General features: G+C 31.9%; 5 protein-coding genes across 7 annotated transcripts; 4 read left to right on the top strand and 1 right to left on the bottom strand.

Moving 5' to 3' along the window:
• The first annotated feature begins 528 nt into the window (after positions 1 to 528).
• Positions 529 to 5,151, top strand: LOC129286661 (probable inositol transporter 2). The gene is made up of 6 exons (XM_054922637.1): positions 529 to 789; positions 1,173 to 1,243; positions 3,045 to 3,380; positions 3,470 to 3,577; positions 3,696 to 4,295; positions 4,426 to 5,151. The coding sequence occupies exons 1-6, from the start codon at positions 657 to 659 to the stop codon at positions 4,903 to 4,905; spliced, it is 1,728 nt and encodes a 575-aa protein (XP_054778612.1). The 5' UTR covers positions 529 to 656; the 3' UTR covers positions 4,906 to 5,151.
• A 3,989-nt stretch (positions 5,152 to 9,140) lies between these two features.
• On the top strand, positions 9,141 to 14,946 carry LOC129287000 (probable inositol transporter 2). Its single transcript, XM_054923121.1, has 6 exons — positions 9,141 to 9,467; positions 9,995 to 10,065; positions 11,484 to 11,819; positions 12,931 to 13,038; positions 13,114 to 13,707; positions 14,156 to 14,946. The coding sequence occupies exons 1-6, from the start codon at positions 9,335 to 9,337 to the stop codon at positions 14,645 to 14,647; spliced, it is 1,734 nt and encodes a 577-aa protein (XP_054779096.1). The 5' UTR covers positions 9,141 to 9,334; the 3' UTR covers positions 14,648 to 14,946.
• A 2,251-nt stretch (positions 14,947 to 17,197) lies between these two features.
• Positions 17,198 to 19,988, top strand: LOC129284872 (probable inositol transporter 2). The gene is made up of 6 exons (XM_054920366.1): positions 17,198 to 17,351; positions 17,518 to 17,588; positions 18,039 to 18,374; positions 18,462 to 18,569; positions 18,675 to 19,274; positions 19,437 to 19,988. The coding sequence occupies exons 1-6, from the start codon at positions 17,216 to 17,218 to the stop codon at positions 19,881 to 19,883; spliced, it is 1,698 nt and encodes a 565-aa protein (XP_054776341.1). The 5' UTR covers positions 17,198 to 17,215; the 3' UTR covers positions 19,884 to 19,988.
• A 10,939-nt stretch (positions 19,989 to 30,927) lies between these two features.
• LOC129285799 (transcription factor TCP2-like) lies at positions 30,928 to 39,045 on the top strand. 3 transcript variants are annotated; one of them, XR_008587304.1, is made up of 6 exons: positions 30,928 to 31,247; positions 31,814 to 31,938; positions 32,237 to 34,089; positions 34,245 to 38,495; positions 38,644 to 38,691; positions 38,802 to 39,045. XR_008587304.1 is itself a non-coding variant. In XM_054921693.1 (4 exons), exon 3 carries the CDS (start codon positions 32,583 to 32,585, stop codon positions 34,041 to 34,043), a length of 1,461 nt encoding a protein of 486 aa, XP_054777668.1. In that variant the 5' UTR covers positions 30,930 to 31,247; positions 31,814 to 31,938; positions 32,237 to 32,582; the 3' UTR covers positions 34,044 to 34,089; positions 38,802 to 39,045. The 3 variants fall into 3 exon arrangements, 1 of the variants encoding a protein (XP_054777668.1); XR_008587303.1 differs by lacking the exon at positions 34,245 to 38,495; XM_054921693.1 differs by lacking the exons at positions 34,245 to 38,495; positions 38,644 to 38,691 and having other exon boundaries at positions 30,930 to 31,247.
• A 3,218-nt stretch (positions 39,046 to 42,263) lies between these two features.
• LOC129284960 (F-box protein At5g46170-like) lies at positions 42,264 to 44,794 on the bottom strand. The gene is made up of 2 exons (XM_054920484.1): positions 43,252 to 44,794; positions 42,264 to 42,741 (listed from the first exon to the last, which is right to left on the bottom strand). Exon 1 carries the CDS (start codon positions 44,436 to 44,438, stop codon positions 43,272 to 43,274), a length of 1,167 nt encoding a protein of 388 aa, XP_054776459.1. The 5' UTR covers positions 44,439 to 44,794; the 3' UTR covers positions 42,264 to 42,741; positions 43,252 to 43,271.
• Positions 44,795 to 57,035: the final 12,241 nt, after the last annotated feature.

Here is a 57,035-nt window from a genome sequence, read left to right as displayed (position 1 = left end):
ATTTCAATACTCCTTCTATTATGTTTCAATAGTAAAGCTCTTAAATCCTAAAACACCCTATTAAAAAAACACATTTAAGTCCTAAAACATAATTTTATTTAAAAAATTATTCAAACATCTTCATTTATTAAAAAAAAATCATATTTGACACCATGCTATACTCAATCCAATCTTATTTATTAATCATTTTTAATATGTTTTAAAAAAACATTAAAAATCATTAAGTTTATATAAAAATTTAACACATTTTCAATTTTGCTTCTACTAAATATATATACTTTAATAATTTTTTAATATTTAATTAGAATAAAAACTTGCAATAAAATAATAGTATGACTTATAATTAATTGAAAAATTATCCTCTACCTGCCAAATAAATAATTAATAAGAAAACAGGCAACACTAACTTGCTTGTAAGTTTAATTAGATGAATATAAAAATTATAATTTGTTTTATTCGAATTTGTTTTTACCCAGGCGGGCGTTTCTGGGGCCTATAAATAAATCACCTATCAGAGCCTTCTTATCTCACCCCCCTTCAGTCTCTCTCTCTCTCTCTCTCTCGCTGTGGTCTCTTCTGCTTGTTCTGTGCTCTTATCTGTTTGGATAGCTAGAAGAAACAAGAACCTACCGCCGACCGCTCAGCTTTGGTTCAACATGGAAGGCGGAGTCCCAGAAGCCGATGTATCTGCCTTCAGAGAATGTCTGTCTCTCTCATGGAAGAACCCTTATGTTCTTCAACTCGCGTTCTCTGCTGGAATCGGCGGCCTCCTCTTTGGCTATGACACTGGTCTGATATTCCTTCACCTTCCTCTGTTTTTCTTTCTTCTTTCAAACCCATTCACTGAAACAATCAAGTCTGGTTTCATGTATACATATTAAGTAAATATTTTTTTTAAGATTTCATACGAACACTTCGTATTTCATGGCATATAGGCTGGTGTTCTTTCTAGCTGTCTTGTACTCTGTTTTTCATGTTCATCCAGCCTCTCATTTTCTCTGTTTCTACAGTCTACACTTCAGAAAAAAGAAAAAAAAAAGAAAAAAACGGACAATATTTGTGTCTCACGCATGTCGATCACACGGAATATATAATTTTTTCCACGATTTTTTCTTTTTTAGTTAACTATGATTTTGGATTAAAATTGCTGTTTTGGTGTTGGGTGAGTGCAGGAGTGATATCAGGGGCTCTTCTGTATATAAGAGATGATTTCAAAGCTGTGGATAGAGAGACATGGCTACAGGTAATTAATGCTTATCTCCATTTTCAATAATAAATTGTAAATCACACAGGCAAAGTATAAGACAACACTCTCAAAATATATACTTTGAAAAAAAATAATATTTTATTAATTATATTTATTTTAACATTACCCTTTCTTTCATGTTATATTCTCTCTATTTAATATGAGATTATATTAAATAAAAATATTTTTAAAAATTTATATTTATGTTTTAAAAAAATAATACTATAAAATGTACTTAATAAATTGTATTAGTATATTTAGCTTTATTAAAAAGTATCTTATAACTTATCAACGAACGTTTAGGTTAAATGGTACTGGGGTTGTTTTAGTTTAACTTAGTCTCGAGTTTGAGTATGGGAATGCAGTAGTGTGATAAATTTCTCTAAGAGGGTGTGGTAGAGCCTACTTTTAAAAATGAGCCTTCTCAGCTTAATTCTAATTAGTTTGGTCTCATGAGTTACCGAGCTGGGATATCGAATTCTATACAAAAAAAAAAGTATCTTATAATTTTTAAGTACGGATTTTGCCATTGTGAATTTCACCTATTTTTAATGGACAATAATGTCTCATGCTATGCCCTGCGCCAGCAATTCCCACCCACCGGCCTGAACGCTGAGCATAAAAACAAGACCATGTGATGGTTTGTTCACAAGTTCAAATTGGACACAAACAAAATAACACCTGGATTGATAAATTAATTAAGTTCAATTTCAATGTTAAAACTTAATTTATCTGCATGTTAACTTCTGACCAACTCATATGCAGTCAATTAATTAGACAAGCATTCAGTGTATCACCGTTTCATATCTCATTAAAACATTGACTTAGTTACTTACTATACAAATAATTCCAAATTGGCGTTCTCTCATCCTTTGGATACTGAAGATTAGACTAATCTTATCATTATTAATATGAACAGTAGAATAAATAAATAAAATTTATTTGTTTCATATTTTATTCAGAGTTTTGGTTTGAGTGTGAGGAATATCGGCTAACTTTGTCCGCGGCCTGCTTGGGAAGAAGATAATGCTTGCAAATCATTGTTATATTGTTATATTTTCAATTATCGTTGCAGGTTGCATAAATTTTAATATATAAGTCGCGCCATACTTTATTAGGCTTTTTGTACGATATTAAGAATATCTGCTAACTTGAGTTTTTCGTGATTTTGTATTATCTGTAAATAAATCGATGTTAAGATACTAGTAATAGAAGTTAGTAACAAATAGCTCATGAGTGAAAAATATATATTTTGTCTTGATTTAAAAAAGGCACATTTTTAGATTTGTATCCGAAAGAGAAAAACAGATCAACATGAAGCGTCCAATCCAATAACTACAACAAAAAGGGCGTGAAATATAGAATCTAATTCCATTATTTAATAATATAAAAAATTATTCTTCCCCCCGTTGATGTTTCAGTATCGTTGCCATGCAAATAATTTATAAAATCATTTTCCCTGACATTCATTCTTCCATTCATGGATACATATCTTACCTGGTCCTGAAATTCCCCAATAAAAACAATACCGCAAGAAGAAATTGTGAGTAGCATATAAAATGGATATAATGATTTTCCCAGAGATTCGTTATGGTTTATTCATTACTTTTATGCCATGTTTGGCAGATAGAAAAATGTTTTTGAAAGAGGAAATGAAAAATGCACATATTTTATTTTCTTTCTAAATACAAATACTTTTTTTTTAATTACGTTTTAGAAAATAATTTTCTGTTTACCAAAAATTGCTTGACAAAATCATTGAAATGGGAGCCAAGGTTGTGATGTGATGATGAAACAGGAAGCCATAGTGAGTATGGCACTTGCAGGAGCGATAGTGGGAGCAGCAGTGGGAGGATGGATCAATGACAGATTTGGAAGGAGGAAGGCCATCCTACTTGCAGATCTCCTCTTCTTTGCTGGCTCTGTCATCATGGCTGCCGCTACCGGCCCTGCCATTCTTCTCGTCGGCCGAGTTTTCGTCGGCCTCGGCGTCGGCATGGCCTCCATGGCTGCACCTCTCTACATCTCCGAAGCTTCTCCTACCAGAGTTCGAGGTGCTCTTGTTAGTCTCAATGGCTTCCTCATCACCGGTGGCCAGTTCCTCTCCTATCTCATCAACTTGGCCTTCACCAAGGTACCCGACTCAACTTAAAGACTCATAAACTCAATCTCTTAAAAGATTCGAGATAAGAATGATACAATAATAGAAATAATTTGTTGTAGGCTCCAGGAACGTGGAGATGGATGTTAGGAGTAGCAGCAGCACCTGCTCTGATACAGATTGTACTCATGCTCATGCTCCCTGAATCACCTCGTTGGCTGTTTCGAAAGGTGGTGCCTTGACCATCTTCATCACATTCTGAAAACACTTCAGTTCACTGTTTGAGGCAACCCCATTGGGGAAAAAAAAAAAACTAATATTTGCTTGGCTTTCATGAAATAACAACAGGGGAGGGAAGAAGAAGGAAAAGCGATTTTGAGGAAGATATACTCGCCCAGCGAAGTTGAATACGAGATCAATGCCTTGAAGGAATCAGTTGAGCTAGAAGTTAAAGAAGCTGCATCATCAGAAAAAATAAGCATATTGAAACTGGTGAAGACCAAGACTGTGAGAAGAGGGTTATATGCAGGAATGGGGCTTCAAATTTTCCAGCAATTTGTGGGTATCAACACAGTGATGTACTACAGCCCCACTATAGTTCAACTTGCTGGTTATGCTTCGAACCAAACAGCACTTCTTTTATCACTGGTCACGGCTGGATTGAATGCATTTGGGTCTATTCTGAGCATATACTTCATTGATAAGACTGGGAGGAAGAAACTTCTGTTGGCGAGCTTGTCCGGGGTTGTGTTATCTCTAGTGGTTCTAACTGTTGCGTTTCATGAGACCACCACCCACTCACCAATGGTTAGTTCCATTGAGACCTCTCACTTCAACAACTATACATGCCCTGATTATTCCTCTGCTTTCAACCCTTCCTCTTGGGATTGCATGACGTGCCTCAAGTCTTCTCCTGAGTGTGGCTTCTGTGCTTCACCAACTAACAAGGTACATTCTTCTCTTTTCAACCGTTAATTGCTGTTAAAATATTTAAGCGTAAATGGACTTTGAGTTGATGTGAGAAGCCTCACGTTAAGTGTTGTATCAAATATCCTACATGAGATGATTTATTGTGCAGCTATTGCCTGGGGCATGTTTGATCTCCAATGACGCCACAAAGGACTTGTGTGGAAAAGAAGCCAGGTCATGGTACACAAGGGGGTGTCCTAGCAAATATGGGTGGCTTGCCCTGGTTGGGCTTGCCCTTTACATCATCTTCTTCTCCCCTGGGATGGGCACTGTCCCTTGGGTGGTCAACTCTGAGATATATCCTCTTAGGTACAGAGGGATCTGTGGAGGGATGGCTTCCACTTCCAACTGGGTCTCTAACCTCATTGTTGCTCAGTCCTTCTTGTCTCTGACAGACGCCATTGGCACCTCTTGGACCTTCATGATCTTCATTTTCATCACCATTGCTGCCATCATCTTCGTCATCATTTTTGTCCCGGAAACCAAAGGGCTTCCAATGGAGGAGGTGGAGGCTATGCTTGAGAGAAGATCTCTTAATTTCAAGTTTTGGCAGAGAAGAAGTTCTCAGCCTGAAATTGTAAAACAGTGAAGCCCCAATCATATATGGCCATGTTGACTTTACGTGTGTCCCCCTTGATTTGTGTCTCAGTATTGAAATATATATAATATATGAAACCATGTGTACTGGATAATGGTTTCAATGGGGAAGAATTATTAATGTAGAAAATGGATTAGGCATTGTAGTTCAAGCTAGTGCATTGATTTTCTCTTGAAACTGCAATCATTTGTAACTTGAGGAATAAGATTGTGTTACCCGGTTGATCGGCCGGCTGGATATTGTTGAACATCTTACGGGAAAAAAAAAAAAACAAAGAAAGAAAAGAAGGGCATAGAAGGAAATGGCAAGCAAATTATTCAACAATATGCTAATACTATGTGTATCAAATTTTTATCAATAATTAATTATCCTAATAACAACGTCACTTTTCTCTCTTAAAAAAGGTCTTGAATTTAAATTTAATGTTGACATATTTGTGTGCATGTGTGGGTCGTGTGTCTCCCTTTTATATGGGAAAGGGATGGGTTAGGGGTAAAGTTTTATAAATTTAAAAAAATGTATACCAAATTTCTATCAATTGCCAAATAAGCTGAACAGAATTTATTTCCCTTTTATTTAATTCCATTAAAAGGTTTCTCACATTTTATTTCACAATATGAGTAAGAAGCACTCAAGCCCAAAAAGACATCACACAAAGCTATGATATTTAATAGGGATAATATAACTTTAAGTCATTATGTTTTTAATTATTGATATAGTTTTTAAATTTTCACTCAATATAATTCAATCTTAATAATTTATTGAATTAAAAAATTATAGAAAGTGAGTCAAAAACTATAAAAATTATATTGTTTGAGTTAAGAAAGAAAAGTATTTGGATTTAGTTGTTTCTAGTAAAAATTCAAAAAAAGAATCGATGATTGAAAATAAGTGGAAATTCAAAATGGTCAAATATAAAGTAACAATAAGGATTTGTCTATCCCAATACATAATTTCTTCGATTTTCTTATAGTAACAAAAGCCTTAACATTTCTTTCATTAACATTACAAAAGCACCACGCCACCGATAATCTTAAAACTCATAACAGGACCTTGGGAGTAGTTGGGATTGTCGCAATAAATCATTTCATTTCAGCATGTTCCTTGATCTTTAATGGATTTTTTTTAAATATAATATTAACAAGCTTTATCAATCTATCAAATAATTAATAATTACTAACTATAAAGTTGAGAAAAACCATTCAGGTCATGCTTTTCATTTTTCATACAAGATATAATTGATTCTTCAACTCATTTATTTGTTTCAATTGAATTTTCAAAAGTCTCTCTTCTGATATCAATATTTCATAGATAAAAATGATACTCATTCTGATAAAAAAATATAAAATATTTTTAATTTAATTACACTCTCAATAAGTTATTTTATTATCTTTAAACTGATATTATATTTTTATGTTTATTCTTATTTAATAGGATGTTTAACTCAAAAAGTTAAATAACTAATTTATTAAGAGTATTTTTAAAAATATCTTATTAATTATACTTTAAAAACTAAACATGGCTTATACTTTTTAACATATAATCTTAAACAAATATCTTACGCTTTTTTAGAGAAAGTTGTTATTATAATTTTTTCGTTAAGGACTTGAGGTTTACTTCACATTGTGTTAACTTGAAATCTGGCCCGTATAAAAAAACATCAGTGTTATATGGGCCAATTCTCAGCCCATAGAAATATGTTGTAAAAATGGGCCTTAGGCCCATGGAAACCAAAAAAATAACACCCTTTGGGCTATCGCAGATGAGCAACTTTGCGTTGCTGGAAATTTAAAAATAGAATAATATGTGTGTGCGGAGAAAAATAATCTCGTACGTATTGCCATATCATGCCATATTCTTTGTCAGGCAGAAGATGTTTTACATTTCAAAGGATTTAATTTTAGAAAATGGAATAGATAAGCTTTAGATGTTTTTGATATAATTAAGTTTTTTTAAAAAATAATGAAAATATTAGTGTAATTCTAAATGGCTTGGAATCTTTTAAAGTAATGAATAAGACGAGGAAGGCCGAAAAAAGCAAAATGCTGCCATTGCTTTATAAAGGAGTGGCTTCAGGCAAAAAAAACTTGCCTTCTCTGCTCAATTAAAATTTGATTGAATTATCTTGCCATCATTAATAGGAAAGTAAGATTAGATACGCAAAATAATCACGTGCTTCACTTCTCATAAATGCTAAGCTTTTGAGTCCATTCTTCACCATACAGCTCGAGTTTTGTCAAGCAATCAGCAATGTGGTATCAACAAACACGACATTTTCGTTGATTATTGCTTTAAATATTTTAAGATAAATTATACATGAATCCTTATATATATATATATATATATATATTCTGATACTCCTTGTGTGTGTGTGTGTTTTTTTTTTATATATATAAGGCCATTTTAGCTATTTCAATTGACCTATTAACATGGTAGAAGAATATGCGGCAACTAACTCCCATTTCAATTGAAATTAGATGGTCAATTTTATTTCTAGCAGATTTTTTTTTTTAAATCTTTTCTAATGAGATGCACTGAAAGCTGTAATTCTGCATTTCTTGTAGTTTTTTTTTGGGATAAATTTAGCAAAGAGGTAATCTGCCAACAATATTGTTATTCAATATGCTTTTTTTAAAAAAATGATATTAATAAAGGTAACCGATTAAATTAGTTAGGTATTTTAACATTGTGGGTGAGTATATATAAAGAAATTGCCAACACCAAGATCTGCATATTTCTCTTACAAGTCCTCCAATTTACTAATTGATTATGTTTAGATTTTATAAATATATAATGAGTTCGATTCGAATATTATCAGCTAAAGTGGCCATAGTCCCTTTTATCAAAACCAATGTCAGTTAGTAATATAGTAGGCAAATAGAATCTTATGATATTAGACATGAAATACATTAATAAAGTTATAAATTATATAACGTAATAAAAATTGTTTAATTATAGAAAATTGGTGGGAAAGAGATAATTAAGACGAGTGTAAGTAGGAGAATGAAAACATGAAGGGATTTTGTGTATGGTTGGAAATGGGAGGTGCTGTGGCTTGGGGAGGCACCTCTTCCTTTTAAATATATTATTCAATTCAATCATTTCCCTCCTTTTTTTTTTTTAACGAGCACTGCCAGTTTTTACTTTCAAAACTTGCTCGTGTTTTCCTTCATATAAAAAATTTAATTGATAATGAGCATCTTTTGTCTTTTTCTTCTTCTATTTTTCATACAAATCAATCCTCATATGCATGCATGACTTCAACTGTTCATTATTTCGTGTATAGAACAGCGGCTTATAAAGGTCTCGTCCAAGATAAAAGGGAAATTGGATGACTGATTTTTCTAAATATTTAGACTACCCATCTAAATACTCTCACAGAGACTTTGGAGATTCTTAAAAGGTTAACCCTTTGTGAGAATACTTTTTTTTTAAGTTAATATTTACTCGCACGCATTTAAATTGAGTTTTCTTACAATCATTCAATCTTCATTCTTGCCAAGAGAATTAGAAATTTAGTCATAGAAGATTAAATTATTACTTTCAATCACAACTTTAAAAAAGCAAATAGATTTGTTGATTCACTCAACATTAGGTTCCTTATGACACACACTATGGAGGCCATTATATTTTATGATCCACATTTAAGATGTAAAAATTTGTTAAACTATGGTACATGACTTGACTCGTTTGTTTGTTTGTTTTTTTTTCCATGTGTTTTCATGACCTTTATATGAAAAAAAAAAACAAATAAAACAATGTGAAAGTGAACTCTTCTTAAACTTATTTCTTAATATTATTTTTTAATAATTACTACATTATTATTGTTAGGTCCAAAACAGAAGCTGACGTACCCTCACAAATGTTAATTACCCTTGTAGACTTCATCTTTTTTAATACATAACTTCTCTTGATGTCTCATGATTTTGTTGTTTATTTGTATTCAAAATTATAGAAATGAGTGTTAATTAATAATTGAGAAGGATGAGGAGCAATGCAAGAAGGAACGGATAATGGTTGAGAAAGTGAAAAAATTAGTAAATGGGGAAGAGTGTGGTTAATAGTGAAAAATGGGAGAGTCCATAACGGTCACGGCGAAACCGTGTATGTACTGTGCGCGCGTGTTGTGTGCGTCGATGAACGCAAACCACCTCACTCCTTGTTTTCTGGTCCGATTCCCCCTCTCGCTCTCATCCTTCATGTTCTCTACGAACACGCCACGCTTTATATCTCCTCCTCCTCCTCTTTCTTCCCTACTCTTCACATTCTTCTCATCTCCCTCCCTCCCTCCCTCTCTCTCTCTCCGCTTCCATTGATCTCTTCCTCACTACTCACTCTCAATTCCATTCCTTCTATATTCTTTGCACACACAGCATATACATCGCCATTCTCTCTCTCTCTCCCCTTGGTTATTCCGTCCATGGAAGGAGGCGTTCCAGACGTTGATGCCTCTGCTTTTCGAGAATGCTTGTCTCTATCTCACAAGAATCCTTACATTCTTCAACTCGCTTTCTCTGCTGGAATCGGTGGCCTCCTCTTTGGCTACGACACTGGTACGTACTCTCCTCTTTCTTTCCAATCGAGTTAGTTCGATTCTACAATTCTAGCATCGGTATCTTCAATGCCCCAATTTATGTTTCCACAAAACAAAAGGCCTGATTGCCCTGTTGTCGCTTTCTGTTTCTCTGCGATCTGGATTCATTGTTGAGAGGATATCAGATTTATTTCATGTGTAATTTAAGTTTAACGGATTAAAAAAAATCTCGACTGTATCAGATCCTGAGAGCACGTCTCTCGGTTTATCTTCAGCTTTCTTAAAACTGAAAACAGTCTCTCGTTCTGCTCTTGTTTCTCAATCTCTGATTCACATCCGTCTACTTCTCCTCTGTTTTAGTTCATAAGCATTCACGAAGAATTTTATGGCTAGTGTTCTGGAAGACTTTTATGTGTTGAATTTTGCTTGTTCTCAATTTCTAAGAGTGCCTTGGTGTGTTTATTTGATTATGAAATGCATTGGAGAGTGGAAGAAATTCGTGTTTTCTATTCTCGGAGTAACACGAGCTTTTGGTATTATGCGCAGGAGTGATATCTGGGGCTCTTCTGTACATAAGAGACGAGTTCGTTGAGGTGGCTCAAAAGACATGGATGCAGGTGATGCTTTTTTCCCCCTCTTCACTTTTTTCATTCAATTAAAATCCTACTTTATCTTTCTTGTGCATTTCATGCGTCTTGGACATTACATACGTTTCAGTTAGCTTTTGAAAAACAGCTAAAGATGCTCTCAATTTTGGTTTCATCACTCCCGGTCCTCCCCTTAACTATAGAAGACAAAGAGGAAGAAGAAAAACCGGATCCTTCTTTTAATTTATAATTTTTTTATTAGAATGAAAATTAATAATTTATAAAAATGTAATTTTTACTATTTTTTATTAATATTTCTTTTACTATTTACATGAAGTTCGAGATGGATTATGCAGTGAGGTAAATTAAAAAAAGGACGGATTATACAGTAACAGTGGGAAAAAGTTACGTGACTTTGAATTGTTAGCTCTAAAAAATCAAGTGCATTTTATGCTATAGAACATTTCAAATTGTTCCAGTGGAAAATGATTTATTTTTATTTTCCCATCAATTTCCCATAAATACAAGTAATATGAGTTATATAAAATAAAATCGAAATTTTTTAATGTAGAAAAACAAATGTTGAAGTGGTTATTAAAATGAGAATAAAAAACGAGATGAGTGTATGTAAAAATGTTCCAGAGTAACATGATAATTAATAGTTTGAAGGAAAATTTATCTATTTATTTTATTATTTGTTTTTTTCTTGTTGTCTGGAAAACATAATTTTTCCTTTAGACAATGATATTCTTCTAATTATTAGTTTCTAGTGGAAAAATGTAATTTTTTTTTGGGTCAAAATTTGGAACGATCCATATTAGTTTTTTTCCCCAGAAAAGCAGGGTTAAGAGTAAAAAACAAAATGAAAAGAAGAGTCTTTGTTTTTTTTAAAAAAAAAATAACTGTTTTCTCATAGGGGGAAAAAACTGTTTTTCAGTCAGAAACATGGCCGAAGAAGTTTTAAGTATTCATTTCATTGACCGCAACGGGCTATATGCCATGACAAGAACTTTTTACATGCCAGTGCGCTTATTGCTTTCGACCAAAGAACATTCGACAACTTTACCGTATTTTCCTTCAAATGATCCGCCTTCTTTCGTTTTGGGCCATTAAAAATTGTAGACCTTTTTATCATCGCAAAAGCGAGCGTGTGTGTGTGTGTGTTGTATTTATAGAGAAAATGCAACAATTTGTGATCGCCTCGGTCTCTAGGCCTAGCTCTTCTAGTTTATTTTCTGATCTTTTGTAACTTTCAAGCTTTGGCTTGCCATCTTATTCCAAATATATATAAATATATATATATTTATAGAGATAAAAAAAGAAAGGGATGTCCAAGATGTGGACTTCATATATATATATTCACCCTTTGTTGTGTTACTTTATATATATCGTCACGTATAAATAAATAAAGATAGTCAATTCATGATGAAATGGTGGTTATAATACAGGAAATGATAGTGAGTATGGCGCTTGTTGGAGCAATCATAGGTGCTGCAGTTGGAGGCTGGCTCAATGATCGGTTTGGAAGGAAAGCAACAATCTTCATTGCAGATTTCCTCTTCTTTACAGGCTCTGTTGTCATGGCCGCTGCTCCCAACCCCATTGTTCTAATTGTGGGTCGTCTCTTTGTTGGTCTTGGCGTTGGAGCGGCTTCCATGGCCTCTCCTCTTTACATTTCAGAAACTTCTCCGACTAAAATTAGAGGAGCCCTTGTTGCTCTCAATAGCTTCCTCATAACTGGAGGTCAATTCCTCTCCTACCTCATCAACTTGGCCTTCACTAAGGTGAGACAATACCTCCTGTCATACGCCATGTGATAATATGCTAAGGTGGGATAGGATTGAAAAAGTCGGGAAAATGGCATTGAATAATGATATCAGAAAGAACAAGAACACGCTGAAAGCCCCGAAAATTGGGAGAAAAAAAAAAATACAACAAAGGACCACGTTTTAATTGTAGATTGAAGATTTGAAGAGTTGTTACGTTGCAACTCAATTGTAAATGGGATAACAACAATTGATTGATTAAATGGGTTATCTGATTATTTGATCTTATGAATGGTTTTCAAATAGTTCATAGGGTTTGAAGATCGACTATTCATTTTATTATTTGACTAATTCTCTTTTTCATTAATAACGTGTGATCGGCAATTTACAAATGATTATAGAAAATTATGACTCAATTCAGTCAGAAATTCTAAACATGGTATTTCTTTTTATTTACAACTAAAATTTTGACAACGTTTATCTACTATTTTAATTAGAATTTACAGCTTAACCTGACAGTAACATACTTCTTTAACAGTATTGTTGAGGTGTTTAATTATGAGTAGACTTAAATTCATATGAGAGTTTTACATCAAATAAAATTTAGCTTAATACATAACATATAATAAGGTAAAATGATAATAAATTTGCATTTTGAAATTTTTAATTAAAATGTAATGTCTACTTATTCTCTTTCAACTTTTCAGGCATTTCATTCTTGACATTTACTACCTCCATCTCAAATTATAAAATAATTTTGAGTGAGATTTAATATTTCAAAATATAAAATATTTTGACAAAAATAAAGTTTTATTAATAATACTTTGTTAATATTATTTTTTTTATATATTCTCTTTTTTTAATATTCATTCACAAATAAGGTATTAAATGAAAAATATTTTTAAAAGCCTACAATTTTGTCTTGAAAAAGCGAGATTGTAAAGTATATTTAATGAACTTTATTTATATATGTAATTTTATTTAAAAATATTTTATAATTTGATATGGAAAGAGTATATTTCAAAATTTCAAGAGTTTAATTTGTTTTTTTTTTTTTTACCTTTCCCAAGTCCTTTTTAAAATGTTTTTAATTTAATAATATTTAATTACTATAAATCATTTATTTCAGACATCAGGAACTTGGAGGTGGATGTTAGGAGTGGCAGCCTTACCTGCTTTGATACAAATCGTTTTGATGTTTTGGCTCCCCGAATCACCTCGTTGGCTTTACAGACAGGTGCGCTTTCTTCGCTATCTTGTGAAAATAATAGTGTCTAGCTCTAGGTATGTTAAAAATGTGTGTATAAAACAGGGAAAGGAAGAAAAAGCAAAAGCAATTCTGAGGAAGATTTACGCTGAAGATGCCGAAGATGAAATCCAAACCTTACATGATCAAGTTCAACTAGAAATAAAGCTACAGGACGAAGCAAAAGATATCAAGATAAGTGAAATGTTAAAAACTAAATCGGTAAGGAGAGGGTTATACGCAGGGGTTGGCCTTCAAATCTTCCAGCAATTCGTGGGCATCAACACAGTGATGTACTATAGCCCCACAATAGTCCAATTAGCTGGTTTTGCTTCAAATCAAACAGCACTTCTTCTATCACTCATCACATCTGGGCTCAATGCATTCGGTTCTATTCTAAGCATATACTTCATTGATAGAACTGGGAGAAAGAAGCTTGCTCTTATCAGTTTGGTTGGTGTTGCTTGCTCACTCGCTCTTCTAACGGCTATATTTCAAGTTGCTAGCACCCACTCTCCTATGGTTAGCCCTGTTGCAACCAATCACTTCAATAACACCTGCTCTAGTTATGCCTCAGCAGCGGATACTAGCTCTTGGCATTGCATGAATTGCCTCAAAGCTAATCCAGTCTGCGGATTCTGTGCTGCCAAATCTGATAAGGTAACATCTCATTACTCATTTTAATCCACTTGACTTGACAATGCGGTGTGCTTAAACCAAGCCTAATAATATCCTCAGTCTGACTCTGACTTGCTGAGTTTACTAATGGATCCTTGAAAGTGACTGAAAAAAATAGATAAAATATGAAAAATTATTATCTTCCATGATGCGATCCTCCGAAGTCCATTGGGCTTTGCCCTTTCTTGATTCAACCCGTTCCTCAAATTAGTATTTGACAGTAAATGTTCAATCCTGGTATCATACTTTTACAAACTTAAGGGGGGGGGGAAATCATGAACAAAAACTATAGAAGATTTTTACATCTCAATGGTAAGCTATTCCTATATGAACGCCTACAAGCATGCCCAAATTCTTTAAAATTAGGACACTTGAGTAGACTTGTTATGTTGATGCTGACAAGCTAAAATTGTGAAATGCTGTTGTGCAGCTTTTACCCGGGGCATGTTTGGCGATAGGTGAAATGACAGAGAAAGAATGCAAAGCTGAAAAAAGGGAATGGTACACAGAGGGTTGTCCCAGCAAAGTTGGTTGGGTAGCAATATTGGGACTTGCTCTCTACATCATCTCCTTCTCCCCCGGAATGGGAACGGTACCTTGGGTCATGAACTCTGAATTATACCCTCTACGATACAGAGGAATCTGCGGTGGCATAGCTTCTACAGCACTCTGGATCTCCAACCTCATCGTATCTCAAACCTTCTTGACCATGACAAAGTCCATAGGAACTTCGTGGACTTTCTTGGTGTTTGGTGTCATTGCTGCTATAGCTGTATTCTTTGTCCTTGTCTTTGTTCCAGAAACTAAAGGCCTTCCCATTGAGGAGGTGGAGAAGATGCTGGAAGATCGGTCTGTTAATTTCAAGTTTTGGGAGCCGCTCGAGAAGAAGCCAAAGAAGATGATTGGAAAGATCCAATCATGAAAGATTTAATTTACCAGGATCAATGTGGTATTTTAATTAACTACAGAGACCTATACGTCTGTGGCACATAAATAACCACCCTGAGGCGATGTTTTATGTCATTATCTGATAGGAGTCAGATTAACTGGGTAGAGAGGTAACAGACATACCATACTACTTCAAGAGAAGCTCATGTACTTGATATTTTATTACTACAGCTTTCTTCTTTTTTCAAGCTGTTATAATTTTTAGTTGAATGAGAAGAAGCTGCCTTATTATAAACAGAAACACACTCTACATCTTTAGTGAGCATTTATTATTTGGTGGTTGTAAAAAAACAAAAATGTTGCAAGACAAGCTCAACATTCAACATGAATATATAGTTGCCACCATTGCTATCAAAATCGCCTTGACGCGTTCTAACTTCTAAACGTAAAAACTTGCGATTTCACAACTCCAAGTAGCTAGAATATTTCTTGCCCCAAAGCTTGGAAATTTCAAGTAAAAAAGAGCGTATAATCGAACTCATCAAATCCCAAGTCTATGACCAGTTATGCGATCGTGTTTGGATCCCCAGCTAGCACTCTGGTCATTTCACTACACTTCCGCTTCCTCCGGGCTCGGGCCGCCTTATATGCCGCCTTTGTTCTTATATATACTTGTAAATTCACACTAATTAATTCACTGGAAAATAATAGTTATTAGTCCTAAAAGATGAAATTAACTCATCAAAAAAATATGAAATTAATAATAGTGAGGTTCTGATAAAATTTTATAAAAAAATAAGTTATAAATATTAATTTTAATAACTTTAAATTCACAAGTTTTGATTACAAATAATACATTTAAATTTTAAGGGCAACTCTTTGTTTGTAATTAGGATTTCTATTTACAACCGTATAGATCAATATCTTTGGCTCATTTTTTTTTAAAAATTGTCGGTAATTTAGCAATCATTAATTTCCTTTTTGAGACTTTATAATCATTCTCCCGATTTAAAATGAGTTGTTCTTCGTGATTTATGGAGAAAAAAAAAAAGAATGCCAATGCGTCTTCCTATCTTTTTTATAGATATATTGATATGAAAAAACTTAGTACTTGATACTTTATTTACTTTTTTTCAATTAAATTAAAATACATGCGTTTTTTTTCAAATCAATATTTTACCTTTTAACTATTTTTTTTATAAACTAAAAGTTTATGTAAGTTGGATTTCAATAACTTATTAGGAATCAGGATATTCAAAGAGCACTTACAATTATATTTATAGATTATCTATCAACAAGGTTCTCATATTAGTAAAATTTCATCCTATAACCTTATAAGTTATAGATCAAATACTAATCTGAACCAATTTTGTTGTTACATTTTAACTAACCTTTGTTATCAATACATTTATGTTAAAAAAATCAATCCGTTTATTCTAAATTGATTGAAAAAATTTCAACTAACTTTTGTTATTAATAGTTTTAGTTTTTAAAAAATAAATTCATTTATTCTAAGTTGATTGAAAATTTTTAAAGATTCTCCCATTGATATCTCTTTTCATGATTGTTAATCATGAAAAAATGCTGGTGATCTTATAAATAACAATATTTGTTGAGATATTAACATGTCTATAGAAATTATCCGTGATATTGATATCTTTTTTACCCATACTAATTATAATCCACATAATCCCATCAAATTACATTCTAAACATCAATATAATCAATCAGATTATCTTAAGAATAAATTAATTTTTTATTAAAGATATTGCAAAAATGTTGACGTTATATTTTCAAGAATTGAATTAAATTCAACTAGATATTAGATAATTAATATTAGTAATGAATATAAATTATCTTTATGCTAAATCACATTATATTATGTTGTGACAAATAATATTTTGACTTAAAATTTCATTAAAAAAATGTAAACGTCATATACAAAAGTTTAATCCATCTAGTCATCTACGCTAATTAATTTAGCAGTTAAAAGAATAACTTGATAAAAAACAATTGTTAAAAATATTAAATTTTAATCATCAGTAGAAATATGAAGCCAAATTTAAAATATATGATATCTCATTATATTAATATTTATTTTTATCTATATATTTTAAAATTGTATAAATTAACATAATATAATATAATATAGGATGATAATGAAACACATAATATTGATTTAATTAGGATCAAATAAAAATTTTCAATAAAATAGTTGATTTAATCTCTTTAACGGAACATTTAAATTTTATTATTTAATAATATTTTTGAATCAACTTATTCTTTTGCCTGCAAAATTAGCATAACTTTATATATATATCAAAATTAAATATATATTTTTCCAGTTTTGAATAAAATTTTTAATTAAAATATTACATGAGACAGTATACAGTTTAATGGTTATCGAGTTTCATTAGCCGAAAAAAACGATATCTAGTTAATTAGTTATCTTATATTTTTTATTTTTAATTTTTGAGTATCTAATTGGATTTAAATCGATTCAAATCCAACCATGTTTCCTCTACCGACAATCTATATATTTCTCCTGCGAGTGCCTACATCTTCCAGACGGAAAGAAAATAAGAGAGAAAGTAAGTTGTTGATGATGGAGGGAGGAGTAGCACAAGCTGATGCGTCTGCCTTTAGAGCATTACTGTCTCTCGCAAGAAAAAATCCGTTTGTTCTGAGACTGGCTTTTTCTGCTGGACTCGGAGGATTTCTCTTTGGCTATGATACTGGTATTTCTAAAATTACCTCTTTTTCCTTTCATTAACATTATTAATCACTGATGTACTTGGAACGTAATGTAGTTTTTTTTTTCTTTTTAATATTATTATTAAATTAATAGCACAAATCTAAAATGAGTGTTGAATTAAAAACTTCCCCATTGTATGGCACTGGCAGGAGTCATATCCGGTGCTCTGTTATACATCAGAGATGATTTTCAAGCGGTGGCCAACTCCGCGTGGTTGCAGGTAACCCATTGTATATTATTATTATTATTATTATTATTATTATTTTTATAAATTGATCTCGATTATCAATTTGGTAGTTTAATTTTTATTAGTATGGTGCTTTATTTTTTTGCTTATTATTTATATAGAATCACATTTCATCTTAATTAACTATTAATGATTTTTATAATTTATATAAAAAGGGAGAATGTTATCAAAGTCTCAAAATAATTAATTTATAATAGTTAAATCACTGGCAAATTTTTTTTGAAAAATCAATTATACATTTTTTTAAAAAATAATCATAATTTAAGAATTTTAATTGTAAATAAATACTTGTAACGGCCATACATTCCAAGTTTTGGAATTTTATTGTAAAAAAAAAAAAACTTAAAGAAGCAAGGAAAAAAAAAAGGGTTGAAAAATACAAGTGGTTTGAATTTTCGAAGTGACGAGTTTTGATGGAAACAGGGAGCAGTGGTGAGTTTTGCACTGATAGGAGCCACGATTGGGTCTGTAGGAGGAGGATGGATGAGTGATGTGTTTGGAAGGAAACTGTCAATATTCATTGCAGATTTACTGTTGGTTGCTGGCTCAGTCATTATGGGTGCTGCTTGGAACCCCATAGCCCTCCTTGCTGGCAGAGTCGTCGCTGGTCTTGGCATTGGAATGACTTCCGCTGCTGCCCCTCTCTATATTTCTGAAGTTTCTCCCGCCAAAGTCAGAGGAGCCCTTGTCAGTCTCAACAGTTTCCTCATCACTGGAGCCCAGTTCCTCTCCTACCTCATCAACCTCGGCTTCGCCCTCGTAATCTCCTCCTCCTCCTTTTCTCTTTGTTAAGGATAATATAACTTTTATGGAACTTTGGGGTTTAATCTTCTTTCTGTATTTCAGGCACCTGGAACATGGAGGTGGATGTTAGGAGTGGCAGCAGTGCCTGCTTCCATTCAGTTAATTTTGATGCATTTTCTTCCAGAATCACCTCGTTGGCTTTTTAGAAAGGTGTCTTCATCATCATCAATTTCTACGAACATGATGATCGCTTTTTTCATCTGTCAGTCCATGTCATAACCTATACAAGAACCCTTGTCTTTCTTTTTTTGATAGGGGAGGCAGGAAGGAGCAAAAGTGATCTTGAGGAAAATATACGAACCCAGTGAAATTGAAGGTGAAATTCAAGCTTTAGAGGAATCAGTTGAGAAGGAAACAAAGGAATCCGAATCTTCTGATAAAATCAGCATATGGAAGATGCTCAAGAACACGGCCGTGAGAAGAGCCCTGTATGCTGGAATGGGCCTTCAAATCTTCCAACAATTTGTGGGCATCAACACAGTCATGTACTATAGTCCCACCATAATTCAACTGGCTGGAATTACTTCAAATCAAACTGCACTTCTTCTATCACTCATCACATCTGGGCTTAATGCATTTGGTTCTATTCTCAGCATCCTCTTCATTGAGAAGATTGGGAGAAAGAAGCTTGCGTTGATCAGTTTGGTTGGTTGTGTACTTTCTCTTTGTATTATCTTTGCCCCATTCTATGTCACGCAAACTCATTCCCCAGGGATCAGTCCAATTGCAACTTCTCACTTCAACGGAACTTGTCCTGGTTTTGACATTGCAATGAAGACTAATACTCCCTGGGATTGTAACAAGTGCCTCAAAGCTTCTCCAGCCTGTGGATTCTGTGCTGATCCATTTGATAAGGTAAATATATATATATATATATATATATCATCCATTTCCTGTGGAATTGGTAAATTATTGAACCAACGCGCCTTAACCTGTTTATTGATTAGCTTGGTTTTCAATATATACCATACTTTCATCTACTTTTGATATGAAAAGTTGCGAATTGTTGTTGTGCAGTTTTCACCTGGGGCGTGTTTGTTGTCCAATGACAACTCAAAGAAGCAATGCCGAGCAGAGAAGAGTTCTTGGTATACAGAGGGATGCCCTTCTAATTTAGGTTGGCTTGCAATCTTAGGGCTTTCACTCTACATCATCTCCTTTTCACCTGGAATGGGGACTGTTCCCTGGGTTGTCAACTCTGAGATATATCCTCTTAGGTACAGAGGAGTGTGTGGAGGCATGGGAGCCACATCAGTTTGGGTTTCTAATCTCATTGTGTCTCAAACCTTCCTGGTTCTGACCAAGAGCATTGGAACAGCATGGACCTTCATGATTTTTGGTTTTGTTGCTTTCATTGGAATCTTCTTCGTCCTCATCTTTGTTCCAGAAACTAAAGGGCTTCCCATAGAAGAGGTCGAAACCATGCTAGAACAGAGGCCTGTGCGGTTTAGATTTTGGAATTAAAAGATGCTTGATGAGTGAGGTTGCATAGCTTCTAATTTTTAACAACTCCTTTCAAGTAGAGATATTTATGTGGATACTTCTTCTTCTTCTTCTTCTTTTTTTTCCTTTGGCCTTTTGAAGTTTGAGAGTTTTTCCTCATTTTTTTATTGGGTTTGAGAAAGACTATGCAGATAGACATATTAATAGCAGTTTTAGAAGGTGTTCATTGGTTTGCATTTGATATGCTTAGCTTCTTTCTTTACGTTTCTCATCCACGGTTTTCAAGTTGGTTCGTTTGCGGCGGTTCTTTTCATCTCGTTCCAACCCCAAATTTAAACCATGTTTTAACCACTGTTGGTGGAGGTGGTGGTATTTTTTATAAAAAAAAATTAATTATTTAATTTATGTGTAGCTTTGATTTGTTTATAATTTAATCTTTAAATTATAATTTAATATAACTCAATCTCTATCCTTTTGATTAAGTTGTAAGTTGTAACTTACTTCCTAAATTTTTAATTATTTAAAATGTATTTTTAGCCAAAAACCATTTAAAATGTTGGTCTATATTTTTTTAAAAAAATAAAATTATAAAAATTAAAGTTATTTTTTGAAAGTTAAGGGCTAATGTTTTGATAGCTAAAATTATAATGAGTGAGTTGTTAAGTCAAAATTTAAAGATTATATTATAATTGAATCAATTTATTGAGACTGAATTATGTCAAATTAAAATATAAGAATTGGATTATAAATTATTTAAAATTATATAGACTAGGCAATTAATTTTCTCTTATTTACAATTGTAAGTTGGTTAGGACCTCACCATTTTCAATGACCTGAACATGTGGATTTTCAATCTAAAATAAAATAAAATAAACGTCTTGACAGCAAAAATTAGTTTATTATTCAAATTCTTCATCGATCTTCGCACTTTTAGTTTAGCCATTGACATTTTAAAACAGCTTGCTTATCAGAATTTCAAACCCCTCACCTGAAGGGAAAGATTCGCATCTCAAGCAACATTCAAATTCAGTATAAAAATTATTGATTCTAAAATCAAATAAAAGGGTAAAAAATGTATTCACACAGTGATTTCGGATAAATCACATTTTTATGAAACTATAACAAATTTATCAATGATTAATAACAGCTTGATAATGATAACTTCAATTTTCATAATCATAAAGAATTTATGTATGACTTATTCGTCATAATATTTTAATTTTTTGTTAAATAGTCTGTTATTTTAATTCATTCATTGACATTAATCATAAAGAACTTTATATTATAATTTTTTTAAATGTGAACATTATATTATGATTACATACTTCAATTAATTTTTTTTTTAAGCGCAAGAAATTTGTTCCAGTTTTTCATATAAGGTTGGCCCAATAAGGATTATGGCCCCATAATCTGAACTGGGCACCCATTAGTTCGGCCCATCAATTCCCCTCAAATTCTATTCTGGAAAAAGCAAAATCATAAATTAAAAGAAGTCAATAAATAAATGGAATCTTTTTTTTTTCCGGTGCACGTTCATGTTTTTAATTTCAATTATAAGGAAAATATGGAATACAACTCCACACACTCTTAATGTTTTTAATTTGGTTTTGTTTTAAATATTACAAGACGATTTTTATGTAAAAGTAATTTTTTTTATTCATAAAAGTTTAAGATTCACTGAAGCCTGAATAAGCTATAAGACTCAAAAAATGTTTATAGATTATCAACTGGTGATGTTTTCACCTCAAAAGCAGGTTTGAACTCACATCCTTGTCAGGTTTGAGTTGTGTTCTTATTGATTGAACCAATTTTTGTTAGCGTTTTAGAACGTTGTTTTGGCTATTACAGTCATGCGAATATAATGAATCTAAGATCCATAAATAATATACGGCTTTTTTTTAATCACTAATAGTTATTTATTTTCACAATCTTTAAAATAAAATTATACATTTAACACTTTTATCAGTCTCTGACTCTTTATTATAAATTGTTTGTTTTTAACTTTTCTTGTGAAAAAATACAATAATAGGTCCCTATACTTCGGTTGTGATTTGTTTTTAGTCTTGTAGTTTTTATTTCATTATTTCTAGTCCCTTTAATTTATGCTGTTGCAACATTAATTTAAAAACAATTAATGTTACTTTAACAGGCGACGAGTTGGCAATGGCAAAGTTACTTTTTTTTTCATATACTTTAGTTGTTTTTTATTTTTAATTTTTATAGTTTTATTTTATGATTTCTAATCTTTTTAATTTGTTTCGTCCGTAATATTAATCTTTATAATTTTACAAAATGCAGAAAATAATGGTCATAGGTTGGTAATGGTGAAGTTAATTTTACAAAATATGATAATCGATCCATGTACTTTGGTTTTTTTTTTTCTTTTAAACCTTGTACTTTCATTATTTTCAATCCTTTTAGTTTGTTCCATGTACAATATTAACCCCTATAATTTAACAAAAAAATTGCACGTAATGGCCATGGGCTAGTACCAATGGAGTTAATTTTTCTATAACCCTACTAACCTCTTTGCTAACATGAAAATAAATAGACTAGGCGTGACTATAAATAAAAGGTAAAGGGGCAAAACAAGCTTCTTTATATATTTTGATTAAACAAAATACGAGAGACCAAAGTAAGATAAGTACATCTTAACAAGGATTAACAACATTAAGCATACATCAGTCAAATTAACTTTATGGGTACCAGCTCATGTTTTTTATGCACATTTTTTAAATTATAAGTAGAGGAATCAAATTAAAGAGGTTGAGAACAACAAATAAAACTATAAAAACTAAAAACAAAATATAATTAAAATAGAAAGACCTAGTGTTATATTTTTCATTTTCTTTTAAATTCTTTTGGCGAACTTGCATTTGTCATGCTTGTGTTGCTATCCACCTGATTCCTATTGATCATCCTAACATATTTCCATGCCATTTTTGGCAAAACCAAAAGCAAAATAACTTATTTGCTTCTGTCAACTCTCAGGTCAACTTTTTTTTTTACACACAAAATAGTGTTTGTGTGTAGGTGTTTGTTTTGTCTGTAAATAGGGGTAGAAACATTTAGTCTTCAACCGATGACTTCATTTCTCTTGGCTTAATTAAAAAATTCCATTCCATTGATGTGATTTGGAGAATTTTTGTGGTTTGTAAGGTTGATAGCTTAGTCAAACCAGAATATTTTCTTTAATTTTTTTACTTTCAAGTATTTGATAGGCATCACAAAGTCAATCATTTTCTCTCATTATTTTATTTATTTTTCAATTTACCAATCACAACGCCACCCTTTTCTTTTTGCGTACCAACTTCTGACTTTCAATAGGTACATATTATTGGCTAATAAAAAAAACGAGACGAAGTGACATTATAAAACAAATTTATTAGTTGTCAACAACAAACGATTTCTTTGTTATATTATGTTTTCAAGAAATTTTAATACTATAAAACTTCTGTTTCTTTGTAAACCACAGGAATGTGACATATAGTTAGTCAATTTTATCCCCTATCACACATTGACAAATAACCATAACTTGTACTCTTTTTTTATTGATACTCTATATTTATAGTAGTTGTCACTGTTTAAAATTTTATTATCCTTTTATATAATTAAAGTTACTCTTTTTAAATGTGAATTAATTATTAATTTCTAGGTTATCTATTTTTTTTAATAATTCTCCAGTAGTCGATGCGCTAGCAATGGGCGGTGATCGATTTTTTTTAAAAAAGGGTAACATAGTCATTCAAAAAGAAATCAAATAAAAAAAGGGGACCCAATGACTGTAGCTTTCCCTTGTTTTTATTTTTTATTTGAAAGAAAAGAACCGGATAATTTAAAAACATAGATTATTTTTTGAAAGGATGAATATTTTCATTTTATTAGTGTGTCCTCGTATGTAGGAGAGGATCGGAATAAACCATTCAAAGGATATTGAAATGATTTTTTTTTAAAAAAAAAGATTCTTATCATAAATAATGTGCCTATTCAGCTGATGAAGATTCCTCCTATACCATAGGTAAGGTACATAAATCATGTGGTAGTCACATGAAGAAATGAAATTCAGGCCCATAAAAACTATAAATAAATGAAATAAAGATTAGAAAAGAGATTAAAGGGGTTAAACAACTTTGTTAGGACACATGCTGTGTGATATCCCATAAAGGGAGGCATGCTGGGGTTGAGTCTCTCAGTCAGAAACCATGATCATCCCCAATTAATATAATCTAATTTAATATTAATAATTTAAGTATCAATTATATCAATCGTAACACACATGCTGATACTGTTGGGATTATTTCAGCAAATCATTATTTTTTTCACCACATGCTATGTATGTGTGCCTCGCCAAACCAAACCCACCAAAGATATATTCATCTCTTCAATAATTAATTCACCTGTTCTTCAACTGATCTTCTTTTTTTTTTGTGTTTAAAAAAAAAGAATTCAAATCTTAAACAAGATAGCTAGTGGAGAAATTGTCAGCCTTTTAAAAATCAAAACTATAATAATTGATATCAATTAGGTTCGTCACAATAGCTAGTGCCACAAGCGTGTTCACCAACCCACAAGAGCGAGAAATGATATGTGAGTGGTATAAATGTAAAACGAAGTATTCATAGTGTGAGTTGTGTGTGAATTATTGGTGAGAAATTTAAAAATGGACCATTAACATAAAAAAAAACTTAAATATTTGAATATGATGAATTTCAAATGCATAATAAAACCCGCAAGGACCATGATCCTAAAGAGATAATATTCTTTAGTTAAAAGACCTTTTATTTTTCAGCACTCGTCTTTAAAGTACATATTATTGAAGATTAATAATAGATCAATGTAGAAAAAAAGGTTATTATATTTTTTTCGAAACGTGTACAAGTCCAAATTCACCGTTTCAATTGTGTATAAATAAATTTTAGTTGTTCTTGGGCCTCTGTTTTTTTTTTTTTTTTTACACCCATGTGGAGACACTACCAGTCATTCTCCCAATGATATATAAAGAAAAGGGAAAGTATTTTTCACATACAACAGAGATTGCACTTTTGATGGATCAAAATTACCAAGAAGCGGGTGTATATATATATATATATATATAATTCATTCCCTTGATCCTGTAGCATATTTTCAGATTCTATTAATCCTAATTCAAAACTAAATCCCCACAAGGTGCTTTGCTGAAATTCTCCCCAATTTATTTATGCAAGTGTTGAGTGATGTTTAATCAATATGACACGTGTCTTTGTCTTCCAAATAGAGTGAACCTTGAGGAACGGCTCACAACTCACAAGGACTTGATCTCACCAACAACTTGATCCCCCACGAGAGTCGAAAAATAAAAACGACTTCATTAATCTCATGACAAAAATATTTCCCCTACCATTTAAATTTTATATTTTGAATTTTAAAATGGTAATAAATTATCATTGGTTGCTCATTCTGTCAAGAAGAACTTTCATATGATCCACTGATCACCACAATTAATTATTTAATATTATTTATGTTTGGTTTAACGAGCGGCTCCTGTGTTAATTAAGTTTGTAGATAAGGATCTGTCTCATTAGTCGTTTTATACGGCTCCCCCCTCCCCCAGTTGATCTGCAAGAATGTCTACATATATATATATATATATATATATATTTTCAACTGAAAATCGCTTTTACAGAATATAAATTAAAATTTGATTTTGAATAACATGTTTAACTAATTTATTTGTTTGTAAAAAGCGCATAACTAGTAACTACTAACAAGTTAATTTAATATATTGCCAAAAAAAATTTAAAGGAAAATTGATTGTAATTTTGTGAATAAACTGTTAACAAGTGCATTTTTACATATGAGTAGATAACTTAGTTAATAATTAAGTATATGTGCTTGGACTTAAAGTTGAAATGTCAGCCCAATGAAAAAAACTACAATAAAAGACATGATAGGCCTACGAAGCATAACTCGATTCGTTTCTAGAAAAAAAGGCATGCCGCTCATAAGCTTAATGTAACCCTCAAGACTTGAGATAATTGGATTGTTAATGAATATGATAATATGATATGACGTGCCACAAATCTCACAGACTATGCTAGGTAAATATTTGTAAAAGGAACTTAAGGTCGTAGGGAGGAGAATATCAACAATCAATCAAGAACATTTAATAGTAATTTTAGTGTACCTTTCCAAATTTATTTTGCACTTTTAGATAGTTTTTAGAATCATTTGCAATTTTTGAAGTCACTACAATTTGTACTTTGTTTTAATATAATTAAACACTCATTTATTAATTTTTTCTACATATTTATATTTGGATAAAATTGTATTAAAAGAGCTTAAGAATCTATTATTATCTTTTAAAATTCAATGTCTCTTGCACATATGATATTTGTTGTTTTGCAAAGAAGAATATGGTTATTGTAAATATTTATTGAAAGAACTTTGCTATCTCTATTATAAGTATTTTTGCCTTAACCTGAAGTAACTTAATTTAATAATTTTTGAATATCAATTATTTAAAAAAAAGTATAATGACAAAAAAAAAGATAAAATAACAATTTTACTTTTAAATTATAGGGTCGAAGCATATGAGAGAAAATTTAAACCTTACAACACAAAAATAATTAATTAACAGGAGGGATACATTGCAACATTTCTAAACATAGAGGGATAAAATTTAATAAAAAATAAATTTAATATTAAATATTAATAAATTTATATTTAAAGATAAAATTGTCGTGTTTTTTTTTTTTAAAAAAATAGAGGATTGATGTGAATGGTATGTCTGGAAATTGGCTGCCAGCATGAATGGGGTGCTTTTCAGTTTTGGGCAAGTACATTGCACATCACTTGGGTCATAAAAGTATTTAAGAATAAGATTTGGTCCCATAGACCCACATCATTTGTGCGTACGGACAACTAAATCTAAGGCTAATTAATTAATTAAATCATGGACCGCTTTATGTAATCTTAATTAAGCATCATCATTAGACTTTAACCCCCCAAAAATATCTTCTTCTTTTAACAAAAGTTCAGTGAATTATTGGAGGTGACTCCGTGCTTCTGAACTGAACTGCGTTTTGGTGGAGGTGGGGTCGGGGGAAAAGCTTTTGCTCTCAACCCTTTCAGGTATGTACTTCTATTTACGTATCTACCCTTCCCTCCTCTTCAGAATTACCACCCTACCCACTTTTCAAGTAGGGCTTCTGCTTGTGCATTCTATATGGGAGGGTTATTTTGGTCTGTTCATCTGTATCCATTTGCATTCATTTATATTTTATTCTTCATTTTTTCGTTTCATTTACCTTTTTGCTTTTAAATCTTCTCGATCAAGTACCTATCCTAGCCTAATTCTTAATTGAATGGATGAATTATGAATTCCGTAATTCTCCCTAAGTTTATTATTATAAGATATTTTTTTAAAGTATCATATTTAAAAGGGTTAACATACAAATCTTTTTTCAAAATTTTTACAGAGGCACACTTCATATCTTTAATTTTTTTTAGCACATTTTCATCCCAACATCCTTCTTTAATTGGGTATAATTTTGTCCTGCGTTAGGATTTGATTGCATTGACCTATATAAGTTTGCTAGGTTGGCAGCCATTTGTAATATTTTAAAAATTAAAAAAAAAAGGAAAAAAATCCATATTAGATCTGGAAATCAATTCTTCTCCTTATCCCTCATCGATTAACTGTTCTACGTTCCAATCTGACCTCTTTGAGATGCTTAGCAGAGATTGACAATCTCAATTCAAGATCCCTTCTTCTTCTTCTTCTTCTTCTCATGAACAATAGATGGTATGCTATGGTTTTGTTGCACTTGTCAGGTAGTTCACATCAATAATGGGTTTTCTCAAAGCATCCAGATCGAAGGCGACGAAGAGAAAGACCTCAATAATCGAATCGATTTCGATCGATTAAGTCTATCGAATGCATAGCGCCATTCTTATTCTTGTTGAAGCTTGATTGAGCCTTATGTCTTGACGTTCAAGTTTTTTATTTTCGTTCGATGTCCTTGAGTCCAAAGTTCTCTAGATTCTTCCCCTCTTCTCCCTTTTTTATTTTGGTTTTGTTCTCGTGTCCAAAGTATGCTTGATTTCTACTTAATTTGCCACACAGGAGTGTTTGACGACATGGATTTGTTTTTTATTTCTTTCTTTTGATTTTTAATTCTTAAAATATGCCATGTGGTTGCTGGCTAGGCAAATAATGGTCAACATAATCAAACCCTAATGGTTGGAAGAAAATGTACCAAATTGAAAAACACTCGAGGATATGAGATACGTCTCTATAAAAACTTTAAAGATAGATTTATACTTTAATCATATTTAAAAATATAAGATATTTTAAGTCTTTTAATATCATTAATATTTTTTTTTTCAAAAAAATTCTTTATAAGGGATGTAACTAATAAAGTTTCCTAACTGAGACATTGTTAAATAAAGAAAAATATAGATATAAAGTGTAATTTTAAAAACAATTAACTCACTCATTGGAGATGTAATTTGATTTAAAAATACTTTATAAATTTGAATGGAGAGAGTAACATATTTAATGATCATATACTCTATTCAATTCAATTTCCAAATTTCCAGTGAACTAAGGTTGCGAAGCTAGTGAATAGTAAGTCATCATATTTTGGCTTCAAGAAGATTTATATACACTCGAAGATATTATATTTTAATTATTTCATGAAGGAGATTGATGTAATTTACATCAAAGGCAGCATCTTAAATTCTTGAACTGTCAATTAATTGAAGTGTTTGATGATATTATTCACTACTTCTACACCTTGGCTGCTTGGAAGAGGTGCATTGCTCATTAAGTACTAAATGACCATGATTAGATAATCATCCACCAATTTCAATGCATTATATGTTCGTGTGTATAGTTTTAGAAACATGAGGTTGATGGTTGCGTTATGTTATGGCCACATATATTTGTACAAAATTAAGGCAACTAGTGTAAATTAAACTCGGTTAAAAGTGTATTTCTCGTCCTTTAAGTTTACAATAAATTTTAATTAATCCTTAATTTTATAAAGTATATTTTTAAGTCCCTAATATAATTAATTTCATTAGTAAAAAATAATGATGACATTGCAATTATAAATGCCAAAAAAAATCTCAAATATAATATTTTAATCTAATAAATTTTATTTTTAAAATTCAAATTGATATATTAGCATTTGAACATGTTTTGTTGGCATTTAAAATTGTAGAGTTGTCATTTTCTGTTGATGAGTTAATGATGTTGGAATTAAAAGATTGAAAACATACTTTATTTATAAATTTAAAGAGTCAAATATGCATTTTTATCACACCTGTATACTTAATCTAACATCTGTATACTTCATTTTTATCAGACAGCATTATTTGTTCCATAAGAAAATACATGTCCCTATTCCTTGTAACACAATTGTCGCTTTGATGTATTAGGCTCGGGCTTAGATCTCTCACTCCAAAAAGGAAAAAAAAAGAAAGAAAGAAAAGAAAAGACATATCAAACCTAAATGAAAACTGATAGTTAAATAATATGGTTTAGATTATATAAATGCTGATGCAAAGCCAACAAATAAACGTTAATCGGGCAAGCTATGAAAAGAATAGGATGTGAAGACAAATACAAATAGCCATAAGTCCTGGAATTTTGAATAATGACAAAGATTATCCATAACAGTAATAAAAAAAATAATAATAAATAATTTATATACAGTAGTAAATTACGCTCGTTGGAAAAAGGTAAATTACATTGATGTTCACTAAAATTTTGTTAACTTACGCGTGAATGTTCTTCTTTGAAAATTCGTTTTACATCCTCTATAAATGTTATCTTTATGAAAACATTATTGTTAATATACCAACTTTTTCTTTGATAATATTTCTTTCAATGTTATAGTTATTGAAGTTGTTTTACTGTCAAATGAACTCAACCATGGCCACTCAGTTTAAGCTAAAATCAATTTTTTTTTTCTATTTATAAGATCCATCAACCCGGTGGAGTCAATTAAAAAACTTCATGTCATTCAAATAAAGTTATGGGCTGAACTATTGTGAATAAATAAAATAAAAATAAAATGGTGCTTAGATTTTTTGTGTAATTAGTCTCATGACTGTGACTTTGTGGATATCTTAGAAAAAAAAAGAAGAAGAAGAAGAGTAGAAGTGAATGATACCTAATATTAAATAGATAGAATCACATTTAAGAACCACTCACGAAATTATTTATAGGCAAGAACAATATGAAATAGATTATTGTTAAAATGAGTAATATAATTTGTTTTTTTTTCAAATGGACTTGTTATTAGTCCTTATCTATAATAATTTTTTTGAGTGTACTTGAATGTGATTCTTCCTATTAAATATTTGTATATGGAAAAAGTTGATGGATTTCTTTCATTGTTTTTATGGCAAAAATTTAACATTTTGAGAAGATAGAAAATAAATTGAGTTATTTTCTTTAATTTGCTGATCTCAACGATATTATCTGATTCTGAAAATAAAATATTGGTTGCCATTTTTGTAAGATGGCAAAGCAGCAGCTAATATTGCGACCAGCTTATTAAAAATCAAGCGATCAAGAATGAGTGATTTTAATTATTGTGAAATTTCTTTTTGCCTGTGTGAGAACGATTTTATTGTGAATCTGGGTACGGAAATTAAATTTTATAGAAAAGATGCTTACTCTACTGTAAAAATTTGTTTCGTCATTGAATTGGTTAAATTTACCCATTTTAAAAAAAACCGCAGTCCCAATCATAAATTAAATATTTCATTGACTTGATGAAGATATTAATTCAATATTTTTCCAACAACGAATTTAATTCGATTTTTTTATTAAAGCAATTAACGTTTTGGGCTTGTCTTACATCGAGTAAAAAAGATTTTTATGGGAACCAGACTCAGTTTCAATCAAGTCAATGTTCTTGCATTTCCAGAACTTTAATTAACCCAAAATTTTTAGTTAAGCTGGCAGGATTTTTAGTACTATGATAAGTTAGTAAGTGAAGGGGTAAGACAGTAAAATAGAGAAAAGGAAGGGCCAGATGTAAAGATGTGGCCAGGCGCATAAAATCTGGAACGGCGCTGTGTCTTTCTTCCTTTTCCCGATAAGCCCTGGAGACTTTTGTAATGCAAATGCAAATGGATTTTGATTCAGAAACCCACCTTCAAAAAATCAACAATCCACCCACCATCTTCTCCTTCTTCCTCCTTCCTCCTCACCTTAATTCATAATCCTTTCTCACCCAATTCTCTTTCGTCCTCGCTCCTCACTGCTTTTTCCTTCCATTCTCTCCATAAACCCTAGAAAATAGAAACTGTTTTTCTCTCTCTCTCTCTTCCCCTCTCCCTCCTTCTACTACTGCATTTTTCGTGTGCCAAGGGATCAGCAAAAACACTGTAAGTGTCAATCTCAACTCTTAATTCAGTTAACTAACTCCACAGATATATATTGCTTCAGTTTGCGTTATATAGTTTTATGGAAGATTTGAGCTCTTGTTTACGCTCTAGGCTGAAGAGTGACAGCTAGAGATAGAAGGAGAGAGGCTAAACAAGCTCCATTTTTTTTTTCTCTGGATTATCCGAAGGTTGAGAAGCAAACGAGGCCATTTGGGAAATCAAGAAAAAAAAATGTCATTTTTATTTTTATTTTTTTTATCTCCTTACCTTGAAGCTACTTCAATAACTTATTGATTTCTTCGTGTTTAGTTCCATTTTTGGCTCTCCGATTTTCATTTGAGCCCGTACGAGTTTTGGTCTGATCTGAAAATGTAATTTCTTTCAATGAGCTCAAGTTATTCGCAGGATTTTCTTGTCTTTGCTTCGTTGATAAATCTCTAGGTACACACAGACAGATCTGAGAGTTACGGGCTCTGCCCCATCATAATCCTTCAAATTAAAGCAAGAAAGCTGAATGTTGGTTTATTATTTCTAATGAGATGCAATACCTCTCTGCTATTTTTAAGGAGGGTGAAAGAAAGCTTCATAAATGCAATAGTAGCTTAAAAGGGTTGGTCCGGATGGGCGAGACCTTCTGCAAGTTTTGATCTTTTTGGTTGATATCAACAAATCAGAACGGCCCAGATCGAAGGTACGTCCTAAAAGCTAGTGGTCAGTTTTCATCTTTAAGCATTTCGATCTACCTTTTCTTTAATAATCTACGCTTAGGCTTTCGTTTTTGAAGTACTGAGCTAAATTAATGCCACTGTCTGATCTTGTCTGTTTTGTAATAACCAACAAGAGAGTCTGAGAATGTGCACTTAGTTACTACCATATACGTATTACACTATTACTTAAGCATATGATTTTTTTTTTTGTTTTTCTGAAAATATTTTGTTTATTTATTTATTTTTTGTGGTTGAAAATTGAAATGCTTTTGGTTTTTGCAGGAGCTGCTGCGTCTCTGAGATCTACTCAGGCTTTGCTTTTGAAAGCGTTCTCTGCAACTGCAAAAAAGCTTGAACGAGGGCCTCTCCTTCCTGACTTGGACTGTGATATATCGGAGCGTAAAAAAAAAAAAGGCCTTTTTATCCCTACAAACCCAGACTAGTCTGAATTATCACCATCAATGCAAAGGACACACCAACCCCACCTGCACTCTCCTTCCTTCTCTCTCTAAAACTTCTCTCTCACTCTCTAACCCCTCTGTGCCTCTTCTAAAGTGTGAGTTTAATAACAGACAAGGAAGGAGGGTTTCTTCTATAGCTTGAGCCGCGCAAAAGGCATGATTGTGGTATGGAGGAGGATGGGATTCAAGCACAAGCGTGTAAATTCCCGAGAATTGAAAATGGAAGTGCGAGAAACAATTCCTCCAACAAGATAGGTTCCAATATTAATGAAGAAAATGGTGACCTCAGAAAAAGAAGTGGAGGAGGTAGTGATGGAAGCAGCAACCGATTCCACAGTTGGCAACACCACTCGTCTAGAATCGTTAGGGTTTCTCGTGCCTCCGGCGGGAAGGATCGGCACAGCAAGGTCATGACTTCCAAGGGTTTAAGAGACCGAAGGGTTCGGCTCTCTGTCACCACGGCGATCCAATTCTACGACCTTCAAGATCGTCTGGGTTACGATCAGCCCAGTAAAGCCGTGGAATGGCTAATCAAAGCAGCGTCTGATGCAATTTCTGAGCTCCCTTCTCTGAACAATACGTTCCCGGAGACGCCGAAGCAACCCAGCGATGAGAAGAGAGGAGGTGAGAAATGTATCGATTCAGCTGATGCAGACGGAGATGGTGAAGCTGGTTTCCATCAGCAACAGAATCAAAATAATCAAAGTCAGAATCTTTCCTTGTCGAAGTCTGCTTGTAGCAGCACGTCGGAGACGAGCAAGGGCTCCGGCTTGTCCCTCTCGAGGACAGAGATTCGAGTCAAGGCCCGCGAGAGGGCGAGGGAGAGAGCGGCGAAGGAGAAGGAGAAAGAGAATGATGAATCTTGCAATATTGCTCATCCTCAGAATAATAATGTCATCTCAATGGCTCAAACTTCTTTCACTGAGCTTCTCACCGGTGGGATAAACACTAGAGTTCCCGCCACTACTACTAGCCCCACCGGCTCCGCTCAACAGAATCATCATCGGAGTGACGAGGCTGATCTGTTCAACAAAGGAGCTAGGCATCAATGGAGTATAGCGCCCATGGACTACTTCGGCGCGGAGCTTCTGGGAGGTTCGTCTTCTTCAAGAACCCAGCATCATCAATCTTCCGGGTTTTCAGGGCAGATCCAACAGGGGAACAATCTTGTTCAGGCAATGTCGCTTGCACCTTTCGGAGTCCAAAGTGAAAACCACTCAGATCAGCTTCAGCATTTCTCGTTCATTCCCGACCATCTAATGCCGACAGTGGTCACGTCGTCGCAGACCCCCAGCGGAGGGGGCGGTGGAGGTAGTGGCGCCGGCAGCGAGTACAATCTTAACTTCACAATCTCTTCTTCTAATTCCGGCGGCCTTGCTGGTTTCAACAATAGTAGGGGGACCCTTCAGTCCAATTCTCCGTCTCTTCTGCCTCATCATCTTCAGAGGTTCTCACCTTTAGACGGATCGTCCAACTTTCCTTTCTTCATCGGAGCCGCCGCCGCTCCGGCCATGGAGAATCACAACAACAACCACCACCAGTTCTCGCCCGAATTAGATGGCCGCTTGCAACTCTGCTACGGCGACGGAAGCCGGCATTCAGACCAGAAGGGGAAGGGGAAGAACTGACTTCCGATCGACCACACCCCATTTCTCGCGATCCATCGTCTTCCCGGTAAGACAAAATTAATTTTTTTTTTTAATTATATGTCCACCGTGTTTGTGTCTTTTCAATCTGTGTTCCTTCACACGTACATTCAAAATAAGTCCGCATATTAGATATTATAATGATAATTCTACTGTTGTTCCATAACAGTTAACTTTGACCAGGCTTGACCAAAACATGAATAAATAGGGTGGGTGTGTACGTTGAACATGGTCTGGTTGACTGGCTCTTCCTAGATGCCATATGGTAGCGTAGCTTTTGCAGGGGTGAAGGGGCTGAGGCTGCTTTGTTGGTAACAATAAACAATGTTGGTGTGGTTTTGTTGTATCTGTGGAGATTGTCGTGTGGATCATGGGACGATTGATTGATTTCATGCGAGGGATAGGGGAGAGTAGGACGTAGTAGGTCATGTGAGTCTGAGGAATGGCGGATTTGGAGGTGACAGGGTTTGCGCAGAGAGGAAAGTAAGGGGAGTGCGAAGAAATAGGAATAGCGTTTTGGTTTTGCAATCCCAATTCGTTTTCCTCACTCCCAAGTCTGCTCCCACATTACTCTGCTCGGCGCACTGTCTGCTTCTGCATGCTCACTAGTCACTAGCATATGGGCCTTGTTTTTAGTGCTAGATTTTACTGCTTCATTGCTATTTCTTTTTACCTTTTTTTTCAAAGTCAGGGCCTTTCCCCCAAAAATTTAAATATAAATACTTATTATTATTTCCGCAAGAAATTTGTGTTTATTTTAGGAAAAAAGGAAAGATGTTTGGATCATTTTAACATCTACAGGAATTTTATTTACTTAATTTTTATATATTTAAGGAATACTGTATAATTTATAAAAATAGATGGGATGTCTATTATAATTGTGATTTTCTCAAAATTCCAGAGGGAATGCATATACTTTATTCAAAATGGAAATTCATTATATTCTCTCGTGGTAAGGGGTAGATTAAGGTGTAAGAAGAGGTCCAGGATTTAACTCTTCATGTATTTTAAAAAAAGAAATTAATTACTCCGTCTGCTTAGAATTATAAGGATTTTTTAGTTAATTTACACTTCTCATTAGCTAGTTAATGCCATTTAAAATTACATATTTTTTTATATTTATCTTTATTCAATAGGTTATCTCATTTAGAAAACTTTATAAATATAATTACACCCCTAATTAAAGATATTTTAAAAAAAGGTTATATTAATTAATTCTTAAAATACCTTATATTTTTTAACATGTTACCTTAGAAAAGAGTATGTTATGTTATAAATATGTGTAAACATGACACATTTTACTTAAAGAATATCTTAGCTATACCAGTTTAATTGGAAGCCTTGAGTTTGAACTTGAAAGGGTTTTGAGCATACTCGATCTGGATTAGTCAGCGCTTTAGCTTGGGACACTTTATTGTATTATAATTATAATATTTTGGCCAAATATTTTATTATAATTATTGTATTATATAAAGTTAAAAGATACTTTTAGAGAGGAGATTTGGCATTTTAAAATATAAGATATTTTAAAAAGATTAAGACTTATTTTAATATTACCGTCTCTCTCTCTATTTAACTTCCATCCCTATTTCTTTTCAATATATTAAATTAAGAATATTTTTAAAAGTTTATATTTTTATTTTAAAAAAGTAAAATTTTTAAATGTATTTAATTTAAGTTTATTATATGTAAAATGTTGTCAAAAAGTATTTTATAATTTGGGAGAGAGGGAATATATTAGAATGCAGTTGTTGGGATTGGTTTAGAATTGAGAATTATAGTAAAAAGGGGAGCTTTCTCATAAGGAGTAGGCTGACTTCTCAACCAGGTTAGGTCATACTCAGGAGGGAAATTTAAAAAAAATCCGAGTTTTAAGGAAATTAGTGTAGGCTTAACTGTAATGCACTTGGTAATTACATATAGTACATAGGACCAGTATTATCTTTTTCATCGCTTCTCTCAAGAACCACAACTTCTCGTAACTAATGATTAATATACACTACTTTAATACTGACCCAACCCAACACATGTCCCATTTTTCAAATTTAGTAAAAATAAATTACAACTAGTAATAAACAAGGCAGAAAATTTGCTGGTTTATTGTCAGCTGATCCTTCTGCAAATGTTATGGGTTGTGGTCTATGCCTAGGTTTAAGCCATTTTATCTTGTGTAACTCAAGATCTCAACTATATGATCTTTCGAGTAAACGAATCTTTCCGTGATTTGTTGGAACCTGGTGTATTATTATTATTATTATTATTATTATTATTATTATTAATGTTTTTAAACTTATGATTAGTGATATAGTTAACTGGAAATATTGTAAATGATATGATAATCATGCAAGGAAAATTCACAATGTAAAAAAGCAGATATGTAATGAATATACTTTATTATCACTACAAGGAAACGTTGAAAATATTATAAATAAATATTGAATGCAGCAGTAACGACATAATTACCCAAAAAGTCATTATTTAACAACCGCCAATACATTTAAATATTTCAATTTGGCATTTTTGTTTGATTTTTCTAATAATTTTTGAATTATTGAATATGTGTGTGTGTGTAAATTTAATTGAAACACAAATAATGATTTCACTTTAAAAAAAAATTGTTTGTTAAAAGTCGATATCCAGTTATGATTCATATAGCTTTAGCCTTTACGTTTAGGTTAGGTAATGTACCGTGCATGAATTGAGCTTGAGGAAATTGGCTTGAGCCTTTCTTTTGCAAAAGATGGCTTGAATGATGTTATCATGATTTTAATCCTGTATTATATACACACAAACAAAATAATGTTAGCATTTAAGGTCCCTCACTCTCTAAGAGCACTTGAACTTAACATTCCCTCTTGTTAGTTGTAAAAATAACTGAAGTGAACTTTCCATTGATGTTATTGTTAATCTTTGGAAATATAGTTTGTCTTTTGATGATTAACTTGGACATCCTTATACTTGCATTCATGTTGAACATGTTATATAAATGTTCTTTACTTGTTTACTTCGAGAGTGGATTTGACCCAATAAATTTATTGAGTTTGATTCCCAAGTAACTCAAATAGCATATTGATCAACAATGCACTATAAATAGAAAGAACACATTCATATTGATAGTGGCCTCAATGACTGTGAATGTCTTAGATGCGTGTTAGATGCATACTCGCTCTTGTTTACAATATAAAGTATTGATAACTAGTTCATGGTACTACTAAAAAGAGTTAGTTAAAACTTTAATGTTTTAAAATATTGTACACTTTTTTAATTATACCTCTTTAAATACTCTATATAAATGCCTTAATAATGATAATTCAAGTTCTGATAGACCATTTTTTTAATGAAATAATCAATAAAAATATCCTATATTATGGTACGGAGAGGGTATATATATATATATATATATTGGGTTTAGATGGATAAGTAGTGTTGGAATTTGGATGAAAAACAAAAAACTAAAGAATAGGTTATTTTGTAGAAGGCTGAAATTTTAAGAGGGTCACTGGTCAACTTTGAAAGTTGAGAGAGTAAATTACACAATCTATCAAGATGGGGAGTGCTGTTTTTATCTTGTCATGAGAGTTCAAAAAAAAAAAAAGATTGCCAGCTTAACAGATGCCGTGATGATTCAACTCAATTGGAATCGAGAGAGCAAAAGACTACTAATTGGAATTGAAATGACAAAACAAAGTGATATAAATAAACCTTGTGTTCTTGGGAGAGCCATAGCGTATTCCTAATATTGGTGAGGTTATAGATGCTCTGGCCTATGAACTCTACATTAGAATCTCACAGATTCGTGTCATGTAAGAGTCACGAAACTGACCTTGATGCAAAAAGATTTTAAGCTTATGAAAAATACTAAAAAATTTTCAATGTTTTGAACTCATTGTCTAGTACAAAAATTTAGTTGTTGGAACTCTAGGATTCATAAGGATTAGGGCAGACTTAAAGGTTTAAAAAGCACTTCTAAATATACTCATAAATTACCGTTCTTTTTCATTAGGAGCAAGATTTGAACCCACGCCCTTATAGAATATGAGATCAGTCCTTAGCTTGTGTGGACCAGTATTCATTGGCACTTGATGAGCTTCCTTTGGTCACTCATAAGCTGTCGAGTAAGTAGCTCCAAATTCAGCTGGTAATTGAGCTTCTTGAAGCCTGAAATTCTTAATATGATGGTTAACTATATCTGAAATCAGTTCATGATTTTCATTAAAGCGTTCTATTTGTTCAAATCTTTTCATTCTCAGTCCCTATCTGAAGTTTAAGCTAGTGTCTTCAAATGTACAGTGAGCTAAGATGCTTGTCTACATGAACAGGAGTTGCTATTAGAATTTGAATGTGCTTTTATTTAAGAAAGCTGTTAGGCTGCATCCATGGCTTCTTCCGCCCCTTGATGGCTGATTGAGATTGCTTCTTTTAGATTCTGTTGAAGTTAGTTCTAAACTTTATTTTCCTTCCCATCTTAAAGCATGAAACTACTTACATTTTTACCAAATTTCTGCAGCAATATAGTAGATGAAATTTCTCTTTCTCTAACATATTGAAGTATAAGATTCTGATTTTACAACGCTATCTGTAGTACCCACCTTGTCATGGTTTGCCCTATGTTGGTACTGAACAGGCCTTGGTGCGTCCATTTTTTGTTTACCCCACTCTCATGTCTTTATATAATGTTGAAGTAAACGTAGTTATAGGCTGTCGATATTGAACATTTCTGTGATATTTTTGGACATATAGGACCAAAAGCTAGAGCACTAGATGCAAGCTATGGCCCACGGTTTGTCTTTGCTGCTGCTACATCGGATGGTACAATGTTGTCACCGGGTGTTGGTATTCATGTGTTGATCAATTTGAAGTATCATTCACTTAAGTTCAGTATTTGGATACATATATATATATATATAATTATCTATATTAATTAATCTATGCGTGTTGCATATCCCTGTTTCTGGAGAAATGTAAAAGAAGCTTGAAGTTATTATTTTTGGCTTTCTCCAATGATTTTGAAATTGTCCATACGACCATACCACTGGTTGAGATCAGAATATGTGAATGAAATAATGAATCAGTCCCTAAAAGAAGCTAAAACCTGTGATTTTAACGCTACCCTGTCCATTATAAGGCCAAGACCTGAAATTGAAGTTGTAGGATTATCTTGTCCCTTATCAAGAATATTCTAATCATGAATGAGGGCTTTAGACATGTCAATATGTTACAAAAATTGTTACAATAATGTAGTATTGAAAATTAGCTCAGCCCAACTAATTAAACTAACAAGCCATTGGACTAGTACATTGGTTCAATAAAATGTTTTGTTTATATGAAATTTGATCATGTTTCGATCATAATTGACTATTAGTTTTGAACAAGTACTTTACAAAATGCATTTTTAATTGTAAAATTGTTATTCTTATACCTATTTATTTAATAACTTTTATTGTATATTTCTTGCTTTATTTTTAAAAAAGTAATTAGTATAGCATATCTCAATTAAAATAGAAGAACAATGATTTAATATTGCACTTGGCTTACCTATTGGTACTGTTCTTATAACCTAGATATCACTTGTAATTACTATCATAATGTGTAGTTATGATTAATGTAATTCAATAATTAATTTTAAATGATTTATGTACTTGTATTGTTTTGATTTTAAACTTAATAAATTATATATTTTAAAATTTTAATAAATGTTATTTTCTAAATCTTTCTTCAATGTTGTCTGATTTATATGAATATTGGACAGGGGTCTCCTGATTTTGTTCTGTCCTATGAACATCCCTATTTCAGATGAGAGAAAAAATTAGCATGTGGAATGTTTGAAAGGAACAAATAATAATAACAATAATTAAAGACTAATATTTTAAATTAGTTTTATGATCTTTCTCATATTCGTACCTGTCTTGGCATGTAAATTATTGGTTTATCCTTCTCAACTTATCCTGTAACATTCCGCAACTTGGATGCATTAGTCTAAAAGCTTTCTTGAAAGGGACCCTATTTGGCTCTTGGTTTGGATGTATCATCGCCATAACATGAATAATTCATAACATGGAATTTTTTTTAGTTTTTTTTAACAATTATAATGTCAGTATGTCAAATTTTTTTTTATATGTAGCTATATTTAGTGTGTTTTTTATAAGACTATAAGTATCCTCCATTAACAATGAAGATTAATCTTCTCAAGGTACAAAAGGTAAAGTTTACACAAATTTAGTTTACTTCGTGTTTTTATTTATGTGTGAGAATTGGGGCCGCATTGTTAGATTTATTTTTTTTTTATATCTTTTATCAATGGTAAAAGACTAATTTCTTTTGAAATAGTGACATAATAATCAAACTTCCGTGATATATAAAAATAAAAAGAAAGATTGTTTTAAGAAATGTAGGGGCACGAAACATTGCATTTGCATACCAGTGCCACATAATAAATGCATAACATATATAGATAGACACAGTATACCATAAGGTCACATTCATGAATTTGCTTGGCTGGACGAATGAAAAATACTAGACATATGATTGACCAAAAAGTTGGGTCCATCACGGTTATTATTTATAATAAATCTAAACTATTTAAATTTATTTTCAGTCATCCCTTTTTAAACAAAAAAACCTTTGAAACTTGTAATTTGGTTGGAAAAATAGCTCCAACAGCAAAAGATGATCTTGAAAAAATTACATTCAAGTAGCACATAAGGGAATGAATTATTATAAAGTTCAGTGATAATTGAACTATGGAGATGCAAAATATGATTTTGAAAAAATTATATTCAAATTTTACATAAAGAAATTAATTATTATAAAATTTTAAGTAGTAATTAAGTAGTAATTAATTTTTTTTATGTGAGATATGAATATAATTTTTTCAAAGATCTTTTCCTTGTTCATTGACCAAACATGGACGTGATCCAGCTAAGCCTGTTGGATTCTGTTCAGAATGGAAAGCTATTTCGTCTGTGTTGAAAATGACTTCATCAAACTTTCTAACGATTTCAACCTCTGTTTTCAATTGCTTAAATCACCTACTAATACTATATACTTGTTCCACGTTTTATCCTAATCCTATTTTGAAAGAGACGATACTTCACCTCTAACTCCAAGTCTCCCAACTTCCCTATAAACATCGCTTTTTCTTTCTTATATGACTATAAGATTGTGTCAAATCAAATCCGAGCTTTGTTAAGCTCAATTAAAATATTTTTCTCAAACGTGTTTTTTACATTTACATGAATTCAAACATAAGACCTTATACTTAAACAATTATAGTTCACACTCTATTAAGACCAACACCTATTGGTCACTATTTTAATTCCTGGGGCATAAAAATTTATTCAGCATTTTAAATGCCCATGGCTGGCTTCTTACCCAAATCATATATTCCTAAAGTTAAAAAACATATGGCATTTTTTTGAGATAAAATGTCAAAAAATACAAGACATTTTGGATCCTTCAAGATACAATTGATGATATTTTTTTTAAAAAAAAATTCCTAATTAAGGGGTATAATTAATAAGGTTTTGTGAGTGAAATACTCTATTAAATAACAATAAACATAAAAAGAGTATGCAATTTTAAAAACAATTAACTAACTTATTGAGAATATAATTAAATTCAAAGTACCTTAAGAGTACCTTCCACCATGAATGGGTCGCTTTTCCCCCAAATAAAAGAGATAAATAAACTAAGGTGCTGAGAATTCTACGCAACTGTCTCTATCATTACACTACAAATTACTTGGATAAATATATGAGGCATTAGGGGCAACTACAAATGCAGAGCTTCTCTTAAAGCCCCTCACCTACGCCTTGGGACCACCCTAACCAAAATAAAGGCTACCAAGCTGGCACTTTGCACCCATGTAATCAGCAACCAGATTCATCAGAGTTGACAATTCATATGCTTTATATTAAATAATAAAATAAGTCAATTCCAACGGCCTCTTGACAACTAAAGCAGGATCACAATGCTGTTTATTGGGTTTAAAAATTAAAGATTATGGAGGCTATCAATCTGAAGCAGAATCAAGCTGCTTGACAACTTGGGTTTGAATCTCCTCGGGTAAAACCAAGGGATTAAAATAATATATGCACAAAGCCATTAGGGGAGAAACAAACCCTTCATATCATCCCATGGCTGAGAGCATCCCTGAACATAAAAAGAAAAGGGAATCTAAATGCAGATAAATGGACCATGGAATTCAATACAACTTCATCTGCTTTTTTACATCTATTTATATGCTCGAAACCTGAGCAAGTTCTTTTGACCAGTACAGATAAAGAAAATTGCATTGCTCCTTTAACTTCAGATGTATATTTCACAAAAGGATACCAAGCCAAAAAAACCTAGAATATTCACAGATGGATAACTGGAAGAGTAAATGACTACAAGCTCAAAGCTTTCACAAGATCATCATCTAGATGCAGGTGTGCCAGAACTCTTACAGGTATTGCCTCTAAAAACAACCAGCAAATGCATTTAGTCATCAGTTCAGATAAACATAGGCGAATGACACTGACACCAACCCCTTTAAAAGCCATTCAACTATAGGATGCACTTTCAGAGGTAGAAAAGAGTTCTGATCAAGCAAGGGACCTGCTTCCACTCCACTCCACTCCATGGATGCTGAACTTTTAATTCCTTCAGTCATGAACTTTCAAGTTCCCCTATTCATTCACTGAAAATAAAATCCATGTCTAAACAAGTAAATAAGAGTGGTAAAACTTCCTTTAACAAATAATAAATAAAAGAACGAAAGTAGAGTAATGCCAAATCAAAAATCCCAATATGTAAATAAGGAGATAATGAGTTTATCAGAATCAAATGATGACATTTTCCCAGGCAAATCTGTTTATGTTTCTTCATTATCCCACTTCTAAAGCAATAAAAAAAAAAAGATATTAAACTAGTCTATCACTCTCTAGAAATTAACAAACAATTGACGTGATAAAAAAGTGAGATCTCCAATATCATTAACTCTATTATGGAATCAAGAAACTATATCTACACCTAGCAGAACCCTTTGACAAAGACGCCTTTCAAGCATGGGGTTATGGCAGAGTCAAATAGCAAGTGAAAAACACTCACAAATCTCTTGAACCGGCATGTCTTTAGCAGTTTAGCTAGATATTATAAACGTTGAATTGGAAACACACAACTTGCACAGTGAGTGCCGAATAAAATATACCTTCTATCCTATTACTCGCATTAGAAGGAGTTCATCTCAAGACAGTAGGTCCTCCTCTTCACCAGCATCCTCACGGCAGTCCCATAAGGCTCTTCAAATGCCGTTGAAACCCAGGACAAATCAGACATTTCCTTCTTCCCCATGGCGGATTGCTCACTTGGCCTAATTGCAACAAGGGTTGCGCCCTTCAAAACAACCCCATTTGGCAATTCTGTGTGGGGTGCATACCAAAGCCTCATGCTGAGGGCAGGCACAAGAGTCCTCTTTGATGCTGAAGAAGCTGAAAGAGGCTTCACCCTCAGCTCCTCCAGCTGATCCCTATTCATATATAACACACCCTGCCCATCAGCATCTGTCAAAACTAAATTGTCTAATGTTCTATGCTCTGAAATGATTGGCTGCAACAAGTAGTGCCTTGCAGAAGCAGCAATCAAAGAGCTGATTGTCCAAACAACTCTAAGTTTCAGACCCCCGTTAGTGTAAAACGAATCAGGTATGCTTCCATTGTCATCACCACCATAGTTGCCACCTGAGGCATCAGAATTCTCATCCTGAGAATTCAAAGACTTTCTTGGGTGAATGACCGAAGAAGCGCCTAAGATTACACAATTATCCAAAGTTGACCCGAAATCAGCTCTCCATTTTAAGAAAACCCCATCATCTATTCCTAATTCCCCACTGGGAAGCTCGATTCGAAGAAGCCGAATCTCATTGAAGTTCTTCAAAACTTGAGTAGGTGAGTGATGGGTTACACCGCCTTGCTCGCCTTCCACGTCTTCACTCCCAACGGCAAGCGAGGACGACGAAGACGAAGAACCTGTACTCAAAGAAGCCCTTCTGGGACCTAACAATTGACCCAGAGCTTGAAGGGGCTTCACAATTCCTCCGAACACTAACCGAAACAGATTAGAGAAGGGGCCACGAGATTTGTCTGACGAAGCCGCAGAAGACGAAGAATCGTCGTCGGATATAACACAGTCCACACGAACGACGACGTTTTCAACCTCGGGCACTAGAGAGTGGAATCGACGGGAAACAGCACAACACCGACCAAGAGCCTTGACATCGCCGATCCTGTTGAAGACCAGGAGAAGCAGAGAGTCTGGGAGGCGATCGAAATGATCAATTTCGACCACATCGGGTTCCGGGTAGATTCTGCAGGTTAGATCTGGACGAAGGGAGGACATTGCAGAGAATAAAATTATAGATTGTTCAAAAGAGAAATTGGGAAGTAAGGCCGAGATCAAGCTCAGAAATTTCGATGCGTATTTGAAGTAAGAGGGTTGGAAGCAGATCTACATGGTACGAAATTGACGCAGGGAGAGATCACGAAAGAGAGAAGAAAATCAGAATGTGAAGAGATGGAGAAGATAGAGAGAAAGAGCGGAAGGGTAGAGGAAAATGAGCAGACAGGGGCGAAGAAAGGAAGAATGGGAATGGTGGAGATTGTGGTAGAGCCACGGTTTGTCCTTTAGAGAGAGATTGCCATGGCCCGCGTCCTTGCGGGGAAAAAGATGCGTCCGTGGTGCATTTGCGTCTCTGTTTTCAGCGAACCAATTTGCTTTTTCCTCTTCTTTATTCCTTTTCTCGTGAGTTTCTGATTAATGAATATTTAGTATTTATTTTGTGGCCAAAAACTATTTATTTACTACTCTCCTGTTCACTTCGGTGGCACTGAATTTATTACCCAACAACTCTTTGTATGAGGGAAAAAAATTATCTATTCGTGTTTCTAGTTTTATCATATTTTGTTCTTAATTTCTATACTTTTTTTTAATATTTTTATTCTTTCTAATCTTATAATTTAACATTGTTAGATCTAAAATAAAAATATTACCCAATTTTATTAAAATTATAAAACTTAAAAATATTAAAAAAATTATAAAAACTAAAATAAAATTTAATGAAATTATATGAGTCAATAACTATGTTTTACCTTTATATTATACTCCTTCATTCTAGGATATTAATTGGTTTTTATTATATGTGATATTAATTATATTTTTTAATATTATTTTAATTTAAGCTCATTAATTGCGGGAAAAAATGTAATATAAATTTAAAACTTTTCATTCAAATAGGACTAAAATCAAAAGTTTATTTAAATTTTAGATATAGTTAATATAACTCAATCACATTTTCTTAATTACAGTGAAGTAATTAGAGGTGTCTTGTGATAGGAAAGCTTTATTAGGGTAATTATAACAACATAATATTTTCAGACACAAAACTAACTTTTTTTTTTTTTAATATGCGTCTTTAGCCTCTTTTCTAAGGTTCAGCATTTGGCTCGAGTATTGTTAAGCTGGAATAATTTTTATCATATGTTTTATTCTTCATTTACAAGATTAAAAATCATAGTCTCATTTAGGAGGCACCGAGCAGCCCACTTAACCCAACCTTAGTGGTTTATTACGTTTTTCATTAATTTTTTGATACAATTATTTAATATCCCATGTTATTATGTCATATTGAGTTTTGTCCAATCTAATTAGAAGCAATTCTTTACAAATATTTCCCCCTCAATATTCAGATCATTGAGAAATAAGATCCTTCTTTTACCTGGCCTAAGCGTAACCATCATTTCTGAGCTTTTTTTTTTTAAATAATAAAATAAAACACGGTAACTAATATATGGTCTTCACTTTTATAACTCAATGTTATTTAATTAGTTTTCTTAAAAAAATATTTTATTATTTAGACAAGTAGTTATGGATTGAATTCCACCTCTTATATATATATATATATATAACAAACCTTGGTTTAAATGTTTACCCAAGAGAAGCCTAGACCGCTTTAACATTTTAAACTTTTAATATGAAAACTATTTGCTAATTAATAATAGATTAGTAAATTAATGAACTAATTAAATTAACAGTGTTTTAGATGGTAAATTGACATGTTGAGCTAATTAATGATAGATTAGTAAATTAATGAACTAATTAAATTAACAGTGTTTTAGATGGTAAATTGACATGTTAAGCTAATTAATGATAGATTAGTAAATTAATGAACTAATTAAATTAACAGTGTTTTAGACGGTAAATTGACATGTTGAGTTGTTAGGAAATTGTTTGAACAAGATTAAGTGGAAGAATTGCGATTCAGAATGAAGCATGTGAACTATAGTGAAAATTTTTTTACTATGCCATGTATTGCAACATATTTATAATGAGTCCTGACGCATGAGCCAAAATTTTGACCTTTAATATATGGTTAGCTTGTGATTTTTAGAGAAAATGGAAGGAAAAATAGAGAGCATGAAGGAGAAAGAATTAAGCTCTATTACAGTAAGAATTTTGACCACTTGAGAGCTAGTTTAGGCTTGTTACTTGCTAAATAAGTTTTGTACCTTCCTACTCTCCTATTCTATCTTAATTTCTCTTAGTTTAGGATATAAAGAAATTAAATTGGGAAGTTTTTAAGAGTTGTTTTCTTACCTTTTAGTTATAAAAAGATTTTTGAAAGTTAAAATAAGATTTTTGACTAATTTGGTGATTAATAGTTGAGTTTTAATGTTATAAGCTTAATCTAACCTAAGTTAAGAAGTTTAAAAGTATGGAAAATATTTATGGATTGTGTGGAGTCTAATAGATGTTGTGGAAGGGTTATGGAAGGTGATTAGGTATTTAATTAAAGTTAATTTAGTTTAATTGTGTTAATAATGCTTATAGTTAATTTGTAATGGACATACAGTGCTTAATTGTGTAGATTTACATGCCTTATGAGTTATTCTGAGCAAGTGTTAAAGAAGGAAGCGAAAGTACCACGGGCAACCTTTCTAGAAATAGAAGAATTAAAGTAATTGAATAATTCATATTATCTATTAGCTAGTTTAATTATTTATAAGTAAAATTTTGTAATATAATATATAATTTGATATAATGGCATGTTTTGAAACTTACATGATATTGAATTAGAGGATTTGATTTATAAAATTGAATTTACTAAAAAAAGTTAGTTTTTAAAAGCTAATATGATAAATGTGAACTAGAGGCTTATATGATAAATGTGAACTAGTGTGTGTGCGTGTGGGGGGTGATATATGATTGTGTATTATATGAAAAGACATAATCATGATAAAGGGTGAGAGTTCATTCTAGGTGGAGTATTGTGTCCATATAGCATTGTGATATATGATCCTTGGTGCCTGAAAGGGGTATGGTGTTTGATAATTTCTCTTCTTAGTGCTTGAATAGGTGCGGTGTTGGAGACTTTACTCCTCAGCATCTATGTAATGTGGTATTAGAGTAATGACATCCTGATTGTGCGTGTGATAAGGGGAATCTATAGCTCGAAAGTGAGACAGAATACTTTTGGTTGGGTAGTTTTATCATGGAAGGTGAGTTTGGATCTATTTATATAGAATTAGTCCAGTGAAACCTATGAATTCAATTGGGGCATATATGGAGGTTCAGATAGATGAGATGATCAAGCATGTAAATATGAATATGTGTGTGTGTGTATATTTAGTAATAATTATGCTTTATTTAATTGTTTATAGTTTTACTTATTAATAGATAGCTTTGGATTATTTTGGTTATTAGGAAATTTATCTCACCCTATGATTACTATTTTACAGGTTCTTATACTAGTGAGAGCAAAGGAAAAGACCTGGGCCAGAAGTAGTAGATTTGCTACCTAACCCTTTCGAGTGCGTAATGAATTTGTTTAGTTATAAATATAAATGTTTATAAGTTGTTATAGGAATACATACATGTATTTTTGTTGCACTTGTTCGAGCATGTATAAGCAACTTAACCCTAGGATGAAAAATGTGTGAAGTGATGGTTGAGATATTAGTATAAGTGTATAATTGTGTATTTAATGACTTTGTGATGTGTGAAATTTAGCCCATAAATGTATATGTGTGCAATTATGTAAATGGCCTATTTTGTAGTGGAAAGGGGCAGTGCATTAGCCAAAATTTAATTGTAATTGTGTTTTTTATATAGATGTTCAATTAGGTGGTAAATGTCCCATTTTTTAAAGTTTAGCATTTGATTTAGAATGCTTGGGTGTGAGAAAATGACAAAAAATGATTATTTTTGCATTCGATTGTTCAAATTTTAAAACAAATATCAGATTAAGGTGAAACTGGTGTCATTAGTTAGATTGTAAAATAAAATATATATAAATATTTGAATCACTCCAATCAAATATCATATATGAAAATAGAATGTGCCAAAATTTCATGTTAGACAAATTATCATGACAACACAATATGTTATGTGCACCATGGTGCATGGTAAACACATCACGGCATATGGTATAGAGGTTTGATTTTGTTCTTTAGACCACATGCCACAACATATGATCCATTTTAAGTAAAAATAACTATTTTGCCCCTATTTCCTATCGTATGATATTTATACGTTCATAAATGCTTATGTTGTTCATAAATACATATGATTTAATGTTTTAACTTTTTTCCAAATTTTTTTAGAATCTCAACCATTTTAAAAGAATTATTTTTTATTTTTTCAATATTTGTGATTTGCAATAGTTTAGGAGTTGAGGACTTCTAATTACTATTACTTTTATTATGTGTAATATGGTTTGATAATGTTAGAGCGGACATTACACTATCAACAAGATGCACTCGTTATGTTTTGTGAAAAAAAAAGCTCATTTAATAATATAATTTACCAATAATATGTTATGAAGGATGACATTTAGTCTTAAATTTTACTAAAGATGTGATCTTGGGAGGTCATTTTAATTCTTTTTTTCTTCATCTTTAAACACACACACACACACACACGTATGTATGTATCAACTCTAGTTTAAAATGTTTTACTACTATAAAAAAAATAAATGATAGTTATTTTAGCTCATAAATTACGGTTAATAACAATCATTTATGTGGCTAACATTTAAAGTCCTCCAATAAATGATGATTATATAACCGTCATTCAAAATATATTTTTTTTAAGTGTAGATGCTAGTAAGGAAAAGAATGAATATTGCATAAAACATTTACTCATCATTTATTTTGACTATCAGTGATGGGTTTTTTTACCCATCATATGTTATCAAATAAATGATGATTATTTAAATAATCTTCATTTATTATATGATTTTTTTAAATACTGGGGTGTAATAAGAACTCAAAATACCAGCAGACAGCCATTTCAATATTTACATATTTGAATATCAATAGAATTTTATTGTATTCAATTGAAAAATTAATCAAACATCTCTTATGCTAATCTATCAAGTAAACAAATGCAATTGTCTAAAGTAAACTGGCTATTAAAACTATAAACATTCTAACTACTTTTTCTAGGTAGTTCTATTAATCATGTTTGTGTAAGGTACATACTTGGAATATATATTGACACAATTCTTTAATTACCTTATTTATTTTCACATTCTCGAATTCTTTAATATAAGAATCATCAATATATTACAATATATAAATGATTCAGCATAAATTACTATTAATACATTAAATTTATTTGCAATTAAAAAATAAATATTGTTGGCATATCATTTCGAAAATTATGCTTTCGTTATGGATAATAATGTCATTCACTAACCTCATTATGTAGCAGCCACAATTCAAGTTATTTTTAATTTGTCTTAGGCACTATAAATTAAAGAACTAATGAACATGTATTAATGCATTATATTTCAATTCAATAATGATTCTAATTATTTTTATTATATTATAAGTGTAAGCCGTATCAAAATTTGTAAACGCCTTAAAATTGATTATTCAAAAAATTCATTCAAAATATATAAAAAAATGCAATCATCATGAATATTCATTTTTATCACTCATTTTCATCATAATAATTATCCTAAAGCTACCCATACCATCCATTAGCATTTTTAGTCAGTAAATCATTAAACATTATCAATTTTCGACACCCCAAAATTTAAAAATAAGGAACAAGTGAGCACAAAATCAAACAAGTAAAATCAACTAATAAAACAACCCACAACATTGAATAAATCATACCCACAACCACATAACTAATGGATATTGAAAGAACAGGGAGAAAATGAAAAAAAAAAAAAAACACACACACACCCCCCCTTGAACCAAGAAGGATTGAAACCTAAAGAGAATGAAAACAATATGGTGAATGACGGCATAGGCAGCGACAAGTTCATGATGGAAGACTTACAGTGGCCAACAACAATAATGAAGGAAATTTGTGAGAGTTTCTTTAATTTCATGTGCAAGTGAAGAAGAGGAAAGGAGGGGAAGACGATCACGCGTGCAATCGAAAAATGAATCTAAACAAAGTATTAAAAAGGAAATATAAGATAGTTTTTTAAATGACCATCATTTAATCTTTAATATATAACAGGTGTTTCAAATACCTAACATATATTTGAAAAGATTTTAAATAACAGGTATTTGAAAGGTTATACGATGAGTGTTTCAAAACATACATCATTAAAACCTTCACGATAAATGAATAGTGTTTGAAACACCCATTATTTATTATTTAAATTTTTTTAATTTTTTAATAAGTTGAATTTGAAACTTTATATGATGGGTTTTTAAAATACTTATTATTTATTTGAAAATAATTAATGATGATTTTTTAAAAAATTATCATTTATTTCTTTACCACCACCCTTCTCTCTTATATATGACATATTTTTTTATTGTCATTTTATATTTAAATTTTTGTAGTAGTGTTTGCTCTTTATTCTCGATACTTGAAGAAGATTTATATTCCTTTATAAGTGGAATGACATTTTCGCATCTCATTAAAAAAAAAAGCCCCCTCAATTTATGATAAGTAGCGATCACTAAGCACATAGTAGTGGCAATTGTAGTCTTATTGGGGAATATATTATCAAGGACGATATTTGAGCAATGTTTATAGTAGTGGCAGTTGTAGTCCTATTGGTGAATATATTATCAAGGTCGATATTTGAGCAATGTTTTAAGACTCGGGCGATCGGACCGTCACTTGGAGAAAAAAAACAGTTTGGTTCAACCATTTGGTCCATTTTGACAGTTGATCTAGGTTGGCTTGCTTTAACTTGAATGGTTCTTGAAAACCTAGAATCTAGAGTGATCGAACTGTTTTGACCCGTTTTTCAATATATATGTATATAAATATTATTTTTATTTAATTATTATATTACTAGTTCAACCACCGGTCTAATAAATTGAACTATGAAATCTGTGACCCACTAATATTTTCAGTTTATTGTTTGGTTCAATTTTTAAAACATTGCATTTGAGTCTTAATCTTTGCTAAAGATAAAATCTTGGGAGGCCATTTTAATTCTTTTTTTCTCATCTGTCATTAAAAAAATTAATCTTTAATTATCTTGTTGCTAGAATCATGAATCTTCTTTGGATAGTGCCTTTGAATCTTTTTTATTTTTTTATTGTTAAGCTGTGCAAGACATGCTTTAGATACGTAATGATGAGCTGGCTCTGTATCATGCTTGATTCGAAACTAATTGCTTTCCAAGTGCACCCTGTTAACAAATCCTTTTTATTTTACTTAATTATTTCTGGTCGTGTTTCCCAACAACAAATGATTTTTTAAAAAAATATATTTAATTAAGCGAATAGTTTGGGTATAAATTTTTGGCCAAGGATCTTATCATCCTCAAGAATATCCTCTTTTCATCTCACCCATTCCTTGTCACGGAACTCCAAAACGCTAACGATAATATTTTTTAAAAAATGTTTATAGTTAAAATCTTAATTAAAATATTAAATATAAAGACATCAAATATTTTCTCTAATTATACATAGAATTGAAAATTATATTTTTATCATGCTTTAATGAAAAAAAAAATCTGTTCATTTAAGTACATCTAGTTTATAGTTAAATGTGCAATATGAAAGTTGTGTGCCTTGGTTATTGTATTCTATAAAATCAGACTGATAGATTGGAATGATTGAAAATGAAAACATGAGTTGGCTATTATAATTGAAAAAGTAAATTGACAGATAAATTAATTCAGAAACAAAAGGGAAATAAATAAATAATTGCGGGGAAGATGGAGACCAAATCATGGGTCATTGGCCACGAAGTTCGCTGTGTCTCATCAAGCCGTTCATATAATAATACAAAATATATAGTTTACGCTTCAATTTGGAATTTTTTTTTTTTCCATTTAATCTTTCAAATATTACAAATTGCTTACTTTGTTTACAGTCTAGCATCAAACTTAACAAGATATGATTAAATATTGGATGGAAATGAAATATTGAAAAAAAAAAGCACAAATGTTTATACTAATTTTAAAATAAAACTTAAATAAATTGAAGTATATTATATGGAGCTATATGAAATACTGAGGTCAAAAAAGGAGCCATATAGAATGCATAATTTGTATCCCAAATAATGTGCACGTGAAATTGTGATAATTGGGGTTTAGATCCAACAAATCACTAATTCACGGTGTGGCCTGCATGTGTGCAGCATTTAATGGCACATGATTTTAATTTTCATCAAATTAGATTATAATATTCAAAACTAAAATGAGATTATAATATTCAGATCAAAATAAGATTATAAAATAAATATATATCCGTACTGGAAACTAACTAAACGAAGTACATACCCAAAAGTAGCATGCACTGAAATTTCAAAAACAAAAATAGTTTTTTTGACCAACTAAAACAAAAATGTAGTTTAGGCAGAACAGAAAGTCTCAAAAATGTTGCTGCAGATCATTTGGCGAAACAAGCCCTTGATGCGTGGCCTGGATTGCACATTCTTAGCTTTCCCATGGAGAGTCTTAGACGTTGCATGGATAGCACTTGTACTGTAAATGAGTCTAGAGTTTAGGCTCATCTATTTCTTATCAAAAAAAAAAGAAAGTCTCAAAAATAATAAATAGGTTGAGAGAGAGAGAGAGAGAGAGAGAGAGAGGCAGCTGGATTGAAAAAGCCTTCCAACTCCTAGAGAGCCAGTATTTCAAACATGAAGGCAACCCGGCAAAAAAATAAAATAAAATAGTGCCACCACAAGGATTAGCCTTTTGAAACTTCGTTTAAAGTTTTAAAAAAACATAATCAATTATATTAATAATCTCCATACAAAACTCAATTACTTGTCTTTTGATAATGATAGGACTTCTTGCAAGATGAATCTCTCCTAAATTTGGTTATGCTAGACTTGATACTGATAGCTTAGTCAATCTTAATAAAGTTACTCCTTATAAAAATTTCATGTGACAATAAAAGAAATTGGTTAAAAAACTTAAATACATTGGCTATTATCATAGCATCATTGCTGATCATTTGGATATTCTTGAAGACATCAACTTATGTTAGAAGCGTGATTTTTCTAAAGTCAATATTTACTTTAACTCTCTTAAAACTCTCATGCTCATTCAAAGCAATCTTGCCGCAAATCATTTCATAATTGATACTATTGAAAAGATTAAAAATCTTGTCCTGAGAGATTGAATGATTATTTTATGTGTTTAAAAAATTTAATAAATATATGAACTGGCTTGCTCATCAAACTTCAAATAACAACCTCGACATTAAGATTTTTTAGATCCATTTTATAAGTGCAGAAACTATATGATTTCTAACATGACATGGACATTTGTCTTTGCATTGTTCGCTTTAGCCTTTTATTTAAAAGAAGTTAAAAAAGTTATATGTTAATGATTAACTACATGTACAAAGAGACTAACTATCATGCTATTTTTTTTTTTTTAAAGCTAGAATAGCTCAATAATTGAAAGAATTTTTGCATCTTTAATCAACCACCATTTAGTATTGATGAGGTAGATTCTGAAAAAAGATAACTAGTAGATTCCTTGTTTGTTTTGTCCATGATTATGATGAGTTAATGATGGGATTTCAATGCAATAGATACGATACTTTGTCTTTGTCGTTAACAAATTTTTCTGCTAGTAGCATAGACTAATTTCTCTCACGGTTAAAAGAATATATGTAGGTTAACTTTCAAATTTTAAAGTTGAAAATCGAATTCCAAGCACTTGTGTCACCGTTTAGCCAATGCAAATTGAGAAATATACTCCCTCCGTTTTAAAATATAAAACAGTTTTAATCGAATCTCACCCCCAATAAAATATTTACCTACTTTTTAACTAATCATATCTTTTCATATTTACCCGTATTAAACACTCTATAATAAATATAAAGTCATTATCAATAGAGGCACTTCAAAAAAAAATAATAATTACACCTCAAAAGACTAAAAATACCTTATATTTTTAATAGAGGGAGTATATACTACTTTAAAAACAAGATTGAGTTAAAATTTGTGACTTTAAAAAAAAGTATTCACAGTAATATAAATATAAATTAATAGTAATAGATAGATGTCAAATGGCTTTAAAAGAATTTATATAAAAAGCAGGAGAAATTACGTGAAATTTAAATTAACTAAGGAGCATATAATTCACCACCAAAACTATCATATTATCAACCATCATTACCTTACAATTAGGTGCGGGTGTTGATTTGATCGGACAAGCTGGCCGTCCTATCCAGTGGTTCAGTCATGCTGGTAAATAAAATTAGAAGTTGTTTCTTTATTTTAACTAAAGCTTTTTGTCCCAAGTACAATGTTTACAAAGAAATTACAAAATAAAAAAGGATGAAACAAGTATTTATTTTCTAGAAATAAACAAAAAGATAAAACCTATTTTGCAAGTAATTAAAAGATAAATAGATTAAGCATTAGCTTGCTGCATATTGATTTTTTTTTTTTTTGGGTAAAACAAACAGTGCATTGATAGTAAAAAACTATTTGAAATGGCAATAAATTTTACCTTTTATTTTCTTTAAAATTACTAAATGTTTGGCACAAGTAAAAATATTTTTAAAACATAATGAAATAAGTATATTTCTCCTTTTCTTTTCATAAATCATTCTTTTGTATCTATCAAATATTGCATTAGTTTTTTTTTTTTTTCCAAGTTACATGAGATTACATTTGGAAGATTTCACATTATTAAATTAAAGGTTGAAACCTCTAGCTTCGCATAACTATAACATAAGATTCCCCCACAGACAAAAACAGAGGGTGAAACAATCACAAATTTTGAGATGATGAAAGAGTTAATAATTAAAAACCTGAAAAACTGAACACTATCACAATCGTATTGAATTGTACCATAAACAGAGTAGGTGAGAAATTGACGTATAAAGAGGATAAAGATAGCTGGAAAATTTAGATGTAGCATTGAATACAAATTTATGACGAGAAGCTGCCATTCCTCTTTTAAGAGAGGAGACGACAAGATGAGACACCAAAACAATAATAGTAACGATACAAACTGCAATAAACAGGGATCTTCAGAAAACATTTCAAATGTGATTGGATGATCAATCATTGTCTCTGCGTATTTCCAGAAAGAACCAGACATCAGGTCCAATGCATTTCTTAACTCTAAAGTAATACTTTCGGTCAAGCTTTCATGGATTATCCAGTGCTTGAACGCCAGAATTTGACTATCTATCATATGAAAACCTAGATGACATGTTCAATCAAAATACCAGAATCTGTTTCTCAATGGTACATAACAGTAGTACATATTTACACGACAAAGTGCACAAACCCAGAGTTGCAGCATAAGAAAGAGTCATGTGACTCTGAAACTGCCACCTGTGTGTTGACTGATGCTATAATAAAATCCCTGATATGAGAAACTGTTTGATCATAAATCGTTCACAACACAGGGTGCCAGACATTCCAAGTAAATGGCCCCTATCCAAGTGGCCTTCTTTCATTCAATAAAATGAAATATACAAAATTTCTTGTGTTTCAAACATGAGAAACAACATTAGCTAATGCATTAACAAAAAGTTGACTGCATGTAAGGCTACCAGAGGGCAAATAGAAGGGGCTCAAACCCAAACATACCGATAATCAACATTTACATCTACATCTACAACTACAACTACTTGTGCTACTTAATGCGCAAACTAAACATTGGTAACTAACAAGTTGATTTGTGACATCCAAGTTTCAGTATTGCTTCTATACCACCAATGAACCATCTTCCTTCCTCACAGAAGTACCAGGAAATCCCTCAAGAAAAACCAAACTCGCTAATTTTGACATCATTACTGATAAGAGTAGTGACTAAACAAACCAGAGAATACACGGAAAGAATGGATATATACAGAATCAAGTATGGGAGAGTGAGTCAACAGAAATATACAATATTCAAAACTAAGGAAGGATTCATCCACATGTATATTATCTTAGAGCTTAGACCTACGAAAACATCATAGTGAGCATCGTTACACAGCTGAGATCAGAGGATAGCTTAACTTCTCATAATACCCAAGAAACCAGATGAATGGTGCAATAAAATTGTGTCTTCCAATTTGAGGTAAGGCCAAATTTCAACATCAACCCTAAAGAGTTTCCAGCTGATAACATAAAATAGAAAGAAGGCTGGAAAGAGTTCAGTCACATCTACAAAGGGATCAGAAGCTTCCAGCGCATTGGTGCTGGTGTTAAAACACAGGCATTATGGATGAGAGATGTTTTAGCAGAAGATGGCATCATAGATAAGACAGAATATGCCTAAATGAAACAAGATTATTTGATATTGTTGCCAATGAAGAGTCATATTAGTCAGAAAGAAAGATCTGAATTGCAGATGTATATAGGATATGAAAGCAGCAATTACATGCCAATTTGATTTCTGTTTAGCTAAGACCGACAATAGCTGAGCTGGGCATTATACTGATGAAAACAATCCAATTAACTACTATTCAAGCTTCGTTGAGGATATAGATAATAATTTGTTGACAGGACATAATCAAGTCACAGGCAGCAGAACTAGAGATCAAA

Source organism: Prosopis cineraria, unplaced genomic scaffold (genome assembly GCF_029017545.1).
Source record: "Prosopis cineraria cultivar Desert tree isolate PC_DT_omini unplaced genomic scaffold, ASM2901754v1 PC11, whole genome shotgun sequence".
NCBI lineage: Eukaryota > Viridiplantae > Streptophyta > Magnoliopsida > Fabales > Fabaceae > Prosopis > Prosopis cineraria.
Note: the sequence above shows the minus strand (reverse complement) of the source record. Positions and strands in the feature narration are given on the sequence as shown.

Excerpts from the sequence above, each read along its gene's own strand:
- LOC129287000 (XM_054923121.1), top strand. The coding sequence starts at position 9,335 with ATGGAAGGAGGCGTTCCAGACGTTGATGCCTCTGCTTTTCGAGAATGC. Across the intron at positions 10,066-11,483 it reads CTCAAAAGACATGGATGCAG|GAAATGATAGTGAGTATGGC; the intron begins GTGATGCTTTTT and ends GTTATAATACAG. Across the intron at positions 13,708-14,155 it reads GTGCTGCCAAATCTGATAAG|CTTTTACCCGGGGCATGTTT; the intron begins GTAACATCTCAT and ends GCTGTTGTGCAG.
- LOC129286661 (XM_054922637.1), top strand. The coding sequence starts at position 657 with ATGGAAGGCGGAGTCCCAGAAGCCGATGTATCTGCCTTCAGAGAATGT. Across the intron at positions 1,244-3,044 it reads ATAGAGAGACATGGCTACAG|GAAGCCATAGTGAGTATGGC; the intron begins GTAATTAATGCT and ends ATGATGAAACAG. Across the intron at positions 4,296-4,425 it reads GTGCTTCACCAACTAACAAG|CTATTGCCTGGGGCATGTTT; the intron begins GTACATTCTTCT and ends TTTATTGTGCAG.
- LOC129285799 (XM_054921693.1), top strand. The coding sequence starts at position 32,583 with ATGGAGGAGGATGGGATTCAAGCACAAGCGTGTAAATTCCCGAGAATT.
- LOC129284960 (XM_054920484.1), bottom strand. The coding sequence starts at position 44,438 with ATGTCCTCCCTTCGTCCAGATCTAACCTGCAGAATCTACCCGGAACCC.
- LOC129284872 (XM_054920366.1), top strand. The coding sequence starts at position 17,216 with ATGATGGAGGGAGGAGTAGCACAAGCTGATGCGTCTGCCTTTAGAGCA. Across the intron at positions 17,352-17,517 it reads TCTCTTTGGCTATGATACTG|GAGTCATATCCGGTGCTCTG; the intron begins GTATTTCTAAAA and ends TGGCACTGGCAG. Across the intron at positions 18,375-18,461 it reads TCAACCTCGGCTTCGCCCTC|GCACCTGGAACATGGAGGTG; the intron begins GTAATCTCCTCC and ends TCTGTATTTCAG.